This window comes from Solanum stenotomum, chromosome 7 (assembly GCF_019186545.1).
Source record: "Solanum stenotomum isolate F172 chromosome 7, ASM1918654v1, whole genome shotgun sequence".
Taxonomy (NCBI): Eukaryota; Viridiplantae; Streptophyta; class Magnoliopsida; order Solanales; family Solanaceae; genus Solanum; species Solanum stenotomum.
Window position 1 is genome coordinate 10,743,274 of NC_064288.1, and position 72,089 is coordinate 10,815,362.

A 72,089-nucleotide genomic window follows, 5' to 3' on the forward strand; every position below is an offset into this window, starting at 1 on the left:
TTATTCTTAATCTTATCTCTCCTAGTATGCTCACACATCCATCTCGACATTCTCATTTCCACTACTTTCACCTTCCGAATTTGCGAGTTTTGACTGGCCAACAATCCGCCCTTTATAACATAGTTTGTCTCATAAACACTTTATAAAACTTACCTTCTAAGTCTTGTTGGGACATTCTTATCACACAACACACGGATGTGAGCCTTCATTTCATCCACCCCGCTCTAATACGATGGCCAACATCATCATCAATCTCCACGTTTTCTTGGATTATTGACCCAAGGTACTTGAAACTTCCTCTACTTCCTCTACTGGGAATCACTTGTGTATTAATTCTCACTTTCACACTTGCCATGAGCAGTCTTTCGTATTAGAGTTCGAGTGCCAAATCAAAGTGACAAAAGGAAAAGAAAGAAAGAGCTTCTATGTGCAAGACATGAATTTAACTTGTGATTGATGTGCAATTAAAGAACAAAGGAGCAGCTTCTTGCCAGGGGCACCCATGAGTGCATTTTGAGGATGGACCTCCTTTTCCAGTATGACCTTTCTTATAGTTTCCTACCCACATTTCTGTTCTTGAGCCACTGATTATGGGTGAACGTGCACTCTGTAGTCATAATGTAGGTCTGCTGCTGTGTTGTGGTATTGCACATTTACTGACTTAAAACTTCTTGTTGATGTGGCATCAGTGACTGAAAACGTACTGACTGAAGATCTTGAATCCAGTCGCTTGCTTTTAGTATCCATGATGATAAGTTATGGTTTCTCCCTTTTGCAAATTGTCTAACTGGTCGGTTGGGGCCTTGAGTCGCAAGGAGTAAGATACCAGATATACTTGGTAGTCATATCTACTTCAAAGGAAACTTGTCTAAAACTAGAATTACTATTGATCCCGGAGAATTAAGGGGAAAAAAAATCTTCACATGTCCATATTGATTAGTTTTAACTTTATGATTCTTGCGAGATGATAGGTTCGACCTTCTGCTTTGAGCCCGACCTAGAGTGAGCTTCCCAATAGTGTCTTCCTTCCTAGAGATAGAACTCTAACTATTAAATGCGTCCCATCACCTTATTCAAGATGTCTGAGATATCTCCATAATTAATATTCCCTCCCCTGTGTTATATGTAGGTGTTTGACCGGATACTGAGTTTAATAAATTGAAGAAGATGTTTGACATGTAAGCCATATCCTAAGTACCCTAATTATCCTATTACATGAGTGCTCGGTGAGGATTTCACATGTCTTTCTTTTTCTCTCTCATTGTAAAAGAATGAACTTTATCAAGTGGGTCCACAAGTCGTGTCATTAAGTTTAAACTGGGAATGTTAATTTAAACAAATTCAAAAAAGAAAAAGATGTCATTCTTTTAGATAGATTAAACAGGAAAGGGTGTCACATAATATAAGTCAGAGGAGTAATTTATAATAGACAAATCCATTACACTTGTGTTTTGGACTTGCTTCTTGGTACAAAGGGAGGGGCAAAGAATTCTTGTTTCAGTTCTGTTTGTTTAAAAGCTGTATTGGCTAACTTGGATTGGTTTGCCATTTCTCCACTGCTATTTCATTTTAATTTTTTGTTATTCAGTAGGGAATATCACCCATTGCTCATATTTGTCTCTATTTGTTGTCCTTGGTACCATTATGGTATGGTGGTGTGCTGCTTGTATGCTAAAACATATTGTTTAGCAAAGGTGATATGAAGGAGGTACAGTATATCCTGCCTAGTCATACGGTATACTTAAGCTACGGATGTTGGATAATAGTCGATGCCTTTGGTTTGTGTTATTAAATATGCCTTACCTTGTGTTAAAGTAGTTCCAGTTTGGTAGTCATGTGATTGGCCAGAGTGATATGGATAATTAAAACTTAGAAGCTATGACTGTGACTCTACAGCTAGGAGATCTAATTGTGACCACACGAAATAACTAAGTACAACGAATCATCAAGATGCTCAACAGAAAAAGAGAAGCATCTTGAGGGCTGTGTCTTCCTTGATTTACAAGTTCTACATACTGATCAATTAGAATTAATAGAGTAGTTCTATCATTTTTGTGTCCAGAATGCAAACTTCTGCTGACTGCAAAGTCATCTTCTGCCTTGGGAGTTCTTGCCTATTGTACAGTCCTTCTGACTTGGGACGTCTCCCTTCATTTGGAATAAATTCTCTCTCTGCTCCATTTGAAGAGCCTGCAATTTTTTATGATTTGTAGTTGCGGTTCAAAGAGACTTGCTTTGTAACTTGAAACCGAGAATACACCTTCCATTAGTTCTTCCCATTTCTTTTTGGCTTCTCTAGACTTTCTTTTTCCTCTTGCTTTGGTTTGGTTGGGTGCACGGCGGGTGTCATCGAGTTTCCTTTATAATATGAGATTAGTCACTAATTTGTTGTTTCTTCAGTCTTGCTAGATTCCTGCATATCTTCCAATAACTAAAATCATCTCTCTTGCAGGTGAAAATGAGAGTAAGAATATCCTTGATGCGTTCTTTTTAGGTAAAGCTCTGGCGGAAGCAGTTACTGAGCGCATAGAGTCTACAGTAGGGGAGTTCCTAAGTACAGTTGGCAGATTGCAAGCAGAGCAACAAAAGCAAGTTCAGGACTTTCAGGTATTAAGTAGTTGAAGTTGCAAAACTAAATGCTATAAGTTACATTAATTAATATGAATGGTCTGAGCAATTTGTTTTATTTTCCTTTGGGAGGCCCTCATTCAATGATATTTAATAGTTTCGGATTGGCATTTACCAACAACTACAAGAAAACCTGTAAAATTAGAAAAAGCTAAAATTTTGCATAATGTTTCCTCTTGGTATACACACAATCAGCCTGTGTATCTTTACTATGTTATTCACAGGCTAAGCATCGTAACGATGAAATTCTTGTTTATGATTCCTGGATGTCCAGAGTTGTTTAAAATCCTTAGTAATAAAGATTATAGACTACTTCGCAAGAAATGTGTAACCTCAATGGTTTGTGCAAAAACAGGAGGAGGTTCTTGAAAGAGCCAAACAAGCCAAAGAGAAAGCAGCACGTGAAACAATGGAAACACAAGGACTTATTTCCAACTCGTTTGAAGCAGATACATCGACAGCAATTGCAGCCTCAGCTTCTGGGAACATATCTAGTCCACGAACAAACATAAATTCCCAGCCTGCCAAGGACTCTGAGTTAGGGATATCAAATGGAGACTGATACTGTAGTTGTATTACATTCATCCTTGTGATGAAATCTTGTTATACCTAGTTTAGATTTATTCAATGGAACAGTATGATACTTGTGGAAGAGGAACAGAACTTTCTCTGTGAATATCATTTCACCATAAATATTGTACCTTTTCACTTTACATACATAGTTGATACAACTTAATAAATTCTAGTACAATGTTGTAAGTCGTGTTGAAGGTGCAAAAAATTGTACATAGATGATAAAGCTATCACCACATCAAGAAATTCTCTAATCTACAGAACAGAGAGACTAAATTTGTGACTTACAAATTAGTCGTGCAAATAACATGTCTGTGGACTCGTTTTACATATTTCGTCTGTATTATGAGACAAACTAAACTGGGGAAAGAGACAAGATGCAATGGACAAAAATGTTTATCGTGATATATAATGGCCTCAATTTAGTACAACAGAAAAGATTTCTGGTAGCAAATATATTTTACAAGGCAAACAAAAATTCAGCAACCACAAAAACTAATTTCAAGCATAGTTCCTAGCTGGGAGTTTATCGTCATTCATAATCCAACTCAACCCCAGATGGCAGCTCAAATCTGTTGTTCTTACTTTCATCAGTTGCTACAACTTCATCGGCATCATCCATAGCAGAATCCTTCTTGATATAATCTACCTTAAAGTCATAATCGCCATCCATATCACTGTCAGTTGAGGTCTTGTCTTTCTTCCTCCTTTTCTTCTCAGCTTTCTTCTGTTTAGTGTTCAACATGCCTTCCTCACCGTATAACTTCTCATTCTGTCTACTACTAGCACTTTTGCCCCTCGTCTGGGATCCATCTCCTTCTCCGGAATCCATTGGCTCATCTCCATTCTCACTAACAAGGTTTTCTGTCGCATTATCATTTTCAGCCAATGGCTGCTGCAAATTGTCCTGAAATGTATATAGGAAACATAATTCAAGACTCTCTTTTGAAAAAGACTATAGTTGTGAGAATCATGCTCATAAATGGAGAACGCAAAAAAAATGGCCACATATGATAATTGGGTTCAAAGAGCATTCAAAGATGACTTAATAGCCAAAGCAGCCTTTATATACAAAACTAGATGCAATCATCTAAAACTGATAACATATGAAGTTCAGAAATGGTCAAAGGTACAGCAATTACAGAATACAACACTAATTAAATACAAGTAGTGTTCCTAGAAGTATAACAGGGAAATCACTTACCTCGAGCATGTTATCATCAAAGCTAACAGGCCGATTTGATGGAACTTCAACTGGGTTAAAATCGTTGACAGATTTCAGACTTCCAATTATAGAGGACTCACTTCCATAAACTTCATCGATATTGAATTCTTTCCCAAGTTCTGAAACTATCTTGACCTCTGAATGCTCCCCCTCGTTCCTGGTTGGGGGCAAGGTGTAGTATGGAATTTTCCCTGGAATGTGTCAATGGGACATCAGATTTTAATGATATGGTGACTTCAGCTATGAGCGTGAAACTCCCTCATATTTTTGAAGTTTAATTCTTTAGAAGGGAACTAAATGGTATTCACACATACCCTCATTCCAGTCGTGCAGAACGATCCTTGCAGCAGCATCAACATCAACAATTCCTCCCTTTTTGAGCTTACCCCTAACCATAGCAACTTTCTGAAGAAAGTCATCCACGGAATCAAAGGTAGGAACCTTGTATATGGTAACCAACATTCTTTCTGGACAAAGTTTGAGAATCTCCTTCACTGTAAACCCACAGAACTACCAATTAGATACATCAATACTATTGAAAGAGTAGAATCAGAAGCAAAAATGGGAAACAAAATCCAATTACCAGGACCAATTGGGTCGTCCAACTTCTCTATCCTCTTGCAATTTCGAAGAGCAATAGATGCATCATCTTCAGATGCAGACCTAAGCATAACAACCCCAGGGCAGTCCAGCAATTTAACATTCTTATCTAACTGGACTTCTTGCAGGGATCTCGTTAATCCTGGAGTAGCACCTACATTGACTACGTGAGATCTCTTCAAGCTATTAATCAGGCTACTTTTACCAACATTTGGTAGACCAATGACTCCTACAGTGATTGATTTCTTGATCTGCAAGAAATTATCATTAGTGGGTAACAAAGAATAACTCAAGCATACTGCAAAATGAAATAACATGATTGACTAAACTAGACAAAGAAAGGTCTATGAAGTACTTTAAATTTCTTCTTATTTTATTCCTCCAAAACCTTTCATCTTATGCATCTAAACGTACAAGAATTTTACCATAGAACGCACCCATGTCGATAGTGGTCAAGTATAATTGGGCATTTACATGTGACAAGATAGCCATTTCCAGGTGCACCCACCTAAATGCAGCTAAACAAGCTGCACATATGATGAGTTCAAGTTTTTTTTATCAAACGATAAGTTCAAGGTTTGAAAGAGCATGAAAAGTGCAAGTAACTTTGCCAGAGAAGCTCAAACAACTTCTCGATGTTGATGACGAAGTTTAATGTCTCCTAGTTCATCTTGATTCTTAGAAAGCAAAGTTCTCTTAATAACACATTCAGAGACACCCAACACACCCAACACACCCACAACTGACAAGAGATAAGAGACTTGAAATGTCCAAAGTGTAAGAGAGGATTTGAGAAATGGGGATTATAATGTCAAGCTACTGTAGATTTTAAATTCCACCTCGCTTTATCCATTAGAATTTTGATGTCCCAAAAGCATTCATTTGAAATTCAAATTATCTGAATGAGAAAGAAAACAATTAAACCCATTGGTTACTAGCACTTTGTGCAAAAAGTATACAAGTTGAAGTTCCAATGCATATTCCAAAACTCAACTGCAACACAATCTAGAGAGAGAACCCCATAAAGATGATCCTGGAAGTACCTCATGGCTTCGTGAGTAATTCTTCAGCAATTTTATCAGTGTCTCGGCTCCAAGGCAATCACTGGTCTGCAGAAGATTGCTAGTCTTACTCTTACCAGCCTTTGAGGAAGGCATCCAACCCAGGTTTGACTTCTGTTCTTGGGTGCTACACTTGAAAGCAACCGTTGGTAATTCCTCTCTTAGATACTTTAGCCACTTTTCTGCAGCTTCCCGAGGAATGAGATCTGGAGAAAATACTTGAGAAGTAAAAGATCTAATCCAAGTAACAATGAAAAAGTAACCCTTCAAAGTTTCTCTACAGAACATTGTATGAACCATCAACAATCTAGGAATCTGATGCAACATTTCCAGAACAAAAAAAAACAGACCAGAATATAGGTTAGTGACCTATATCAAAAGGCTGAAAAGCTGAGACACGTACACATACATATTATATTTAGATATGGAAATTATTTTACATATATATATATTTCACACATCATAACCAATATCCACCTCTTTGTGCTTCTATGATTAAACTCCAACCAACAGCCTTTTACTTTCTGAATGACATAGTATAAGACATGGGGTATATCACTGTAGCTATCTTCGATAAGTACTGTAAAAGAAAAGAAAACCCAAGCAGATGCAGGATAATGCTAACAATAATAGAACAAAAAAAATACCAATTTTATTGAGGAGTAACACAAGATGTTTCTCAGGTCCTGCTCTCATCACCATCTTTTCCATGTCAAGACAGCGGGTACCAAGAGGATCTCGAGCATCAAGCACTTCCAGAATTACATCCGAAGCATCAATTACTTTGACCAACTCCTTGTAGAAAGCCCTTTCAGAGTTATCTACATCATAAAATCAAGTATCAAGATAGAAAGAAAAAAGGAGTAAGCCCTCTAATTTCACTCCCACTTCCTTTGCCAACTACAAATAATGAACATAACAACAACAACAACAACATACCCAGTGAAATCCCACAAAGTGGGGTCTGGGGAGGGTAAAGTGTACGCAGACCTTACCACTACCTCGTGGAGGTAGAGAGGCTGTTTCCGGTGGACCCTCGGCTCAAGTACAACCAAACCAAGCAAGAGAGGAGGAAACAATATATATAACATAACATCCAATAAGAAAAAAGGCATAAACAACAACGGAGACAGTAACATCAAGAAAATACTATGAGAGGCGAAGCGCAGTAAACAACAAATGACTAAGGATCACAGACAAGAACTACAAGTGCCAGGCTAGGACTACTACAAACGCTACCAACCCACACCCTCACAAGGAAAGACAACCCGCTAACCTTCAAATAATGAACATAAAGAAAAAAAATTCCACTTACCTCGTTGTTTAACAAAAGAAGCTGAGCCATCATTTACCCTTCCTCCTCCAACTTTTTCTTTCGTTGAAGTCAGATCTTCCAGTTTGGACACATCATCATCCTCAAGTAGTCCAAGCTTTCTCTTCTTAGCCTGGAAAACAATATCAGTGGGAGGTAAATATGTGGACAGAAAATGTCACCAGGAGGAAACTTAGGAAACCAGAAACCCAATAGCAAGAAACCTATATCAAACACGAGTTTTTTCCACCATTGACATATGGTTGGTCTTCCAACTTCAAGGCTGAGATGGCCCAGGCTCAGTAGCCACCTATACCTTTGTAAAGGCCCTTAATAGAAATGCTTAAGTCATTGATTCCACTCGGTTAATGTTCTATTTTTATCTATATAACCCTCCCCGAGCACACAAAAAAGTAGTAAATCTTACCTGAAAATGAGTGAGACACATTCTTTTTTATTTCATAGACCCAGGAATTCAGATAATTCCCATCATTAAATGTTTATGATTTATCTCAAATTCATTGAAATTCCTAAACAAGTCCAAGTTCCTTTCTATTTCTTTGTATCAAGTAGAAAAATATAAAAACCAAGATATTTTCATATCAAAATCAACAGATGACAGTGAATATCAGCGACACAGAGAACCACAATATCATTTCCATAAACTCCATTGAAAATTCCAGCACAAGTAGACAGCAATCAAACATTGTAAGGTAGCAAAAGCGCACCTTTTATTCATAAAATCAAGCCGATACAGAGCCTTTAAATACCTCTAAATCTATATATTCATTAGAAGGAGAGGAAGAAGCACCGCATTAAACCAAGTGGCAGCGCAATTAATAAGCCACTTGAAAGTTTTAGGACAATGCTCCAAAATTTTTGGAATTTGATCAGCTTGATAATAAGCATGAATTCCATATCATAGGTCCATGAAGTTTTCAATTTTGCTATCACGTATATCTCTAGAAAAATGGATGCGAGTGAAAGAGACCTTTTGTAAAGGAAAAATTAAAAATAACCTTAATCAGCAGTTCTTGAATGGTTGTTTATGAATTTACTGTTTATTATATAATTCCCTCAGAAATCACATGGTAATACCCATTGACACTTTATCAAAAGATCTTTTAGAAGATGCAAGGAAGTTGTTTGAGGAAATGTCCCTAAAGAATCTTTAGATTGAATACTCACATATACATTTCATTCATTGATGGATGTAGCAACTTAGGTCAACTACATGAAGTATTGAAGCTTCACTATGATAACAAGCTAAAGGACTAACACCAGATGAATTCACTGTCGGTGGAGTACTTAACAGCTATTGTAAGAACAGAGACATAGGAAGGTGCTCTTGGGTTCTTTTCTGAGTTCAAAATGAAAGGTACGCAACCTGATTTTTTGGTTTTCATGTACTTGGTGAGAGGCTCATGTGATAAAGGAAGGATGGAAGAATCTCGATACATTTTGAGGGAGATGTTTCAATCAAAACCTGTCATCGATTTTCTTGGCAGAGTTGAAAACAAGATTGAAACAAAATCTATTATAAGTTCTCTTTCTTTATTGTGTAAGTGAGGAAGCATCCAAGAGGCAGTTAATATTCTCAATGAAGTGGTCCATGTTATTCCCTATCAGAAGAGGGTGTGTTGTTTGGACTTTATTAGAGCAGCCTTATGATAGGAGAGAGAGAGAAGAGCCGATTCTATATACTTATTCTGCAGATTAAAAACAGATATAGACTCCAAATTGTGCAAGAGTTGGACAACATAGAAGGCATCAAACTACCACAATAACCAACGACACTCAAATAACCCAACTGCTCGACTTTAGTTCTTATGATTCATGTATTGCTTTATTGTGTTCAGAAAGGGAGTACGATAAAGCTAATGAAGTGGGAAAAGTTATTATTGGTTCAACGTAGAGCGTATTGGATTTTAGAAAAGGAACTAGGCAAGATATTGTTAATGCTGCTCCAAATTCTTCCAATTTATGGGTCCATTGTGAAATCTAACAGCTAACGAGGAATATGAAATTGCAAAGAAATCAGTTAGGCACATATTAGGATGATTTAAGAAATTTTTCAGATAGAATTTTGACTGTCAGTGATTGAAGAATTGGAACCTCCGTAGATGGCATTGAGAAAATACAAATCCCCTATGATCTTCTCTTGGATTGGTTCTATGGTTCTATGGCATTATGGCTTCTCTAGGTTTATGACAAAAGAAAGCTAAGATCCTGTTTCTCGATCTCGATAATTCCAGCAAGACCAGATGACATTAACGTACCTTGTAGCAAGTAGATTCTATCAGAGCACAAGGATATCCCTATTAAGTATAATGAGTATGTTGGATATGATCCACCACAGGTACTTAATCTAACAATAGAATTGTCTTAATTGAATTCAAAGATATGGTATAACTGATCCTATGCATGATTCTTTTTTGCACAGTAAGCATAAGGTTCTTGGTGACTGTGAAATTAGAGGAACAGGACATAGAGTATGATACAGTAGATCACCAGATATGACGAAAAATAGTGAAGGACCAGAGGCTATACATGGATATTTTAACTATTCTCTTAGAAGACTTTTTACGGGATTTAATAGAATAGTGTACTTTTTGGGCCAAAGGATGGAAGTGGCTTTTCTAGGATTTTTCCAATCATTAGAGTGGTGTCATCCCCTTTCATTCGTGTCTGATGGATAAAATCCCTTGGGCCTTTGTTCATTTTGTTTAAGAAGGCAGCAACAGATACAGCATCTTTCCATAGATGGTTTGGCAAAAAAATTTGTTAACTTTGGGAGACATGAGTAATAAACCAATTAAAGATCATCTTTGGGACAACCAAGATTACTCTTAAATCTCTGCTACCAAGGTTTCCTTGGTTTGGCATAAGTTATTTCACAGTTAGCAGCTAAAATAAGTTCATACTCAATAACTGTTCAGAAGAAATTTAATAGCCTCTTTCCTCTTCTTTTTCAAGTGAACTTCTTTTTCTTCTAATAGAATACTGTTATAATTAATGTAATATCATTATACTTTGATATGTGTTTTGATGTTAGAATTCCCCTACTTCTCCTTTTGCGGCTTTGCGAAATACCATAGATTTGCTTCTTAATATCTAATTACACATGCACACCTACATCTCTTCAACTGTTAACGTTTCCAGATTATATTAATCAAGTGTTTCTAGCTTATCTATTAATTTGATGTAAACATCAGTGCGGATAAGTTATTACTATCTTTGATTTCATAATTTTACAGAAAGCAAAATTACATGTGCTCTTACTAGTAACAGTATAAAGTTCAAATAAATCTGGCAAAGCATAGATAGCATGGGAAGAAGAGATTACCCTCTCTTTACGGGCAGCTTTCTTCTGCTCCAACTCATCGAGAGCACGAGCACGACGAGCCTCAAGAGCCTTGAGTTCCTGCTCCTTAAAAGGCCAATCATTAGGAATTCCTGGATCTTTCTCTACCTTAGGTTTCTTATTAAGTCCAAGCTTTTTTGCCTCTTTGGCCTTCTTCTTATGGTGCTCCTTCACTTTCCTTATAATCTTATGTTTCTGCTTCAAAGACACCCTCTTACTCTTACTCTCTGCAAAACATCTGCATATTATTAACCAAAACTCAAAGGAAAACTGAATCAAAACTTCAATTCAGTTACTTACTTTTGCTTTTCTTCACCATTTTTGCTTTGCTGATTAGGCTGTCTCTCTCTGCTCTTTCAGAGATTTAATAACAGGGAAGGAAGGGTTTTAGGGTTTTGGAGGTGGCTGCGGAAATAATAATACTAACAAAAAAAGGATCCAGGTCAATTATTCGGGTCGGGTTTCCGGTTGGTGTGGTAAGCCCGACCCGGATGCACGTATCAAAAAAAGAGTTATGGGGTGAGAGAGGCTCGAACTCTCGACCTCAGGATTACTCGTTAAGCTATGAGACCTACGCGCTAGCCAACTGCGCCACCACCCCAATGTTGCTACTATTTGTCCCTTAATGTTATTCATAACTTGAAGTACTTTCAAATATTGTACTCGAACGTTAATTTTCACAATAGTGGAATCGTGGCATGTATACTTCAAAAAGGGATTGCGTTTGGCGATAGATTCTTAAATATTTTTGGACAATTAAATTTGGGTGAAATTTCAACATGTTTTTTGGTATCGACTAAATTTGAGTTCGCGTTGAAAAGTTCATATTAAAGGTAAAACACTTCATAAAAAAGTCGACTCCATACCCTAAGAGCACTTAAAATATGTTTGATCAAATACCATATTTATAGCCGACTATATATAAATATAGTAGTATAAGGTAATTAGACTCCAAATGTATTTTACCAAGTTCGTCCAGATCTGTCTTGACTTATCGAAAATAGGAATAGTTCATCGTTCTTGTTTCATCATTATTCTTGTTTCTTCAATACCATTGACGCGAATCACCGACATTCAAGGTCGAAGTAATTTAAAAGTTTCATCAACGAATTCATGAAAAAAATTTATTCATTATTTTTTTCTATTTCAGACTTTAAAAAGATGTGTAGAAGAAACATAATTCAACTTACAAAGACATAATTACGTTTATTATGTTTATTATACTTGATATACTCGAATATGAAAAATACTCGAACTTATTAGCAGTTTAAGATAAATTATTTTTAAAGAGTTTCCTCTTGATAACATATATTTTTTTTAAAACTACTGTTTAAATATATTCTTAATAAATTTATGTCACGTTCATAATCCAGTACTCATTAATTGATAAAGAAGAAACAAGCGACACTCATATCAAGAGATTAATAATTAGTGAAAGAGAAAGTAAAAGAACTTAAGAATCAATTATGGTGAATAGGATTCAATTTGAATTAATAAAGAATACTAGTAAATAAATAAAAATGAATGGAAGGTAAAATTAATAATAAAAAAACTTCACACATTAATAAAAATGACAAAAAAAAAAGCTTCCAAAAATTAATGTTGCAGACGAGGTTCGAACCTGCACTGCCCGTGGCAAATTGCCTGCTTTGCCAATTGGGATTGTTCACCATATTGTTCAGTGGGTGACAAAAAAAATATATATTAAATTTCTTTTATATATATATATAAAGTTTTTTCCGAGATCAGTGGGTGCCGTGGCAACCCCACAGGCACCCATATATAGATCCGCCCCTGGAAGACATGAGATCAATTCAAAGTATTTTTAAAAACCCTTTCCACGGTATTGTTGTTGTAATATCATATTAGAGGCATGAAAAGTAGTAAGTGTCTTTTCCAACATGTCCTCATCTTTTATAGTTTCCCCACATTATTTCAATTGGGAAGTGTTCTAAATACAACAGAGTTATACTCAATTACGATTTTATAATCTTGAAATTGTAAGTGCATCCACTCATAACGAGTCCTTGGCAATACCATTGCCTTGAGGTGGACATACCTCCCTTTCAAATCTATCTACAATTCAAGTGGATCTTTTACTGTCAAGTAAACGACCTTCAGGCTTTCATCAAGATGATGACGAAGGAAAAAGCATAGTCTTTGTTTTATCTTGAATTGATGTTTTATTTCCTTCGATTATACTATCACCATGACCCTTAGCGGTAAGGTAAATTTCAACATCAAGTACTCATGACAAATAGTTCTTTTCAGAAATGTCAAGTGCCACAAATTCAAGCTTTGACAATTTCGACATGATGAAAATTATCATAAAATAATTGAGTTAATATCATGATGTTTGTTCCTTTATAATAAATGGCAAATTAATATTTTAAATAATAAAACATCATATGAGTATAAAATATATTAAATGCATGAACATGGAATATACAAAAACATGTAAGCTCATGAAGTATTGAAACGACAAATTCAAGTCATATTTAAAATAATAATATTTATTATTAGTTTCAATAGATATTATCGCCAAAGTTTTGTAAAAATTTCAAGTCATATTTAATACAATACTATTCTTCTTTATGATACACAAATATTTATCATAAATTTATGACAAGAAAATTTTTACGAGCATTCTAACTAGCATGTTATCATATTGCCTAGTATTTAATTTAGAGTTATAAGTTAGTAGCATATAAACAACATAAAACATAAACCTGAAACGTATTGATTATTATGCCTAGTAAAATATCATAATAATGCCTAAAGTAAGTTATGTATGCAGTAATTAAATTGTAGATCAAAGATTTACGTAAGTCCTATTAGAGATGTTATAATCATATAAATGTATACCTGACTCGGAAAGAAAATTGATTATTAACTTTTAGGAAAAAAGATAATCTCAAATTAAGTAGATCTCAATTGGTTAGAGACTCATTTTAATAACGTGTTATAAAATGAGAGAAAAAAATACAATAATACTAAACAAGAAAGGAACACAAATGGCAATGGAAAGTATTAAGTAGAGAGTATTATTTGATCTCTTCAAGTGTGTATTTCAAAAGGGTGAAGACTACCCTTTTATAGGACACACAAACCATCCTTTTACAACTTTTGACAAATACGTTAGTAAAATTTTTAAGGCTTAAATCATCTGCTGCCTCTTAAAGTTGTTTGCATAATTCACTTAGACACCTTAACTAGGACTAGTACCTACTGAATACTTTTATCTATCTAAAACTTGTTCCTATTAGACCTTTTTTGATAATCAGTAAAAAAGGTAAAGTGTGTGTGATACACTTGCTATGACGTGACAAAAATGACTAATTAAAAGATGGCACGTGTCACTTGACCCCAACAACTATAGATTTTTTTTTATGTTAAAAAGAATGAAAATTATTTCAAATTAAAAATGATGAATATTATTATTAGATTTCTTTTAATTTGAAGGTTCTTTCGATCTTCACCAACGTTCTTGCTAAGTAGGATGACTAGATTGAAATTAAAATTTGTATTCTCTTTGTTATATATTTGCAACAACACATAAAGTTAATGGAATATGAATATATTAAGTTAACACTATTAGATAGTTTATACAAGCTCAAATTTTAGAGTGAAAAATCTCTTTTTTTCCTCAAAGTTTCAACGAATAAGGCCATTAATTCCTAAAAAGAAATAAAAATTAAATTGTATAGTTAGCTCTAATCTCATAATATCTAAAAGAAAATATTACTAACATGCATGTTTAATCAATTTGTTTATAAAAATTGAAAAAAGATAAATAACTCGATTGTAACCCAAAATTAAAGCAATCGATCCGCTTATCTTACTTGAACAATGCGACACCCAGGACCTCCAAATCCTAGATCCGCCTCTAATGTCTTTTGGTGGTTGAGCAACATAATGACTTTTTTAATGAGAAATCATGAAGTATGTTCCATTGGAACTGCTCCATTACCATAAGCAAATGGGGTAGAAGCACACGACCAGTCTGAAATAAGATAAAATAATTGGGATCATCATAATATGTGTGGACGTGAAAAAATTAAAAGACGATATAATAATAGTCGAGGTGGTGGTCATAACAAAAATGAGAACAATATGAGTTCTCAAAATAATCCTTCAAAAGGCAAGGGCGATCACTGTCATCTGTGTGGCCTTAAAGGTCACTGAAAAAATGAATGTCGGGCATCTGAGTATTTTTTCAGGCTATATAAAAAAAAAAATTAAAAAGGAAATAAAAGTGGTGCCTCCTCTTCTAATGCCCAGGTGAAGTCAAATTTGACTCTCAAAGATAATGTTTAGGTAGGGTCTTCTCATAAATATGATGAGAATGCTGAGGCAAATTTAACATTGAAAGATGATGCTTTTGATGGGCTCGATTATATTACTTGTCCAGAAGCTGAGGACTTCTTTGGAGATTGCAACGGAAGATTGATCATTGAACTGGAAAATAAATAATGTTGTTATGTGTTTTAAATGTCTTACTTAAAGTTGAAGTACTTAAATTTTCTTTTGTTAGTTTGTTTCGTACTTCTTATTATGTATTTTTATTTATAAAGAGTTGGATCCAAAATGAGTGATGGCGATATGTGCCTTCTGAACAGTACCACAACACATATAATACTAAGAGAAAAGAAATATTTCTCTCATTTGATTATGGAAAAGGCATATGTTAATACAATATCTGGTAATACAAAATTGATTGAGGGTTCTGAAAGAGCGGACTTATTACTACAAAATTGATAATTGAGAATGCATTGTATTGTAGTAAGTTTCAAAGAAACTTGTTAAGTTTCAAGATTATTCGTCAAAATAACTATCATGTTGAGACTGCGAATGATGAAAATGTTGAATACTTTTATATTACTACAATAAATGCGGAGAAGAAAATTGTGCTTTAAAAATTGTCTGCACTTTCTTCTGAATTGTACAATACAAATATTGATACGGTTAAATTACATGTCATAGTAAACAAAAGATTTACTGGTTCTAATGATTTTATCATTTGACATGATCGATTGGACCATTCCGATTATAATATGATGCGTAAAATAATTGAGAATTAACATGAGCATACTTTGAAGAACCAAAATGTTCTTCAGTCGAAGAAATTCTCTTGTGCTGCTTGTTCTCAAGGAAAGTTTGTTATCAAACCATCAGCAGCTAAGGTTGGGTGGAATCCCCTGCATTTTGGAACGAATATAGGGTGATATATGTGGATCTATTCACCCTTGGACCATTTAAATATTATATGGTCTTGATACAAGATAAGCATATGTGAGCTTATTATCAACTCGCAATATGACTTTTGCGAGGTTGTTGGCTCAAATAATAAGGTTAAAAACACAATTTACAGATTATGCAATAAAAATAATTTTTCTTGATAATGTTGGTGAGTTAACATCTCAGACATTTAATGGATTATTGTTTGTCAACTGTAATAACAGTTGAACATCATGTTGCACATGTTCATACACAAAATGATCTAGCAGAGTCATTGATTAAACATCTTCAATTGATAGCTAGATCATTGTTGATAAGGACAAAGTTTCTTGTTTCATTATAGGGGGGAATATTATTTTGCATGCAGCAATACTTGTGCGCATAAGGTCAATCAGTTATCATGACATCTCCCCATTGCAATTAGTTTTTGATGAGGAGCCAAACATTTCTTATCTTAGAATCTTGATTGTGCGGTTTATGTTCTAATTGCTCCACCACAATGCACAAAGATGGGTCCCCAAAGAAGGTTGAGGATATATATTGGGTATGAATCTTGTTCTATTATAAAATATTTGGAATCTATAACTGGAGATTTATTTACGATAAAATTTGATGATTGTCATTTTGATGAATCAGTATACCCAACATTAGGGAAAAGCAAAATCAGTTGGAAAATGAGATAGACCGGAATTCACTTTCACTGTCTCGTTTAGTTCCTCGAACAAATCAATGTGACCAAAAAGTTCGAAAGACGATTTATTTGCATTTACTAACCTTCCAAAGTTACTAAATCATATATCCCAGTTGTCATTGCTCAAGTTCGAGTTGATATCGCGATAACACAAAATATTAAGGCAAATGAGTTTGGACCACACTTAAAACGTGGTAGACCAATTGATTTCAAAGATAATAATCCTCAAAAAAAGAAATAAATAAATTATCAAGATGATCATAATATGGAGGAAATTACTCATGAAGAGCTCTGAAGCATAATAAATGATGACACCACTTAGGAGGTCCAGTACCAAAAAATAATGAGAACAAGGAAATCTCAATAAATTATGTCTCGATGAGAAAAATGTGAAATCGAAATAATATTGTGGTGGATAATATTTTTGCCTATAATGTTGTAGTTGAAATAATGCAACAAGATGAGGATTTGGAACCAAGATCTGTCTATGGATGTAGACATAGAAATGATTGGTCAAAATGAAAGGAAGCAATTCAAACAAAACTAGCTTCACTCGAAAAATGTGAAGTTTTCGGACCAATAGTCCGAATTGAAGGTGTCAAACCAATGGGGTACAAATGGATTTTTGTGCAAAAACGCAATGAAAATGGTAAAGTTGTAAGATATAAAGCATGACTTGTGACACAAAGATTTTCACAAAGACCTAACATTGATAATGAGGAGACATATTCTCTTGTGGTAGATGCAATTACCTTCAGGTATCTAATAAATATGACAGTTAATGAAAAGATTAAAATGCATCTAATGGACGTTGTCACAGTCTATTTATATGGCTCACTAGACAACAATATTTTTATGAAAATCCTTGAAGCACCAAGTGCTTGAAGCATATAAAAATTCAAAAGAAACTTGTTCAATAAATCTTCATTTTTTTTATATGGATTAAAACAATTAGGGCGAGTGTGGTATAATTGTCTTAACGAATATTTGCTAAAGGAAGGATATAAGAATGACCCTATTTGTTATTTTTATACGAATGTTAAAATCTGAATTTATAATAATATCTATTTATGTTGATGACTTAAACATCATTGAAACTCCTAAAGAACTTTCAAAAGTTGTTGAGTGTTTGAAGGAAATTTGAAATGAAAGATCTTGATAAGACAAAATTTTGTCTTGAACTTCACATTGGACATCTAGAAAATGAGATATTTATCTATCAATCAACATATACTAAAAAGGTTTTGAAATGATTTTACATGGATAAATCACACCCATTGAGTACCCCAATGGTTGTGAGATCCCTTGATATAATTAAAGATCCATTTCGACCTCAAGAAAATGATGAAGAACTTCTTGCTGATGAAACTCCATATCTCAGTGCTATTGGGGCACTAATGTACCTTGCCAATAATATCAGATAAGATATTTATTTCGCAGTAAGTTTATTGGCGAGATTCAGCTCATGTCCAACAAGAAGACATTGGAAAAATGTTAAGCATATATTCAGATGTCTTCAAGGAACAATTGATATGTGATTGTTGTATTCTAATTAATGCATCAAAGTCATAATTGATCGGTTACGCAGATGTAAAATATTTGTTTGACCCATATAAACCATGATCTCAGACAGACTATTTATTCACATATGGAGGTACATCTATGTAGCGATCCTTTCAAAACGATACCACTACTTAAACAAGAAATCTAATTAAATACTTGCGACATTTAAAACCAATTAATGAGGACATACTGATTTTAATCTAGTAGAGGGATTAGATTCATAACGAACTCCAAAAAAAAAATATAACATTTATGCAATTAACCGACTAGATCTTCATGCATATGCTAACCTCACACTCGAAGGTGGAATAACAAGAATATTACAAGCTTTCGAGTACCGAAATCAGTCGGTTCATGCTTCACACAACTTTCAATACATATAGCAAATTAGTAAATTACAAGACTTGGGTTTACACACCCCAAAAAGATAAAAACGTATAACCATACTTATATTACAACCCATGGTGACATGACCAAATCAGCCCTCAAAATCTCCTGTAAATATACAGCACAAAGATCATGTACAAGTCCCAATGTTATACAAAATATATATGCTTATATGCAAATGCGATCTTCCTTAAGGCTTTCAAAATCTCCATCATCAATGGCCAGCTTCAAGCATCGCGAAGAGCCCCTATGATAGAAACAACTATAGCTAAGCATATAGCTTAGTGGTGTACAAACTATAGGTTTGGAGCCCTTAAATTCACCAAGTTATCATTCTCAAGTCAAGGACAGCACAATCGCAACAAAATTAGTAAATCAAGTAAACAATAGACAAGGAGTATCAAGTTCAATATTTAAAGGTCCAAATGTCAAGAATGCTCATAGCACAACTTTTCAAGAGATTCAATAACAAGGCTCACCTAATATATACATCATGTCGTCACACCAAGCATGAGTAGGTATCAAGAAGGGTTAACACCCAATAATCAAGAGAACCAAGAACCATATTAAAAAATGGCTTCTTAGTTCGTACTTAAAATGGACAACTTTCATTCTTAAGACGAACTAAAATTCCAGAGTCAAGATGACAAATGATCCGAACCAAGAGGTATGCCAAGAGTGACAAAGTCACATCCACAAGAAGGACAAGGTCCCAACAAGAGTGCTAAGTGATCAAACAATCCGTACAAGTGGGCGAGTTACATAAGCGTCTTTAATGTATTAAAGAATATCAATACGACAATGCAAAGTGACAAGAGGTAACCAAGGTACCAATATAACTTTCAGATATACCAGCAGGTAAAAAGAGTACAAGTTTATACACAAACCTCAGTTCTTTAGCACAAAAACTGTCCAACAAAACTCCACGAGTCAAACCGTAGACCAACAACGTATCAAAGTCTTCAACTTGTACACAAGGATATACAACCTTAAAAAAATGAATTCAATAACTTATTTACTTTCTAGCAGCTCAATAATGATGACGTAAAATAGGATTATCATCACAAGCAAGCCTAGCCTGTACAAATACGACTATGCTCCCAAACAGTAAATTCTAGCCATCCTATGTCGCAACTAAGATTTGAAATGGCAAACAGAAAAACTGGACTGTATACTCTTCATGAAAGATGTAGGTACCTCTCTTAAGGTTGCAAACAACCAAGAATTACCGCAAAATGTATTTTGGATAGAAAGATATATTCAAAACACTAACAGTTATCCATACAAGATTTCAAACTTTAGAATCTGGACAAAACTTTTCCTATGATGCGTCCCATATTTCGAATCCATAACAACTAAACTAGAGTTTAACATAAACATAAGAGTTGTACATATACAAATTATCTTTCCAAATCATATTTATTCACAGTAAACAAAGTTCTATAGAACGAGATATGCTTAATCTACTAAACGCTACCCAGCTAAAAAACAGGTTTTACCACTTACCAAAGAGAAGAGTGTAACTCGATTTCCAGCCAAAAAGACCAAGATTTTCTCTTGTGATCTTGAAGAACAACAGGTTAGATAATGTTCTAAGGGACTTATACTTCATGTGAGACGAATTTCCTAAGAGGAGGTGTCAAAATATAGTAACACAAGAGGTGCTTATCATATACACAACTGTCCATAAAAGTTGGCTGCTCAAATACTTGTGTGCTACCCAAATACATACATATACACCTATATATATATCCTTCACCTCCTTTTAAAGTTATACATATTTCTAATTAAAACATTACGCAAATACCCCCATACAATACATTAAATTACGATGACAATTATTTTAAGCAAGGTTGCAAATATAACATTATTTCAAGTTCCCGAAATGAGAATTAAACATATTGTAATAATTAAGCAGTGGTTTATCAACATGCGACTCTTGTTAGCATTTTTGGGGTGTTACAATCTATATCATGGCGTTCGATGAAGCAAACAATTGTTGCTACTTCTTCAAATCATGCAGAGATAATAGTTGTTCATGAAGCCAGTCGAAAGTGTGTATGATTGAAATCAATGACTCAACACATTTTGCAATTATGTGGTCCTTCTGTGCAAACAAAAAATCCAACAATATTGTTTGAAGATAATGCTACTTGCACAACTCAATTAAAGGAAGGATATATCAAAAGAGACCAAACAAAACATATTTCACCTAAGTTATTTTTCATACATGATCTTCAACAAAATGGTGAGATAAATGTTCAATATTTGTTCAAGTGATAATCTTGCAGATTTATTCACTAAGACATTGCCAACGTCAACATTTGAGAAACCAAGATATAAGATTGAAATACGCCATCTCCAAGATATCATATAAATTTTTAATCAGGGGTAGTAAAATACGCGCTGTACTCTTTTTTCCTTAACCAAGGTTTTGTCCTATTGAATTTTCCTAGTAAGGTTTTTAATGAGACAACACTCAAGACATATTACAAAATATGTGTAATCTTTTTCCTTCACTAGGCCTTTTCCCATTGGATTTTTTCTAGTAAGGTTTTAACAAGACACATTATCTATAAACATCTAAGGGGAGTATTACAAATCCATTTGATTGTGGATATTTCTGTTAATCTATTTTTAACGTAATGTATCTATTTATTGTATTAATTAAATATTTTACTAAACGTATTTGTCAAAGGTTGTAAAAGCATTATTTGTATATCATATAAAAGGATAGTCTTCACCCTTGTGAAATACACACTTAAAAAGAGATTAAATAATACTCTCTACCTAATATTTTCCATTACTATTTGTTTTCCTTTTTTGTATAGTACCATTATTATATATTTTGTTCTCATTTTACCACATAAATATATATTTTCAATTGGATGGATCAAGAGAGCATAAAATAGAATCTCAGCAGCCGCTCCAACTAAAGCAAACCAAATAAATAAGCAGAAAAAAAAGGAAACACAAATAAAGGGAGTGTGCGGTATTTGACTTTTGGAATTCATGTGTATATCATTGTGGTGGTTATCCTCCTGTGCGGTATTTGGTCCATCCATCACTCCAGGTATTTCCAATCCAGTAAGCTTCGTTCCCACCACTGCTTTCTCAATCGCTTTCTCCGTTTTGCTCCTCTCCCTCTATGATATCTAGGGTTTTATTCTGCTCGCATGGATTGAGCTTTTAGACATTTAAGTAATGAGTTTTTAGGGTTCTAAGGATTCTGCATTCCGCTAGAAAATCACTGATATGTGTATCGCTGTTGCTGATGAGAGTATATGTTCTTCAATGCTCTGTCCGATTGTATAACTGCTGTGCATTTTGTTTGTTGAGGTGAATATGATACGTGAGGAGGTTTATTAATACGGTGAAGTAAATTTTTTGTTGGTATAGTAGATGCTATGGTGAAGTGTAATATACTTTGTGAACAGTACAACCCAAACATGCGGGGAACTAGAATGCTACTTCTTTTTATGCATACATTTGTATTGTATTTTGATATCCTATGATAGTTCATTTGTTTTAAATATGCAAGTGGTTGTTTAGCCTTTCTAAGCTTCATTTACAATTTGTACAGGTCATATTTAGGCCGGACAAATGTAATTTTATACAAGTTTCATTTGTCTAATGCTTTGGAATTGTACGGAAGTTTGATTAACTCTATTGTCACAGGAATTTCACGAAGAGGGTCCAAAAATTAAACAACGAAAGCTCTTTTTATAAAGGGAAAAATATTGTTGCAAGTGAGATTTGAACACGCAAGCACTAACTCATTAAAGATGTCTGAACACACATTCAAGACATCATAAACCACTAGGCTATAACAATCTATTATGCCAAGGATGTCCAAAATATGTTATTTAATCACTTCGTGTATCATTTTACTTGTATATGCGGTATTTTTTTCCGATGAAGGGTGTCCAATTGGACACCCTAGCATACAGTGGCGTATAAAAGAAGACAAAACTCATTGTTTTTTTCTTCTTGTTGGAATTCATATGTATGGTGAGGACATGCTTCATTCATACACTATGAAAGTTGCATAGTCATGTTTTTGCTTTCTGCAAATTAGGAGCAACAATGCGCTTACTCTCATATGTTAAGCTGCCTTGTAATTTAATCCAAATACAAAAGAAAAAAAGTGTCTTAGTGATGGGCAGATTAACGTGCCATATTCAAGGGGAGGTAACATGTTTTATGTTATTCACATATGGCATAGTATTGATTGACGTGACTCGTGATGGAGTTAGCAATAGGCTAGAAGTTTGGAAACAATCTCTAGAATCTAAAGGTTTCAAGTTAAGCAAGACTAAAATTGAGTATCTAAAGTGCAAGTTTCAAGGATGTAAACACATGAAGCGAAGGTGGAAGTGAAGATAGATACACAAGTCATACCCCAAGATAGGAAGTTTCAAGTATCTTGGGTCTATGATCCAATTAACAGGGAGATTGATAATGATGTCACATATCGTATTGGAGCGGAGTGGGTGAAATGTTCACATTTGGGTTATTTTGTGATAAGAATGTGTAACCAAGGTTAAAGGTAAGTTCTACAGTGTAGTGGTTAGACTTATATTATCATATTGGGGTAGAATGTTGGCTAGTCAAGAATGCATACGATCAGAAGATGAAGGTAGCAAAGATGAGGATGCTCAGATGGATGTGTGGGCATATTAGAGGAGATAAGATTATGATCCAGGTTATAAAAGATAAGGTGGGAGTGACCTTTGTGGTAGATAAGACGAGGGAAGTAGTGCTGAGATAGTTCGTGCATGTGAAGAGGAGGTGCACGGATGCACCAGTAAGGCGGTGTGAGAAGTTGACTATAATAGGTTTTAGGAAAGGTAGAGATAGGCAAGAAGAACTTGAGGGAGGTGATTAGATAGGACATGACACATTTTAAGTTATTGAGGATCATAGATAGAATGATATGGAGGTCGAGAATAGGGTAGAAGGGTGGTAGGTAGTAAGTGTTGTCGTACTTTATTTGGGAGAGGCAAGGTGTCAATCTCCTCTTCTCCTTATTTAGAGCCCGTTTGGCTTAACTTAAAAAAGTAGCTTTTTAAAAGTAGTTTTTAAAAGTCAAACTTTAGAATGATCTGGTAGACCTTTTTGCTAGACTACAACATTGTCACATTAATCTCCAGGCAGCTGATAAGCTCAAATGGGGACACCAGAAAGGAGTTTATACAGTTAAGGAAGGGTATCGACAGTTGTGCTCTAGAAACCTCGTGATAGCTAACTGGCCTTGGAAACTCATTTGGAGGACCAAGCTACCACCTAAGGTAGTTTTTTTTACCTGGATAGCTCTATATGAGGCATGTCTCACCCAAGACAACATAAAGAAAGAAAACTCCAATTCCCAAACAGATGCTATATGTGCAAAAAAGAGGCTGAAACCCCAAGACACCTTCTTCTTCATTGTGAGGTGGCCTCAGAATTATGGAGCATTTTTTTTGTCTCTCTGGCATCAATTGGACCACACCCCTCACTGTTAAGGATGCATATGAGAGTTGGAGTCTATGGAAAGTTGACAAAGCCATCAAGAAGATCTGGATTATGATACCTGCTTGTATTTTTTGGTGTATTTGGTTAGAGAGGAACAAGAGATGTTTTGATGGAGAGTCAACTGCTTTAGGCATTTTGAAGACTAGGTGCATTGAAAATTTGTTTAGTTGGACCAACTTGTATCCTGCTGTTAATGCAGAACAACTTCAGGATTTTACTAACTCATTAGCTCTGGCTTAGATAGTTTGTATAGTTAGCTAGAGATTTTTTTGTAAACTCAATTGCCATATCTTGTAAATTATGCATCTTCCTGATGCTGTTATTAATACCACTTATCTTATCAAAAAAAAAACTTTAGTAACTTTTACGTTAAAAAAATGAAAAGTAGGGGAGTATCTACTTTTAACTTTTAACTTTTTTAAAGTCATTTTAAACGTTGTCAAACACTCCTAAAAGCTAACAATGACTTAGAAGTAGGTTTGACCAACTTTTAGGCCAATCCAAACAGGCTCTTAGTAGTATTAGTTAGTATTCATGTAGTATCTTATTCTTCATTTTTCCTGTTGCGCCAAGGGTCTATCAGAAACAACCTCTCTACCCTACAAAGGTAGGGTAAAGTCTGGTACATCCTACCCTCCCCATACCTCACTTGTGGGATAACACTAGTGATGTCATTGTTGTACAAAAGAAAAAAGGTAAAACATGTAACATAGCACACCACATGGAAAAGGAATGAAAATATTAGGATACCTTTTTGTAGTGACTGGATGTTCATCGTTGTAATTGATTATCATTTATTGTTATGCAGTTGTTGCTTTGGAAGTCAAGGTCGTGTGAGCATCTTGCAGTATGTGAAAAATCAATTGAATCTTTTTACTAAGAAAACAAAATTACAGATGGCAGGACAGGTGGCTTTCACATCAAGTTTTAAGCTGCTGGACAGTGGACAGCTCTTGAAACAACAACTCTTCATGCCGAAAAGCCCACCTATGTTGATGAACAGGTCTTGTTTCCTGATCTGACCACTTAGATTTCTCTGGATATTTATTTTTTGAGATAAAGGTAACCAGATTTCTATGGATATAGTTGCAAAAGAAGATAAAATTATAAAACATAGCCCAAAGACCGTGTCACTCTAAAGCATCTTTTTCCCTTAGAGTTAGTTATGGAGTTTAAATTTCGGCTTCTATGTTTGAATAGACAGGCTTTCCTCTTATTTCCTGTTGCATAGCCATCAATATAATAAGGTCATTCCCATTTTTTTTAAAAAAGAAAGAAATTTTATTTCAGTAATCGGTAATGTCTGATACTCACAATCTATGGCTCAGGGGGTTTTTCTTTGGGAGTTGTAAAATATCTCGCTTTCCATCATCGAGCATTTGGAAGGTCATTAATCCGTACTTAATGAAGTTGGAGAGAAGATCAAAAATGCAAAGTTGCAAGAGTTGCTTTTGCCTCGCTTCTCTTGTTGATGCTGATGCTATAGTAACTTCTGAATGGGTTCCTACCATTGACCATATGCTTCTCATGACCAGCATAGTCCTTACATATATAGCTGGAGTAATACCTACTGAAAAAAATTCTCCTTTAGATACTGGAGGAAAGATCCAAAATGGAGATGTGGATCCTGACAGGATGTCCTCTTTGGGTAGGTAAGAATGGTTATTAGACCAGTGCATTTTTTAAGTGGTATTGTTAGTTAAGTGAAGGTGCTTTGCAGTCTTTCGACAATGTTTGATCCATGTAACATTTTAATTGTTAGATCTATGTATCACTTTTCATTGTTAATTCTTTTCCATGTTTAACTGCAGTGTGAGGAGAAACAATGATTGCATCAGCATAGAATTTGCATGGGATGTCGTAAAAGAAAAAATGATGAATTCTCTGTCTTCCATAAAACAAGTGGATCTTGGTGCTATTGAATTTGAACAGAACCGTGGAAAACAACCTTCAAATTTGTCCACCCTTGCTCAAGGTCCAAGGTTAAGGCTGTTGTGGGCGTCTTTTCAGTTGCTCAAGAAAGAGGCAGGCACTGTCTCTATCATTGCCTTATTAGATAAAATATCTTGGTGATACTTTAAACTAGACTCATTCACTCATGAAACAAGTGGAGCATAGTGAAACAATTTAGGTACATATGAATTTGTCTCGTGAAGAAAACAGCATACACTAGATCCTTCATAATCTTACTGAAAGTACACTCAGGATTCAACCATTCTTAAAAGTGGAGTGGTATACCGGTTTTACTATTCCTCGCAAGCTCCACGATGGACACTTGGAGTGCGGATAACATAACATGGGGGTTGAAAATAGGGTAATACAACATGAATGGGTTTGAGCATTTGGCTTTCATACCTTGTTAAAAAAACACACGTACAGTTGACTCATGAGTCCTACATTGGTTGGGGTATGAGCTAGTCTCTTTACTTTGTATTGGACAATTCTCATCCCAGAAGCTAGCTTTTTGGATTAAGGTCTAATGTTCATTTTTCTTAACATGGTAGCAAAGTCCTGTGCATCCCTGTTGTTGGGTTTCCATTGTTGTGCTCCCATGTAATATCATCCACTCTCCAGATGTGGTGTTACAATCTCACATTGATTGAGGATATGAGTTATAGCCCCATGAGCCATCTCTCAGGATTGAGTTAGGCCTAAGTCCATTTTTTTTTCTGGTTGTCAGGACTTAAGACCAAGGTTAATTTCTTAATATATGGTATTGATGTATAGTTTTGCACTCCGGATGAAGCTTTTTTCTTTTTTATCAATATTTTTGAGTCAGTATTTTGGTGTCCATGATAAGATTTGTGTGGTACTGGGACATTGGTATTTTAATGTTTCACATCAGCGTAAGAGAAGATGGAAGAGCAGAAGTGATGGCTTTATAGTTCACTTTTGTTTTTCCTTTCCTTTTCTGTCTTTAATAATGGTCTACACCTTAACAGGTAGATAATATTTCTGCGAATGCTGTTACCTTCGGCAATGATGACTCTCTGGGCATTTTTAATGATGTCATTCAGAAGTTGTGCCAGCCTTTATGTGTTACTTGGCTTGAAGAGGAACTCGCTCTGCAAAATGGCAAAACTAACACGGTATGACTTGAAATATGTATTTATATTTTGGGAAAGAACATAAGGCTGCAAGTCTGTATTATTTAGATCTTTCTTCTTTCTATTACATTGTCAGGAATGTCTTTCTTCAGCAGTTAATAACTTAAATGGATATGGAGTCCTGACGAACATCATAAAGTCAGGGAAGGAGCATCTATTTGCTGAATTTATTTGTGTTCTTAGCTTTGGTTCTCTCAGGTAAGAAAATCAGCCCTTGTTTCTCTTAGTCGTGAATGTACAATGAACAATGTAGTTCTTGTTCTTATTTTTTTTGTTTGTTTACCCTTTCTTTGGGCTAAGAGCTAGTCGTCACTAACCCTGCTGCCAACAATATTCCTGCTATATTCATGTATGTGTACTTTTAGCAGAATGAGTTGCCTGTATGATTCTTTCATTTCGAACTGTCTGTTGGAGCTTTTGATGTCTTGAAAAAGCTTATGAGGTGTTCCTAAATCTCTTTGAACAAATGGCTTGTTGAACTTTGCTTAAAAAAAAGAATTTCACTAGATTCAACAAAGCCATGAATGATTTTTCTGAATGCATAGAAGATATGGCATTACTGGATGTACAATTAGCAGGCGCCAGGCAGTAATTTCCCTTGGAGGAAAGGGGAAGGCCATGATATAGCTGCTAGACTTGATAGATTCTTGATATCTGAAGAGTGGGAAATCTCTTTTAGAAACATTAAACAATCAGTCCTGCACAAATTCACTTCTGATCACTGTCCTATAGTCCTTGAATGTGGCAACTGGGAGAGGACTAGTTCTTTTTTCAAATTTGAGAATTGGTGATGGTTACAGACCAAAAATTTCAACGAAAGAGTTAAAGCTTGGTGGGATCTTGTGCTTGTGTTGGTAAAACAGATACATCTTAGCTTTCAAAATAAAAGCTCTGAAAGTGAAACTTAAAGAATGTATGAGAACTATCCAGGGTAATTTGGGGTTACAAAAACAAAATATCCTTAGTCAACTGACTGAGTTAGAGGAAATTCAAGATCAAAGGCTATTAACTGGTGATGAGGCATAGCCTTTCTTCTGAGAGAGTATTTAGGCAAGTGGATCCTTTGTCCCCTTTCCCTTTTGTTTTGGCAATGGAGGGTCTTAATGGCAAGTTAAGGACGACCCAAACAAACATGTGGATAAGGGGTTTTCATGCTAAGAGCCGAAGATTGGTGATAGTCAAGGTTTGGCCATCCCATTTTCGATATGCTGATGACACTCTATTTCCAATTCTCAGTACTTCACATCAACTGGGGTAAAAGCTTTTATCCAGTAAAAGTAAATGAGATACCTGATATCATCAGTTTAGCCAATATTTTGGGGGGTAACGTAGGAGAGCTACCAACTGTATATCTTGTCATGCCTTTGGGATCTAAGAGTAAATCAAAAGGTAGCTGTGTTTTTTAGGATCTTCAAACAGTTTAAAAAAAGAGAGTAGATCAAAGGGAACACTGTTTTGGAGAAATGTGAGAAGAAGCTTGTCAACTGGAAGAGCCAATACCTGTCCCTAGGAGGTAGAGTGACACATGTCAACAATGTTTTAGATGCTTTACTTACTTACATGATGTCCCTGTTCTCCATGCCAGTCAATGATAATGAACAAAGAATTTTCTCTGGCAAGGTGATACAATATTGAATGTGGAAGAAACCCAAAATTTAGAACAATAAAATAAAAGATAGATAGAATGACACAAGAAAGAAAATTTATTGACAACAATAGCTATAGAAACTAAATGATACTGTCTCTATAATTGATGTTTTAGACTCAATTTAGCCATAGAGCAGTAAGAATTTAGGGCTTTTGTATATAAGGTTTCAGTACAACCCATGTACTGTTTTGTGATATAATACAACCTTACCAAGTTCAAAAAAAAAAATAGCTATAGAAACTAAAACCGTCAATTATGAATCCAAAACAAACACCAATTCTCTTAGACACCCTTAAGAGGAAAAATTCCTCAAACAAGTAATCTTCCTCTAAGATGACCCTCAAGAGGAATGATTCCCAAGAAAGCAATCCCATCAGTATTGTTTAGCAACAAAGGACATAGCCTCAACTCTCACAAGAGTCTCACACAGTTCATCAATCAACACAATCTACCTAATAAAATGACATTGTGTAGTATTTATTAGACTAGACTAGGACTAAAGAGTAAAGACTAATAATGGTTATTACAAAAATACCTTTAATGAAATAAGGGCCTTAGTTTTCTTAGTCACGAGGGCATGTGTTATAAGAATAACCTCTTTGTATACATAGCCCCTTTCTCCCTTCTCCCTTGCACTTCCACTTTAGCATGTTATTAAGCTTCATGCCTTCATTCCAAGCACCCTCTAAGCCTCTAAAGTAGCAACTCGATGAAAAGCCTACGAACTCCTTAGCTCGACTTTGATGAAGCTTGCTTGCATCATTCTCCCTTTTTGAAAAAGATTCATCCTCGAATCCAAACCTTGCAAAACCATAGAAAAGATAAACAACAACTAGGATCTCATAGCATGAGGGTTAGCATAAGATACCACAAACCTACCAACATGCCAAGGATGTGATATAACCAAGTATCAACTATTCTAAAAAAAAAGGCCTCACATAAAGCGCACACACAGAACTTGGCTATCCCTAAGATCATGAAATAAGATCATAAAAGCACCAATGGTACAACCTCATCAGTTCTAGTAGACATGAAGCACATACGATCCTCAATTTCAAGACAATACCATTTCCAAGGTGGTACGGTACTAACTCACACACTTTAAAATTGTCACCGGGGGTAAAAGAAAAGCATAGCCTCACATCTTGGTCCAAAATACCCAATCACCCCATTTAATTCCCTCACATAAGATATACCCTCAAACAAGTACGAACATAATCATATGCAAATAGATAATAAAGAAAGGTGTCACACAAAATAACTTCATTCTGAGTGTCCTCATTTGTAATATCACTATTAGATTCAAGAACATCATCAATCACATTATAAGAATTGGAACACTCAAAGAAGTAACCATTTGAAAACAAGCATCATCTTCTTTCTCAACATATCATAGTGGGTTATCATACGAGTTATAGCCCTCAAGACGAGCTACATTACCATCACATATCACACCATTAGAATGATCTCATCATCTTCAAATAAGATATTGTATTTCAAGAGAGAATGATCAATCAATGATGAAGAATTAAAACATGTAATCCCATTCTCAAAAAGACAAATGTCATCTTCCAAGGCAGTTTCAATCATATGACCTCTTTGAGAAGAACGAGTAATAGGATCTTTCTCAAGAGTAGGCTCAAAGAGTCCCTCCTTTTCAAATGATCAACTTTATGATATCATCACAAATTTGAGGCTCATTAATCACATGACTAAATTCCTCAATTAGTGGACTAGAATCACAAACAAGTTGATCAAACAAGTTTTACATTACAATGCAATATCATCCACAACACAAGTATCAACACTAGGTGGACACAAATCGATCTTGCAAGAAGAATCAATTCGGTCATGATAAGATCAACTAGTGTATGAACACTCTCAACAAGGACATTATCAACACGTGGAAAAGAATCATTAAGCTCGCATAAAAACAAGCTACCGCTCACACTTTGTTCATTCAATATGTGTAAGTGTTAAGTTAAACTATTGTACCTTGAAGTTTCAGAAGAAGCATTTTCTTTACCTTGGGGTGAAATTCCCCTCAATATGTTGGAAAACACTTCAAGCTGGCTGCTCAATGAGACTATCATAATCTTCTCATTATTAAGAGTAGGCTCCTTGATTAATGCTTGCGTTCCTCCATCCGAGGGTCTTGTACCTACACAAGAATCCATACTATGAGAAGGATAAACAAGAAGGTTGGATTGGTTCTGTGGCAACTCGCTCACTGAAGTAGGTGAACGAGAAATTTCCCCGTTTGTCGACGACATACTTGTACCATTCTCGCTCCTTCAGAACCCAATGCTCGCCAAACCAATTAGCTCCCAGACATAATTGACTTATCTTTACGTAGACGGGGAGGTACACCCAAAAGTTCATCGGGTGTGGTCTCTAAAATAGTGTGAATAACTTGTCAAGAAGAAAAAAAGTATAGTAGAATGAATAACTTTTACTTTGGCAGACATTATTGCAGTGGATTTCAAGCAAGACAGTAGGATCTATGCAGAATTGCATTCCAGTTGCCAAGTGGTTGACTAAAAATATGTTGTCTTTATTGACTGATGAGACACTTAACAGATTTGAATATTCATGATCATAATTGAAGTATGTGCAGACTTTATTAGTCCTTCCAACTTGTCACCTTAGCAGCCGTAAAGTGTAGCTAAATCTGAAACAGAACCAAAGTTGTGGCCTATTACTGCTTCGTATGTTCTCCTTGCAGTTGGTATTGTTTGATGTCCCTGTGGAGTTTGGATTCCCAACCAAAAAAAAAATTATCCCAAAAATGTCTTAATGTTCTCTATTGTCTATCATGGCAGGAAACCTGGCTTTTATAATGATAGCTTGTTTATGGAGCACGGAGTTTCTGTACTGGAGGATTTGGTTATAATGTTGGCAGATGGGATTGCAAGTATGTATTTGGAGCTTATATCTGTTGATAGTAGTATGTCAAATGAAATGAACAACCTTGGGTTGAGTTTATGTACATTGTCAACCCGAGCACTTCAGAAATTACGCAATGAGGTATTAAACTTCTCCCTGGCTACAAACACATTCTTTTATTTGTTAATCGTTGACCCTCTTTGTATATATACACAATTTATCTTCACTTGGAATTGTATTTTCTCTTTCTTATATATTCTTCTCCATCTGCACCTAAAGGGTGTGCTTAGTGGTCAAGGAAGTGAGTTGTAAATCTATGATATCAGGGCTTAAATTCCAGCAGATACAAAAAACTAGATGATTTCTCCTATTTGCCTAAGCCTTGGTAGGTAGAATTACGTGGTACCTATGTTCGTGGGAGGTAGCAGGAGTTCGGTGGATGAAAATAAGGATTAATTAAAGTTTCACATGTCACCTCCAATTCTTCTTCTTCTTCTTCTTAAAAAGAACATATCAACTCCAGTTACTTTCACTGCTTGAATTTCTGGGATTTTCGACGGAGGAAGTGGTAGAAAAGCCTTCGGAAATAAGATTTTTTTGACAGCTTTGGAAAGGTTGGAAATCAACTCGCCTGAATGAATTTTCAGTGGAAATAAGATGCCGTTGGTACTTCCCTAAGGCCTTCCATCGGTAAATATTCCCGACGAATTTTGATGCCCTGCTCATCAGTCTATTAAAATATTATTTTCCATTCGATAGCAAGTGGTCCAAAAAAACAAAAAATAATACTTCCTTTGTTTCAATTTGTTTGTTTGGTTTTGACTTGACATTGAGTTAAAATAAAGTAGGCTTTTGAATCTTGTGGTCTTAAACTAAAGATATATGGAATGTAGCAAAGTTTCCTTTAATCTCGTGGTCGTAAACATGTCATGTGGAAAGTTGAAATTAAAGAGTAGCAAAAAAGGAAAAAGACATTCTTTTTGAAATGGACTAAAAAGAAAAGTAAAACAAATTGAACCTGAGGAAGTAATATTGTTCTACCTTTTCGATTGACAGGCTATCTCAAAGTTAATTGAACAATGTTAGACGTGCTTTGGGTGTGTTTTATGTCATGCTTGTTTGTTGAAATTTACAGGTTGTATGGTAGCCTTCAAAATAATAATTGTGTACTACAATGCAATTTCTGGATTTTCCAGTTAAAGCCGTTGAAAAAGGTAAAATAAACTTCCAAAATTGATTCTTTTTTACGGTGTAGCCATCAGAAGTGCATAACTTTTTTCCGGAATGCAACACTTCCAGCGCCCCTGTCGTCAGACAAGCAAAATATTACTCCCTCCATTTAGCTTACATGTTTTGTTATTTGGGTTTGTGTGATGTTTTGATTCTATTTTCTATATCAAATGATACTCTTGTAAAATCACAATTGTTTTGAAGTCTAAAGCTACAAGCCAGCGGCTGTATCAGAGGACATGCATTTTTCAATTGATAACATATTGATCTAGTGATGAATAATTGCATTTTGAAATGTTTTAACAGGCTGCTATGAACCAATGGTTGCATCAGAACATGGAAGCAGTTGTCTCCATGTATGAAGATCGGTTTGACTTGTACACATTTCAACACCAGCTTATCGAGGAATCTAGCAAGAGCAAAGTTCAAAATGATAATTGGTGGAAGAAGCTTAGAGTGATGAGTACTCAGCCTGTTTTATCTCAATTAAGTACTATTTTGATCAACCAAATCTCCATACCTGTTAAACGCACCAAGGAACTTAGGGCCTTGACTGGATGGTAAGTAGAAGCCTTCATTCTCATGCTTTTTTTTTAATTATGTATTTCAATTTTGGTTTTCTTCTTGTTGATGCCCTGGGACTTAGGATCTTCTTGGGTGATTGTCAAGGTTCGTAGTTGTGGGTGATTTAGGTAATTTTTGGACTTTAGTCCATTAATTGTGATACTTGAGTCACGATGTTAGAACTCTAATTCTACAACTAACCTTTAAAGTTTTTGATTAAGTAGAATATTAACTTAATTCCCAATGTTGGAACTGCTATACAACAACAACATACCCTGTGGGGTCTGGGGAAGGATAGAGTGTACGCTGACCTTACCCCTTCATGGATGATGGAACTGAGATGTCTTTAATAAATACAAATCTATAAGATAATGTAGTGACAGTATATAGGGGAAATGCATGATTGTGTACCTAGAGAGTTACATTGATAATTGGGGACACTAAGTGGACAGAATTGCAATGATAATCTAAGGACATGACATGATAGTAAGGTTCAGGACACTTGCTCTACTGCTGACCAGTTAGGGAATTGTTGGTAAAAATAATGGCTGTTGTTTGTTTTTATTTTCTTAAGAGATGTTGATAAGAATCAACTTACTTTAAAAAAGAAGGAAATAATGCGAAAACAAAAATATGAAGATCAAAGATGAGCAAAATTCGAGAAATAAATTCCCACATCTCGAAAGTAATTACTAAGAACCCTATTGTTTGTGGTAGACCTAATTAGTGGATCAGGGCAAATCATGTTTACTAGTAGCTTCAATTCAAGAACTTAGATGAAAGTGATCTAGACCCTTAATTGAGACAATAGTTAGTATAGGACAATTACTTTCTTCAATTAATTGCGTAAGAACCATAGATATCATGCTCAAATTAATCTTACCTCTCAAAATAAATACTCCTTCCGTGCACTTTTAATTGTCATGGTTTCCTTTTTTAAAGTCAAACAATAAGAACTTTGACTAATATTTTATGATGTATTTTTTCATCATATTGATATGCAAAAAATTGCAATTTATAGTACTTTTCATATAGTTTTTGAATATCTAAATTTTTTGTTTAAAATATCGAATTAATGTAATCTAATTTAACTTTGAAAATTAGTCAAATAACAAGTGGACGGAGGGAGTAGTTCTTATAAGGTTGGATGATAAACTCTAAGTTGCCAATATACAAACATGTAAAGAAAATAACTCTCAATAATATTAATAAGGGAAAAAGGACAAATATACCCCTGAACTATCGTAAATGGTGTGCAGATACCCTCCGTCATATTTTTGAGACATTGGTGCCCCTGTCATCCAAAAACTAGAGTATATATGCCCTTCATCTAACGGAAACGGAAGACTAAATAGGGACACATGGCGCAATCTTATCCGTCGATAAATGTCAGATCGGTGGATAAGATTTTGACACGTGTATGTCCGTTAGTATAAATGGTATATATGCTCTAGTTTTTGACGGAGGGTATTTGCATACCATTTACGATAGTTCGGGGGTATATTTGTCCTTTTTCCCTATTAATAATAATGTTGTGCTTAAAAAACAAAGGTAATGCCCCTATATATAGGGCCCAATGTGTACCTCTCCCAGACACCATGAAATTCAAATTCTACTTTTACGGAAATAAGTAGTAAAATCTAACTAGGAAACTTTAAACTAAGAAACATAAAACTAGGAAAACAAGTAGAAACTAATGTCACACTTCTTCCTAAAACTACCTAACAAAATAAGGGAAGTGTCAATTTTAGAACCCAAAAACCACACTCCTAAGCAGCCCCTTTTGGGCGTGATTCTCAGCCCATTTTTCGGAAGAATTTTCAGCTCTTTTGGAGCTCCATGTGGGCCCCAATCTTCCTCCTCTTGGACTTGGGCTTGGATCATAAAATATGTAAAGCACTTAAGAGGCTTGGATCATAAAATATGTAAAACACTTGGCCCACTCTTCGCCATAATTCTTGGGCTCTTCTTCCACGATAAGTATCTTAAATCATTGAAGGCCAGCAACCTTGTCTTGCATTTTATTAGCTTGAGACCTTGATGACGATCTTCTTGGGGCTTCTATAGCTTCACCCTTTTCCGTGGAGCTATCAGATGTGGTGTCCAGATTTATATTGTTGAGCCCCATGAAATAATGAGAATCTTTGTTATTAGACAAATATATGTTTGTTTATGCTTTTATGTTTTAAATATCATATGCAGTTCGAATTGCCTGAAAGATTGGAAGTTCTAATGCTGTTTATTGAGATTTGGTCTTGTATTGCGAGAAGTTGTCTCACATATTCTGGTTTTTGGATGGGTATAGTTAGTTGGTTTTATTACACGACTGATTATATTGGCACCTCAAGCCTCTGAAGCCTTAACAGTTAACGGACTTTTAAGTCTTATAACTTGTACAAAAATACGCCGTATAACCATTATCATTAGATTCTCTTGTTACTGATGACCACATCATACATTCATACACCAAAACATGTTTGAATGATCTTGTCAGTGCACTTTGTCTTTGTATGTGTTGGCATTCGCAAGCCCTGAATATAATTTACTTACTGTCGTTGTCTTGCTTTACCCTTTCAGGAGATATTACTACAGTCTTCTCCTTGAATTGGCTGATATTGCAATGCCGTTGGTAAGAACTGTCATTTCTAGGCTGAGCGATGCTATCTCATTTTTTCTGGTTAGCTTGATAGGGCGGTCTTTGGGACTTATCTATACTGGGATAAGGCAATCCCTGCGATGGAAGTAAGAACTAGTAGTAGTCAGTTCCTTTTTCCATTCACTACAAAATTTTCTTCATTGTTTATAGATGCATGAGAGAATGCTTCAATTCTTTTTAGGTGCCCATTTAAACATTCCCTTGTTAATTTCTTACTTTTTGTTTCCCAGTACTAGTTACTGTTGAAGGAACGTCCTAAAAGTTACTCTTCTTTTTGAAGTTTATTTTGTGATTGTTATCTTGTAGTACATTATTGTATGAACCCAAAGTATTCAAAGCGAATTCCTGTAAAACTACTATTAGTAATAATTACGGAAAGTAGAGTCAAGTGATAGACCAGACGCCCATATTTTTTCTATTATATAGAAGAGTCATGAAAGGACGATCATGGCTATGAAGAGTTGTACAATGTGCAATATAAATTATAGAATTGTACTATGTACTTAGCCTTATCTTATCCCCTCACCAATAGCCTCTAAACATGTGTAACAATGTGGACTCATTCTCTTTATATCATTACAATTTTACTTTATATAATAAATTTTAAATGCTTAAACATTATCAACTTCATTCATATTTTGTGCACCCATTTATTATTCAATCTTCACTATGTTTTTTACATGCCCTATATTCAATCCTCACAATTTAAAATCAAGTCAGCTTTTTCAATAGTACAATTTTAAAAATGTTTTTAACTATAGAAATCATTTTTTTAGTAATATTAGAACTCAAGTTTTCATTTTTTTAAAAATAATAAAATGCGATTTTTATTACTCTCATCATTCTTAAATACTTGTCATAATTTTCTTTTTGAAAGTCAAACTATGCAAATTTTGATAAATTTACCAATTAATTCTCAATACTACTATCCTCTTGTCTCAATTAAGAAGGGAAAATTAACTTCTTTTTAAGCAAATTATCTTTTTTTTTTGAAATATTAATAAATTTCACGAACAATTATATTGAAAAATTTAAATTTCAAAATTATTTTATATGTAGCTGTAATTCATAAAAAGAAAAAGATTATTAAAATACTTATCAATTGAATCAAGATAGAAAACTTACAAACATAACTTATGCTTTAAAACTATACATAATATCTTTTACTAGAGACATAAATGACACAAATACTCAAATTTCTATCATACTAAAAAAGTAAAAATATTGTTAAAAAAAATATTATTTTCTTCTTTAAGATGGACAAAATAAATGTAAATTTACCCGAATTTTTGTTATTTTGTTATATATAAAAAAACCTGAATGGAACTATGGTTGTGCGAGTTAGATATAATATTTTAATATTATTTAATAAAATAAATTTATGACCTGACTTTATATATTAATAGCCCATTAAACTTGTCACTATCAAACTACGGCTTGTTCCGATGGAGCATCTAAACACATGGTATTCATTTCACACATTTTTTGTTCAAATTTTGAAAAAAAAAAAACTGTGTGTGTGGTTACAAACGCTTATTAGATAGTTATGTTAACCACATAAAACATGTCATCTCATTTAATTATCTACATCCATCTAATAAGAACATGCTTGAGATTTACCCTTTTTGATATGAGTCGAATACATAAAATTAAAGGAGATGACATATTTTATATCCAACATATGTTTGTTATTTAATTTAATGGATATTTCTAACATAATGTTGAAATGAATATTAGATTACGTATTCTTTTAATATTAGTCGTGATAACTTATATAAGTTATAAGTTATTTTTTAATTTTATAAAATAAAGTACTTTCAAAGTGTAATGCCCATTATTACTCTTTAATTGATTTACATGAAAATACCAAAAAATAATTTATTGTTTAAACATATGATTGATTACGTATAAATACAACTTAAAACCGTAATGTTGGACCCGTTAACGGGCCTTTTCATATCTAGTATATATATATATATATATATATATATATATATTACTAAGAATGGCCATGCACCACCATCATAGAACCATCATAGAATCAAGAAAGAGTTCTCAATCTGTCAATTCTTACTATGTTTGGATCTGATAAGTTTATCCGTGATCGTATTGAGTCAAATTAAGCCACTCCTAGATGAAAAGAAAAAAATCCAAAAGATGTAAAAGCAAAAGTTGTGAAAGATAGTCTTTGTGCTTTGTCCCTACCATGTTTTACTCTTGCAATTTCGTTTCCTAAGAATCTTCTTATACCTTAATTAATTCACACAATAGTTCATAGTGTTTTTACTTTGCATAAAGTAACCTTTCCCACTTTCCCTTCCCGGGTGAGGGTGGGGGTGAGGGGGTTAGTTGTAAGAGGAAAGTGGAAATATTGGATGGGGAAGTTGGGTGGTCAAATAATTACTTTTAAACATTCTTATTTAGAGGGAGAGGAACTCCACAAATGTTTTAATTAAGTGTTTGGTAGGGATTTTTTTACTTTTCTATGTTTGGTTAGGGAAAAAAGTTCTTTAAAAATGAGGAAAATGATTTCTCTAATGGAAGTATATGAAAAATAAGTTGCATAAGTGACATTCAAAGTTTATTGTCTCCATCCAATCTCTCCATCCTCGATCCTAACCTGCTAACCCCTTGACCATCCCACCCCTTGCCAGCCAAGAATCCCCATTTTCCATCCCATTGCGCCTTCATAGTGTTTTACTAGATAACATAAAAATGTTCTTCGAATAATATTTACTGCTTACTTATCAAACACTAGAAAATAAGTAAGAATTCACTTATTTTTCAAGATAATATTTTCTAGGAAATTATTTTCTAAGATTCATGCACTTAAAATCACAGATATATTTTTACCCGTTACTATGGGTTTATAATCTATCGCGGTCTCTTTTGGTGTGGATAAGTTAATGTGATTTTCTTGATTCATGGTGGTCAAACACATTTAAAATGGTTAAAAAACTTAAACTAGGATATATTTTACCCTTCTTTCTCAGAGCTTGTGAAATGATTGAAAGACTTTTATATGTTATTTCACCTTTTTATACAAATAAAAAATGTGTGGTGGTTAAGTTGTGGCTATCAATCAACTTCAATTGATTGTTATTACTTTTACAAATCCTTCTGATCGCATTATGTGTTGTGACATAAGATTTGTGAATAATATGAGAATACTTGCAAGAAAACTCATTTCCCTACTCCTCTGAATTTGCTTAATATGTGTCAGTATCACATTAGGGAGGGAGAAGTCGACAAAATTAAAAGTAGGATCCTAATTTGAGATACAAAAACAGAAAATTAGGCATGCTTTGGGGAAGTTGATGAGGCATCATTATCCAAGAAATAGATATGCAATATGTTTGAAAACACTCCTAAACTTGACGTGAATTATTAGTTTTATCTCCGAGTTATTGACATACTTGACTAACTAAACTTAAATATACCCCGATCTTGCAACATGAGTGAAATACACCCCTAAATTCTCGTCAAGTTTAGTGGTGTTTTCAACACTTCACTTAGCTTTTTATTAAGAGTCAATATGCTGCTGCTACTACAAGAATTTGAGACTACCTGCTATGTTATCTAAGTTTAATTGGTCAAGTAAAATGACATTTTTAAGATTGTCAATAATTTAAGGACAAAACTAATAATTCACGCCAAGTTCAGAGGTGTTTTCAATACTTTTCTCTTTTTTCTTTCTAAATTGGGATATTTATGAAGGACTAATTATTAAGCAATTAGGATGTGATGATATAAGAATTCAATTATATGTTGGTGAAGTATGGACCACGATATGAGTAATAATTAGTGTTGTGGTGCATGCAGCTTTGACAAGGATAGATTTGAGGCCGCGTGCTGGATTGCTCAGCCTCATATCCCTACACATAAAGGCCTCTATCTATGATCATCAACCTCATAAGCATGCATGCAAGATTTGAAAGAATAGGCAGGGAGATCTTCTTTTTATGGATTCTTAATATTGTAAGTGTAGGATCCATCGACATAACTAAAGTTTAAGATATTAGAGAAAATACGTTTCCAATCACTTTATTACTCAATCTTTTGATTCCTTTTTTAAGAGCTAATCACGTGAAGATTATTTTTGATGCAATGGATGGTGGAAAGCCTTGAAATCAGAACTTCTAGTTGCTATAATACCATATAGAATTTTGAGATCACTTATTTAAAAGCTTAAGCTATAAGAGATAGCTCACTTTTATTCGATTATTTATATCTCCAATATTTATTCGTGAGATATGTTTATGACTTTATGTTATACTTAAAATAAAAAGGGAAAAAATCCCAAACTTTTCCAAGCGGATGACCTAATAAAACATTTTACGAACCTCCTTTGGCAACATGTTGGAAGCTTTCCTTGTGTTAATCAATTAGTAGACTAATTAATAGGATTCAACTATACATGCATATTTCACATATGCATAACTTTTATAGATATGATTGATCAACCCTTGGTCCAACTAAAGAAGAAAGAAACTCAAGATGAGCTCCTTTAAGTGTGACTAATATTGCATATGTGTGGCCTATTGCTATGGATATGTAGCCCTCCAACAACACACACATGCACTAAAACAACAAACAAAAGAGAAAAAGAAAAAGGAAAAGAAAAAGATAAGTGATGAAGCTTTAGATCATGAAGTGCCATTATCATCTTTATGGGGGCAGACAAAATGGTTCCCCTCTACACCCCCACGAACTCCCCCAGTTTTGAGTCGACACAAATCTAGGATTTCTAGAATACTGAACTCTAATATGTTAGGTAAATAATTCAAATATTCAATCAAGTATATTATTTAACTTACTTGTAGCATGAGTGTCAACAAATAATATTATGTCAACTTTTAAAATATATATACATAAAATATCTAGTTTTACATAGCAGATTCACATCTCTATATTTTAGCCTATAAATTCGCCCCTAAATTCTTAGGACTTATACCTTTACGTAGTGTAAGTATTTTAGTACCATCAAGTCATTTTTATATGTTGTAATTAGGTAACTTGTCTTAATTTTACAAATTCCACATTATTTTTTTTGTTGTTGTTGATATTCTTCAAATGATATGATAGTGTATTTTTCTTAAAATATATTTTGTAGAACTGAAATTCTTAGTAAAAAATAATGAACTATTGCATATTATCTTACTTATAAGGAAGTCAAGTGAGAGATGTTACTTAAAATATCAATACTAACAAAAAAATTAAAATTAGCTATAAACTTTATCGCTAGTTCGTTGATGTTTCGCTCGTAGCTAAAGTCATCTAATCTAACACCATTGAAACATTATGAGAATAAAAAAATAACTCAGGTTTGACTAATCATAATACAATTGTCTTTAACCCCAATTTTATAAATTTAATTGTTGTTGCATTGTATCAATCTTTTCGGTAAACAGTGCAATTCATTAGGTGTGAATGATATTTTTCTTATCAATACTATAGAAATCTAACACTTAAAAATATTCTTATGCTTTATTCTTTCGAAGGTAAGAAAAAAGATAAAACTTAATAAGCGGATTATTCATTTAGATTTTTCAGGTAGACACGTAAAAAATGTTGAAGAAGAGATATGAAGAAAATCTTGTTGGGAGCGCTACTTCCAAATAAGTCCTCCAGTGTGCGATCTGAATTTAGTTGAAGCTCCAATATAATGTGGGCATCAAACACCGCGTGGAAAACCAATATTTATACATGTACCATGTTTATATATATTCACTCTCCAAGATAGTTGTATCAGCATAACGAAAATCAAGTGTGTAACCATAGGAATAAATATTGATTTTTTGAAAAGGATGGCCCAAGGTACGTAGCAACCTAAATATAAATATGTTAAGCTTTTTCCTGTCTTTAGGAAAGATAACTAAATTTCTAATTGGAATGAAAGTTAGGAAGATAAAAGTGGTATCATGCATTAAGGAAAGTATTGTTTGACCATGTTTATATGTGTGGATATTAGAAAATCACGATTGTCTAATTATTTGTCATATGATCCTACTTACCGCCCAATTAAGTTAGCGTTTGGCCTTAAGTTTCCAAATATTCTTGACAAATAATATTTTAGGTGAAGTATCACCATGTGTTTGGCCCTAAATTTTCCCAAAAATATTTGGCTATTTTAAAAAATATGATTTATACCCACAAGTTCTAAAAACTATTAAAAATACCTATAAGTTTGTATTATCATAATTTATAATGAATATGTTCCGTTAAAAAATAACCTTATAACATAATTGATAACAATTAACAACAACAAATAACAATATGGGCAAGAGCAATACACTAATCGCATATTCAAACTCGTCATTAATCAGCTATGATTATAACCCATTAAAAACACAAGTTATATGGCCAAACACCACTTCCTAATGTTTTTTCCAAATTTTCCCAATTTTTTTTGGGCCAAACGGGTCCTAAGTCTTTAATCTTTTAGTTTTTTTTTTTTTTTAAATATGAGTGCTAATTATATTTCAAATATTTATCCTTTTATTTAAGTTTAATTTGTAATAACAATAACAATAATCGGTATGCTTCATTAATTGGAAAAAAAGAAAAAGTAGCAAAGACCCGTCAAAGTAATTAGTAAGCATTGTGATTTGAAAAACACCTCAATACGACTTGGTTTTACACCACTCTTCTTTGCCGTTTGTATAGCAAGAGATTGTTAGATCGGGTCGCCTTGACGATGTTGAACTTATAGTAGTCTTCGAATAAAAAATGTTGGCAACTTTCTACCTCCTCCTAAATTGTCTGTCGTATCTAAATTATCTTCGAAAATTCATCTTGACCACTTATTTTCTCTTTTTTCAAGTGTTATGTTTTAAATTAATAAATAAACTCAAAGAAAGGAAGATATTTTTTTGGCTCAACATATAAATCACACTATACTCTATTTCAATAAATGAGAGTTTTCAGTAAAACTCGTGAACCACACGAGCTAGTTAGATACTAGACAAATACTAATTAACAGTACCTGTTAGTGTGACTACACAAGAAAAAGGAAGGAGCCTAAATCATCCGCAAAACATAATTCATTTTTAGATTAAATACTTATAAAGCACCTTTTTTCATACTTTTCACATTCAATTCTAGCTATTTCTATTTTACTCGTTCGATATTTTTAATATTTCTATTCGTGGTTTGACATCACACGTCAAAAATATCTCCATTCACCATGACCTGTGAGCGCTTCCCATCCCATTATTTTTTGTCTCCATGATCACCCCTCCCCTCCAAAAAACAAAAAAAGAGGGAAGAAATTAAAAAAAGAATGTCGAGGTATACAAAATACAAAATATAATTATTTTTTGTCAAGTAGCTTAGACACTGCCATTAAAATTTTTATTGAAGTCAAAAACAAATTAAACCAACTATTCATATAGTATATGAATATCACAATAAACTAAATAAAAAGTAAGGGGATAAAATTCCAGCTTGATTAAATTGACTTTGGAAAATCATGTAACACAACTCCACGATCACGAACCATCACTATTAAAACCAAACATATCTAGCTAGCTCATCTTGCATGCGCACTTAGAGTAAGACGAAATGATTGAGATTTCGTCATCTTTAATTAAAAGTTTAAGATTTCAATCTTGAGTATACGAGAGACACGACTCTTAGAGTACTATACCCTCTCATCTCACAAATCAAATATTATGAGTTTAGATTGTGATAAAGGAAGTTGCTCCGATATATCATAACAATTATCATCGATCAGTACTATAAATCACAATTCCTCCAATTTTCCATACACGAAAAACACATAAGTTTTTGTTTTACGATAATGGTTTATCTAATTAATTGAGATTAATGTGTTATGCGTGTCAATTGGGTGTATAACAGATGGTTAAAAAGAAACTCTTGGACTTGGCTATGAGGTATCTAGGTAGTACTCCCTCTACCTACTCCCTCTGTCCAGCAATACTTGTTACTTGTTCACTATTGACTTTGCACACTTCTTAAGAAACTATAAATAGAAGGGTAATTTTATTATATCATCCTTTGAATATGATACTCCATCTGTTCAACAATAGTTGTCCACAATTGACTTGGCATACCCCTTAAGAAACTATATATAGAAGGGTGATTTTACTATATCATTCTTTGAATATAATAAATACAATGTCTTGAAAAATGTAATAGGGAAATGATTATAATTAGTAATAAGGTAATTAGGAATTAAGTGTAAAATTATCCATGGATTTAATAAAGTGAACAAGTATTGTTGGACATCTATTTTTAGTATAGTGGACAAGTATTGTTGGACGGAGGGAGTAGGTACAATGTCTTGAAAATGTAATAGAGAAATGCTGTAATTAATGATAGAGGTAAATTAAGAATTAAGTATAAAATTATCCATTAATTTTATAAAGTGAATAAGTATTGTTGGACATCCTAACTATTGCTGAACGAAGGAAGTATATAATTAATCAAATGAAAGAGATTGGTGGGGGGTATGGGTTGGAGAACATGATATTCAAATAATTAATGTAGTAAGATATGGATGGTGTCACTTGCTTATCTAAGGTTGTTGACATTTTAGGACACAAATAGTAGTAATTGAGAGGGGCACAGATACGGTTGTGTTTTCTTGGAAAAAGTTGGAAATGATTTCTGACTTTTTTGGTACTAATTAATTTACAAATCATATACTAGTAATAATCTTGTCAATGCTTCATTCTTATTGACTTTACTATGCTAATTAGGCAAACCGTCACATGTGATGGCTTTCTCTATTGTACCCTATTTTTGGTACTCATCATTTTTGAATTATTCATGTGTTTTTCATTTGGTTTTTGGTATTCATATTAGAGTTTGATTAAATTTGGATTTGTGTCAGAAAGTTTTATATTGGAATAAAACATTCTCTAACAAAGGTGATTCTATACTCAGATGGACTCAAATTCGAAATTCTGATTAAGAATAAAAGAGTGCTTACTAAACCACCACAATCCTCATTTGTGGCTTTATTAGCTTTAATTTGCTCCTTCTCCTTTCTTTTGTTTACCATATCCACTTTATTATATTATTTCTTCAAGTTTGTAATTATTGGTGTGTCATGCTTACGACATTCATTTTCCATCCAAAATAATGGATTACTCTCTATGACCCGATCATGAAAAATGAATAAGTCGAAACTTGCTATCATATAATTCTTTAAGCTATTTATTATTTGAAGAGAATGTAAAATTGCATCTAAGAATGTATGTTCGATCATTAATTCAGAATTTAAACTTTGATGAGTTCGACTAGTAACAAAGTTAAAAATTTGAATAGAGATTTAAAAAAAGCAAGAGTATCTGAACCTATGTTAAGGAGTATCAACAATTACTATATATTGTTCTACTTATACAATGTAATTTCTCAACAAAAAGTATTATTATACCCCAACTTTTAGCAAAAGGTGGCTACGCCCTTAGATTTGACCTTCATAATACTTTAGAAGTATGGAATTAGACCTATTATGTATTCAAATTTTAAATAGGATTTAGCATATATATTTATTTTTGCATTAAAAAAATACTGAATTTAAATGTACCGATGAATAAAGAGCTAATGATCAGTAGCTGAATTTAACGTTGCATCTAAATGATGCAATATAGAAAGGTTTCTTTTTTTGAAAAAAAGTAGAACCAAATTATTGGGGAGAAAAAAATGAAAATGATTATGTTGATGACAAAACTATCCTTTAACGTAGTAGTAATTAAAGATCTTGTAGTTTAGTACTCCTTATATCTTAATTAATGTGACACTTTTCGTTTTTCGAGAGTCAAACTGTTTAAGTTTGACAGAAAATTTGCACATGGAATCTTCAATTTTTTTACAATGAAATTTATATATTAGTAAACTATGTAAAAAGTACTATAAGTCGCAATAATTGATAATCCAAGATGTTTAAAAGATCTATGAAAGACTTACGTTCAAAGATAGACTTATTTGAATCTCAAAATCCGAAAAATGCCACATAAAATGAAACGAATGGAGTAGTAATAAGAAATTTTTTTCAGAATAAATAAAATAAAAATAGAGGGGGTTGGGACCCAGCCATGCATGGGAACATTATGGAGACAAGACGAAAGCCTATATATTCAATCGTTTTTGGTGCCGGTGGTGGTGTGCGATCAATCGAATACGATACTTTTCTTTGTCTCCTTTTTAATCTTTATACAATTCACACCCACAATTTTAGTTTTATACATCATTACCATATAATCTTCAGGTCAAGCCAAATTTATCCTACCAGTTAGTTTGTCTTGACACGAAATCTAAAAAAGAAAGAAAGACTTTTGAAACTTATGGTCTGAAATAAGATAAATATTTTTGTGGCTATAAATCATTTTATTTAGGGTAAAATGGGCATTGTAAGTTAAATTATTACGTAATACTTAATAATCATATACCAAAAAGGAAAATAAGTCATATAAATTGAGACAAAGAGACTAATATTTGTATCAAAATTGATATGTTAAGTTGAAAATAAGTCATGTGCAACATTTCGCTTACGAGGTTTGGGTGAATCTAAGACATATCTTATATTCGTGTTAGGAAATCTACTTACTATGATAAATAATTTATAAAAGAATACTATAATTTTTTTAAAGAATTTAAAATTTATGAATTTAAAATTCTAATTTCGCCTCTGATTATCTCTTATCATAACCAGTAAAGTTAGGTCGATATATAGTCTAAAAATTCTTACAACATTTAGTGTTGTAACTTGAGATCCTTTTTCTTTTCAGTAACATGAAAGAAATAATAATTAACAATTAGTAGAGAGGCCACTACGTACCTTTTCATTAACATGAAAGAAAGAAATATAAAGTTGAACATGATAAAGAAATGCTAACAAATAGAGATAAATTAATTAATAATTACTCCAAAGGGTCACCAAGTCTTTTGAACATTCCACTAATTAAATGATATATGTAAACTAGTACTAACATTTTTCAGAGCTATATTTCGAGTTAATTACGACATATATAGGCGTATAACTAATTTAATTTGTACTTAAAAACGCATTATGATTTGATATTTTCAACATATATAAAACATAATTATGAACCGTGTAAATCTTAATAGCTTGATCTTGTGTTATAAAGTTTATCATTAGAATATTAGTCATAACTAACAACATGAACATTACTTAAATCAAATATTAAGCTCTAATAGAATAATTCAAAACCAATTAGTGATAAAATTATTTGTGATTATGGCTGCCCATTTTGTGTTTTAAAATTAACTATGAAAAACGTCGAATGTTAACAGGTTAAAATGTGCCGCTTTTTAACAAATATCTATTTTCAAAAAAAATATATAAATTGTGAAGTTTTTATAGTTTTTTTTTTAAGTTTAGACAAAAATAGTTGGACTTTAATTTTGTCTGAACTTTACTGTCTTAACGTAAGACAAACGCGATTGAATTTCAACCACATATATGCTTAAAGTTCAGACAAAAATTATTGAACTTTAGTCATATGCGTCTAAATTTCAATGATATAAAATGTGAAAGTGCTCCCCTTTGTTTGGAATAGTAATGAGAACGGCATATATATTTGAAAGAAAAGAGAAGTGTAAATATTCCGAATAAGCGTTTCTTATTATGCTAACGAAAAGTAATTAAGATATCGTTCTACTTTAATAAAGAGGTGTACGTACATTATAATTTTTTTTATTTAAAATAAGATCCCCCACCATTGTGATATTAGTTAAGTAGCACCTTTTTACCTGAATTATTGCTCTATTGACCACGTTATATAGCCTATAATTTTGCCATTTTGGTCAATGGGTGGCGGAACTTTATCTTTAACCTGGAGTTTTAAAATTAAAAAGATTTTGTAAATTGAGTTTAACTTCTTTTTTTATAAAGAGGGAACAAAAGAATTCACACCATAGAAATAAAAATAAATTAAAAATTTATTCCTAAAATATAATTATTCCTAGAAGGTGAGACTTATAATATAATCTTCAAAAATAAGCAAGTTATTACTTATAACGTATTAAATTATATTATAGTTTTTTTTAACAATATCAGGGTGTATATATATATATATATATGTGACCCTATATTCTTTTTATTATATGTCGATTTTTAACTACACAAATATAATATTATGGCTACAAAATAAAACCAAGAGTGTATGCAGGTTTTTTGTCTTTTCAGGGGAAAGGAAAATGAAAAGGAGATTATAATGTAAAAAATTGAACCCTTATCAATAAGGTGGAAATTCAGGTTATTAACTAATTAGCTACTAAGATTCCTCACCGTACTTAGGTTAAATTAAAATTGAGTATACTTTTGAATTCCCAAGATTGATGCAAGGAGAGTCAAAAGGGAACATTATATTATAAAAATTGATAAAGGGAAGTAAAGGAAAACATAAGAAAGAAACATTAGTTTTTCAAACTTGAGGCAATATATTGGAGTCCGGAGTTAAAAGGGCAAAAAAAAATTATCAAAAATTTTAAAAGGACATATCAAATTTTTTTAAAATCAAAAGGGCAAAATCGCTCTTGACGAAGCGATTTCCCTCTAGCAGCGATTTTGTCCAAAAACTTTTTTTCTTTTTTTTTTAATTAAAATTTGTCCAAAAACTTTTTTTCTTTTTTTTTATTAAAATCACAGCAGCGATTTTAAGTCAATTTTTTTTTCCTTACACATCGCTGCAGGGGCAGCGTTTTTCATGCCTAGTGCTATTATTTTCATGCCTATTGTTAATTATTAATAATATAAAAATGCCTATTCATGCCTATTGTTAATTATTAATAATATAAAAATGTCTATTCATGCCTATTGTTAATTATTAATAATATAAAAATGCCTATTCATGCCTATTGTTAACCAAAATCGCAGCGATTTTGAAGAAGAAAAGATTTTTTTTTTTAATGGACGACGTCAACTTTTGTTAGAAGAAAATCACTCCTAACGGAGCGATTTTGCCCTTTTGATTTTTTTTTTTGATGTGCCGTTTTAGTTTTTTGAAAGAAAAAAATTGCCCTTTTGACTCCGGACTCCAATATATTGCCTAAGTCAAACAAATATTTCATTTAGTATTATTTTTCTTTTACTTTTGCTAGTGTAAATTGTCTTCTCTTTCTTTCTAAGATTCTTTCTTGGCCCGACAAGTTAACCAAATCAATCAACTACCTTATATTGGGTTTGGAAAATTTACCATAATGTCATCTCCAACTATATACTTTATTTTTTGCTTTAAATATAGTTGCGCTTTTTATGGGTCAGATCTAGGTATGACTAAAGAATTTCATCGCAATGTTTTTTGACGGAAAATTTCACTTTTATACCTGACTAAAACTATATATTTTCATATTTTGAATCTCCTTAATGAAAATTTCTACATCATGTTTTGAGATTAATTTTTGTGTTATATATATAGTGCATGAACTTATAACACTCTGGAAATATTAATTAAAGCACTAAACAAATTGAACATCAAGAAAAATGAAATTATGTTATGCGCGTTGGTGAAAGAGGGTTTATTTTTATTAAGACACGACATTTTTGTCCATTTGAGTCTTGTCAAAATCTTTTTTCTATATAGCCAACTCATAATGTTGAATATGAATTATTGATTACACTGCACCTATAATATAAGATCACTATATATTATACAAATTATTGTTTTTTTGTATAATTTGGTCACATAGATAAAGTCACTATTGATAGAAAGATATACTGTTATTAACTAGTACTCCCTTAGTCTCACATGTGGTTCTTAATAATTTTGATGGGCACAAAGTTCAGAAAAAAATTGAATATTGTGATCTTAATTTAATTTAAATTTTTTCATATTCAAATAATTTTTTTTGATATTCAAATTGAATTAATTTTGATCAACATTTTAAGATATATTTTTTTCATCAATTAATATGAGAATAATTGTAACTTTACGTACTTTTCGTATAATTTTGAATATCAAAATTATAATGTTGAAATATCATATTAACTAGTTAATTCAATTTAGCTCCAAAGATTAATCAAATTGGCACTTGAGAAGCGAAACATGATAACTAACATGAGACAAAGGGAATATAATATACCAAAATGTCATTTGAATCTTGTTATTTTAAAAACGCCACATAAAAATATGTTTGAATTAAAGAGTTACTCAATATAGGCAATAAAATTCTTTTAAAAGTAGATTAAAAAGAAATAAGACACAAATTGAATTGAAATGAATGGAGCACTAATACTACGTTTAAATATCTACCACGCACAAAAAAAATCAAGATACTTCCCTAGCGTATAAGGACTAAAGGTTGTAAAGTGTGTAATGTAGAAAAACTTGTTAGAGTCCTCGTTAAAACAGAGGAAGGGACTGAATGAGAAAGATCCAAAGAGCATTCAATCCCTAATTGTCACTCTTGTCGTCTCATTTTATATGAGTTAATTTGACTTGACAAGAAGTTCAAGAAAGAAAATTTTTTAAAACTTATGGCCTAAAATAAGTGATAGATGTTTGTGTGACTATATATAAAATATAAATCATTTCATTAAGGGTAAAATGAGTAGTTTAAAGTTAAATTGTTACTTAATATAAAAATGTGTTATTCTTTTTGTGCAACGACCTGACACAGCCATTATGAGCAAGTCCACAGGGAAGGAATTCGGGTCAGAAAACTTTTTGAGTAGTAACTTTAAAATTCTTGGCTAGGCCAGCCTCAGATGGGATCTGGGCTAGTGAGTTTAGGGCCATCCGGAAAAATGAGGGGTCTTTTGTTGAGATTTGACTGATGTATACTTGTAGCCAAAACATTAAGGAATCCATAAGGCCTTTTAGAATTGAATTCAGGTAAGTAGAACTCCCAAATTGAACTTGGCAGGAAAGATATGTGTCAGAACGTCAAGAAAAGGTGTTACGTTGTAAAAAAGACATATTTTCGGATGTTGAGCCATTGAACTTTCGACTATCTCGCTATAGCGGACAGCCTCCCGCTATAGCGACGACGCTCAGACCACTATAGCGAGGTAAGTTGTCACTATAGCGAAGGAAACAAGATTTTATGCAGAAAACTGCACAAAATCCCTACAATCTGTAATTGTGTTCTTGAAAATATAGAGAGACAATTTTGGGCAACATGCATCAGTTTTCTCACGAAATTTATCAAGTAAAGGTAAGAATTAGACTCTCCAATTTGGTAAATTATTTCTTAAGCCTTAGAAACTAGGTGGTTAACATTAAGAAAAGGTTTTGAGCATGTTCTCATGTTGGAAAGATGATCACATTTTGGCCGAGGTTGGGATTTCATGATAACAATCTGGATAAATTAATAGGTCATTTGTGATTGATTGTTGTTTGTAATGTTTATTATAGACCAAGAACAAGCCAAGGCACTTTGCAAGGAAAAACTCAGATTATTTAGAGTTTTCAAGGGGCTTGATTTGAGGAAGGTGATGGTTGTATGCTTCCGGATTATGTATATATGCATGTTTATTGCTTGTAGTGTCATATTGTGCAACATATGATAGGAAACATATGAAATGAACTTGTGATTATAACTTGTGGGTTCAAGTGGTCTTGTTCATTGTGATGTACTGTGTGATTATGCATGCATGTTGTGTTATGTGATTAAGCATGCTTGATGTGCTTGTTGAATGGCTTGAGTATCACGTCGGTAGAGGATATTGTTGGTTGGATCAGGTACCACACCTGGTATGATTATATATGATTGGCTCGGATACCACATATGATATGATACTACATTTTAGTTTGAGGTTCCATAAGAGGATTGATATTTGCATTATGATCATGTGGGACATGTTGTGCATTAGTTAGTTATTGCTTTGTAGTTTCATGTCAAGTGACTGATAGTCTATGTTTGGTTGGTAATTGTTGCTATATTGTGCATTGCTTGTGATTACTATATGGTAGTGAACTGCTTATATGCGTATGCTGGATTGACCGCGTGATCCTATCAGCACACATTGGTTTTTATACGAATACTCCACTTATTTCTTTTCTTGTTGAGTGCAACGAATCTTTTCGAGACTTCAGTTGAGAGACATCTGATTTCGAGTTCAAGGATGAACATTGTCTTTTAGCTTCCATGGATTTATTTACATTTTCTTGTCCATTTGATCGGACATGGACTATTGACTTTAGTTATGTTCAGCTTTAGGGATTGCATCTCCAGTTGGATTGTTCTAGAGTTTTGGTATGGTGACTTACTTCCAATTCTTAGGGATATTATCACATTGGTTGTTTCTAGACGGTTGAGTTGAGTTTATGGGGACTCAATTCTTTTATGTCTAATTAATTGTTCCATTATTTTATATAATAATAGACTTGGATTTGTTTAAATGGTGTTGGCTTGGTTTCAGGTTAGTTCGTTCTCTCATCGGTTAGTTTAGTGTGGGTGTCATTCATGGCGGTCTGGATCATGACATTTTGGGATGGATTAAAAAGAAAAGTAAGTCATATAAACAGAGATAGAGGAAGTATGTAAATATTTCGTGGGGAAAATGAAAAGAATACATGCAATATAAATGGGAAAAATTGCTTAATTAAGCAAACATGTATATATATAACTTAGTGATATTTTAATTTTTTTATCTAACATAGCTATACTTGGAGTATTATAGCAACTCTCTTATTTCTCACTCGCAACTCTCCTTTTTCTCTCTCAAAAAATTATCTAACATAGCTATACTTAGAGTTTCCCACATGATTCTACCTTGTAGTATATTCTATCTATCTTTAGTTTAAGACCGCAAGATTAATAATTTTTTCTTTATCTTCTTTAAATTTTGTTTAAATCAAAATCAGACAAACAAATTGAGGGGGAGAAGTAATTTGTTTGGTTAAAAAAGGTATAAATGGGAGGGGCAAGAAAGTCAATATATTGGGCCAACCGGCCAAGCAAACACCTTTCATATATACTTGCAAGATAAGTAGGTTCTTTTGTTCTCTCTGAATAAATGTATGTAACAAATTCCAATAAATAAACTTCTCTACTAAGCTTTTTCCCCTCTAACCTCAAACTTCTCTCTCTCTCTCTCTCTGGCCTGTTTTTTCTTAAGGCATTACTATTTTGGTGGGTGTTTAAGTAGTTGATGGATATTGATCTCTTGTGGACTCTTGGGGGGGTGTTATTATTTTTTCAATCAAATTATTATTGCATGGCAACATTTAAGTCACAATCTTTTCTTTACTTCATTACCCTTTTCTTGATTTTGTTCATACTTGTCCATTCAAATAATCATCATGATCAAAATTCAGATCCTAACTATTCATCATCATCATCATCATCGTCATCGTCTACTTCCAGTACAACTAGAGCTACAATGAAGTTGCACCCACGAAAAATCCCAAAAAATCAAGCAGAATATGGTGGTGCTGCTCATGAAGTTCCTAGTGGTCCAAATCCTATATCAAACCGGTAGTTTTTCAAGACAAGTTTGGACGAATATTATCAATCTCTTTAGAGTTTGTAACGGATGAATGAAGATTACTTGTTTTTTATGTCTGAGCACAAAACGGGTATTTGTCATTAATATTACTTGTCTTCTTCTTTGAGAAGTTTGTTACTGTTAGCTTTGTTGTTATCGTCACCATTTTATATATGTTAGCTAGCTAGCCTTATAATTAATTTTCCCTTTTTTTTTCTCTTCTGTTTTGGACTTGTATATATAGCAAGACACAATTTTACTACTATAAATATATAAAACTATATATATTTGTAGGTACCAAATCTTTTATTGTGTTCTTCAAACATAGATCGATTGTTGTTATTTTATGAATCCATTAGTGAATTGCCCTTTTTTTTGTTTATTATTATACAAAATATATGACGTTTGCCTTTTTTTTTTTTTTTGGTTAAAAAGCGGTGTACTTCTATATGTGATGAAGGGTTCAATTTTAATTTTCTCCATCTCTATAAATCATCCTCAAAAATCAAGATCATTAATTGTTGTCATATGAAGTTTTTAGATTATCTCTTAGTAATTTTTTTTTTATCTTTTCTATGAATAAATTGTTTTTATATGAAGCTTTTAAATCTTTGTGAGTGATCTGGAGTAAAAATAATTTTTTATTGAAATTTTCGAAAAAAATCAGGAATTCAACTTCGACTTCAAGTTAAATTTATAACAATTTCATGTCCAAATAATGAAAAATAATATTTGGGGAAAAAAGTGAAGGAAAACTAAATGAAAATAGTTGTTGACTGGATCTAGTTTATGGTGTTTGATGACTAGGGTTTTTTAAGTTTAGAGGAAGGAAAGAGGGCAAATCTTCATTGGAGTGGGGAGGGGGGGGAGAGGGGGGAGTGTGAATAGGAGAAGAGGTACCTTAGCCTTTTTTGTTTTGTTTTAATTTGAATGACTACTACTTTGGACAAATTACTTTTTGTCTTCTCAGTGCACAAACTTCAAGAAAGTTAATGCCTAATCAGCATATTATGAGGCCATGATTTGATAATCATCATATTTCATTAATTATTTTGCATTTTCCATCCTCATGTATTGTACATCAAATCTAAATGATATTTAGTTATATATGGACCAATATAGGTTGTGGTTTAGTGGTGAGATTGTTTCATTCTTAATTAGTTTGATCATGAGTTTGAATTTTAAGTGTGGAGAAAATTTTATCAGGAGCGTGGGACTCCAATACGGGGCTCCAAACACCCGTGAAAAACAAAAGTTATACATTGGATTGACTTTTTAAAATTATTTTAAAAGAAAAGCTTTTTTGGAATCAATTTTCAAGGGAATTTTTTTCAAGGAAATCAGTCAAAGAATCTGATTCTTTATAACACGCAAATATGCATTTCCTTTTCAATAGTTGGTATCCTCGTATAGTGTACATCAATGAGTTTTTTAAATTTTTTTCTAACTTATATGCATATCTAAAATACAACTTTATTTTTAAATAATTATTTTTAAAATTAACTTCAAATAATATCGTTTTTATTTCCAAAAACCTATTAAGTGTTAATTAAAAGGAAAAAAATAATTAAGGAATATGTTCTTTTTCTTTTCTTACAAATAAATAAAGTTACATCTCAGCTTTTCCTCGAGAAAATCTAATGCTACTGTGTAATTCTCTTTATTCTTTTGTCGTCCTTTATTTATATAATAAAAAATATATTATATGCTTTTGCCAGCTGATGATAAAAAGCACTCACAATAGAGAATCCAACGTAAATTGCTGCATTCATTTTGGGGAGTACTGTGTAAAAATTTCTTCGGTACACGTTCATAGTATTATTCATTTTAAGTGTTTTTAAGTTAAAATAATTTTAAAGTATTTTTACAGCAATTGGATAAGCAAAAAAAAAATATTTTTAAGCACTAATTTTTAAGTTAAAATAATAAAAATAAGTTAAAAGCTATAAATTAGGATTCATAACTTATGACTTATGCTTATATGCCATAAGCTATAAATCCATCCAAATAGATCCAAAACGCCAAGGAGTGAAGAGTGATGGGATGTAAGACTGTTAAATGGGCCAGGCCGGGCTCCTAAACGCTAAGAAGTGAAGAGTGATGTGATGTAATGTAAGCATGTTCACTGGGCCGGTCCGGGCCAGCTCGGCCCATTACAAATACACCTTTCCAGATCAGGCTGGACTGGGTTCCACGCTAATGGACCGCGCCGATACGGTCTCAACAGTAATTCCAAAAGAGATCTCTTTCTAATATGAACTTCTTTTATTTTTAAGTTATTGAGCTTTGTGAATGAAAAATCTTTAGATGGAAAGTGATTTTCCTCCTTAGTAGACTAACTTTGCTCAAATCTAAATTAACTAGAGTTGGTAAATATTGGATATCAAATTTTTAAACAAGAAAAGTTCTAGTACTGAATGCATTTTGTATGATCTCAATCAGAGCCGGACTAACAAGGTGGGGATGCACGTGCACTCGACAACTTTTAATCATTTTTTCTTTTGTATATATATATGTATAGATAATCTATAAAACGATAGTATATTTAATGGTGCACCCTTATTAACAAAAGCCGTCTAGGTGTACTGGTCGAAGTCTCTGCTTTCAACCGCAACAATGTGGGTTTGAATCCCACGGTAGGTACTTTTTTGGCCTTTAAAATCAGATTTTTCTTAACAATTAACCTTTTTAAAAACTGTCTTTATTAACCACTCGTTTCTGCCACCTCATCTGGTCCATCCCTAAGCTTAAGTGGTGCCCCCCATATCTTTAAATTCTGAATTCGTCTCTGATTTCAAAGAGTTTTTATTTGTGTTGAACTTGTTTTGAGCAAGCAAACATACACGTTTTTTAATTGTAATTTGACAATTATAATTTCGCTTCACAATGTACAAAAATAACTCGATAATTAAACTCTCACCTATCTTATTGTACCTGAAGGAAAAAAAGCAAAGGTTGAAGTACTTGTTATAACAACAATATGATCAACTCCTCCTTTCTTCTTCACAAATAGTGTGGAGAAGAGTACCTCGTTTGGTCAAGCAGCTAAAATAGCTAACATTATTTGGAAAAGTTACTTTTTTGGATTTATGCTTTTTTAAAAATAACTTATGCTATACTACTTGGTGCTTATTTTTTTCACCAAAAGCTAAACACTTTTATTTTTTAAAATAAGTATCCTTTATGTTTCAATTTATTTCTTTTTTTTTAATCCATTTTAAAAAGAATGTCTTTAAATTTTTTGATAAGTTTTTAATTTCAACTTTTCACTAGCTGTGTTAAGGTCAAAAAATCGACATATCTTTAATTTAAGAACACAAGATTCAAGATTTTTCTTACTTTCTTAAACTATATGCCAAATTAAAACAGGACAAACGAATTGAAACAGAGAACATATTTTTTTTTTAAAAAAACGAAGACATAAAGCATTTCAAAAGCTTGGCTAAACATGCTAGTGGTCCGTGATATCTTCGTCCCCATTTGCATAGCTGACAAAATGATTGAAGTTATATATACATATAACACAAACATTTTTACGTTAGTAGTACAATTTAGTCACTAAAAAAAAATTACTTATATTATTTTTCAAGTCATCAATTCCAATACTCATCAAACAAATTTATCCATATTTGTTATGAAACTATAAAACAATCAGAAGAAGAATATAGTAGGGAGAATAGAGAAGAATTCTTATTTCTCTTGAGGTATTTATTTCAATGAAGAAAACCCCTTCATTTATAGAAAAACATTAACTTGGTCCTGAAGTCAAAGTTCCTAATTACTTTTCTCCAAAGAAACATACAAAATAGACATCCATTATATTACAATATATAACACTCCCCCTTAGATGTTTATTTGATAGATAATGTGACTTGTTAAAACCTTACTAGAAAAAAACTACTGAAAAAAATTCTAGTGAAGACAAAAAAGTGGACATATTGAATAATACGGATTTTGGCTGTTTCATTAAAAATTTGTCACGACTCAAAGTACACCGTAGACGTGACATGTCGTATAAGACCTCAAGAGACCCTACACAAGCCACTTGGCATGCATACAAGACAAGATAAATATATAAAAGTAGAAAATTTCATATGAATATAAAAATTTGACATAAAAGCGGAAATCTAACATAGTCTTAATAAGTCATTCTAATACATCAAAAGAATTGGTTGAGACGTAACCCGTACACCACGTACAACATCCAAAAATCAGAGACATAAGAAAATATAATGAAGATGACATCGTCCTCAAAACATGAGGTCTCACCACGTCTTCAACCTCGAACGATCAACTAGCCATGAGCGAAAGGAGAAGAAGTGTCACACCCTACATTAGTAGACAATGTAGGTACAAATATGCATTAGTAAATGAAATGTACTAAGTATGAGGGGTATGCATAAAAACATGAAACATGATCATAAGAGGATGTAAATGAAAACATGATATGCATGACCAAGCTAAAACATAGGGAAAGTCGTTAAAGAATAATCATAAATCATGAACATGGTCAAATCATCTTAAATCATATTGAAAGATTCATAAAACCTTCAAGTACAACTTAGTTTTGGGTTCAGAAGTGATTAGAGCGTCATGCGAAAGCTTATAATTGCATATCAAGACGGTGATAAATCAGATGACAAAAACATAATATCATTATATGAAAACTAATATAAAAGAAAAATATTAAAACTGTTGAGAGAATAAATCTCTCCATAAACTAAATTTTTAAATGTCTGCATTATGGATGTTATTGTCTTCTTGATATTAGAAGTGGGGCCTTCAATTTATAGAGTTCCCAACTTTTCCTCTAATGAAAGAATAAACTACATATGTAAGAGAATCATATTTTCCTTTCATGAAAAGTTCAAACATTTATGGTAATACTTTGATTTTCCCTTAAGAAAAAATAAAACTTAAAATATAGTAAGAAAATCAGGGCAAAACCCTAACACTTAGTTCGTTTTATGGGATATTTACCGTTAGCTGACATAGACCACGTAAGCTATAATGTGGAATCCGATGTCTTGTTTCCACACCAAAAAGAGATGTCTTTGCTTGCCAAGTCAAAGACCTTAAACTTCTAACTTAGGTGGATCCACTAGCTATGTCTTTCTAAGACAATCCTACGGGGGCACATAGTTAGGGACAAGGAGATTACTACTAGAGACTCAACCTCTACTAATGGGAGAGAGCTAGCCTCCATCTCAATATCCCCTCGGTGCTAAGTAAACATCTCAATGAAAAGAGTCATTTTCATAACATCATCATACATGGAAAAACACTATTAAGTTACTAATCCAAACTTAAAACATCATAGAGTATCTCCTTAATGTGTGAGAAAACCTTTTACCAATCATAATTTTTAATGTGAAAAAACCTTTCACTATTTCATTAATGTTTATATTAAAGTAACCTAGATCATAAAACATTCCTTTTCATAAATCATGCATAACTTTCATGAAAAACATCATTCATAGATTCATGACTTCTTCATAAATTCGTGTCTTTAAGAGTTCATAGTTAAAATTATGAATAATGCATGAGTTCATGTAAAATCAATTGTAAAGCATGTAATTGAGTCAAAACATTCATAATAAGATCAAAATCAAACAATTGAATCAACACAATTAGAACCCATGAAGAATTGAATGAAAACTTAATCAATTTGATGAAATTGAACTTGAAGAATTGGGAAATATTTAGGGCTTAGTGGGTGAATGAAACTCATTGATGAAACCCTACATAACTTGCGGATCAAAGCCCAAAAACAATGGAGGAATAAGAGACTTGAAGCTTCAAACCCTAGCCTTCTTCTTGAAGAAGATGAATGTGGATGAGATTTGTGGATTTGAGTAACTGAGAGAGTTGGGTAATGTTATGAGTAGAAGGGTAGTTATAGGACTTAGAATTAGGGTCAAAACGATATAGTATAGGTGTTAAATTCATAGGAAAAGACCCAATACCCTTAAGAAATAATTGTCAGACAGTCCTACGGTTGGGACGTATGGTCCGTAGAACTTTCTACGGTCCGTACTGGTCAACCGTAGAACTAGCTTCAGAAATTCAAAAATTTCATTATTTTCTGTAAGACCTTTCTACGGTCTGTCATTCCTTCTCCGGTCCATAGACCTCTTTCGGAGAACCCAAATTCAATCAAGCCTAAAATTCCACCAAGTCTGGATTACTTCTACGAGTGCTTCCTACTACTTGTAGAACACACTACAATCCATCAAACCCTTCTCGTAGACTGAGATCTCAAATCATTCCTCTGAATCATTCCTACGAATGTTATCCACGACTTGTCTAATTTCCTACGGTTCTTCCTGTCAAGTCATAGGCAAACTTCAGAAACTTGAACTTCTAAAAACGTATATCCAAGTCTACGACTCTCTTCCTACGGCTCGTAGGTCTTTCTATAGTGCGTAGAAAGGACTTGTAGAACCTGCTAAAGTGCCAAAAATTAGAATTTCCCCTTTTATTTTGACTTTTCAATTGGTATTACTAAATCATATAAGAATAATTTAGTGGGATAAAAACTTGTAAGGAAAAAAGAGTACAACGTGTTGAAAATATCAATCTAAAAACTTGAATCTTGACATCTCAATATTGTGCACCATCTTTTCGAAAATTGCAGTTGGTAGATACTTGATGAATAAATCAATCATACTATCATTCGAGCGAATCTCTTACACTTCGATATCATCATTCTTTTTTAGCTTGTGTACAAAAGCTCTAGTTAAATTTAATTCTTTCTATCTCCTTTGATAAATCCTCCATTCAATTGTGATGTGCATGAGCATTATCTTTCATGTAAGATCATAGACATTTGTCACATTTCAAATCATATTTTTCTCAAATGAGATATATCATCAACCTCAGTCACATACATTCTCGACTTTCTCAAGAATAACTATTATCTGAGCATGATTTGTTGAAGTAGCCATAATAGACTACTTGTAGAATGCTAAAATATAATAGTACCCCGATATATAAACACATAGCATGTTTAAGATCGAGTCTTTTGTTGATCAGATGATGTATATATATTCACAAACTTGATAATATTTTTTTAGGATAAAAACATTCGTATCAAGACTTGCAATTGATTAGATATCAATCTCTCCATGTAAAAGTAAAATTAAATTAGACTCATAGATATAACAAGATATATAAATGCATAAATTAAACAAGGATATGGTACTTTCATACCAAAGAATTCAACAAATTCCTTATTCCAACTTCTTTAAGTAGATAATCTATTGCTTTAATGAAATTCTTGTAGGGAACTCTTCAAAAGTGCTAATAATATTTAAGGCATCAAATTTTATAACAATACAAAAGATTCTTCATTCATTTAATAGATATGAGGGTTGTAAATAAGTTTTTCAAGAATTTGTATATGCTTTAGGCATTTTGAATCCTTCAAGAATTTTTATATTAATTTTGTCAAGCAAGAACATTCATTAGTATTTAAATGTATGACATCTTCTGATTTTTAGACTACGGTCCAATAAGCTCTACACTAATTAAAATGTCTCTACTGAAACCACCCAAACAAACCCTAGTTTGATTCCAAATGCCACCGTTGTATTTCACTATGAATTCCTTTTGTTTCTCCTTAATTATGTAGAAGCTAGTGGAATGACTTCTCAATGGTAATATCCACTCATATTCCCATTTTATTTTTTCAAAATTTATATAGATAGTATGATCTCCATCTAACCAACCTTATCCTCTTTAAAAATATCAAATTTTACTCAAATTTCACGTCATTTTGGGACTGATTTATATAGTACCCTCTTCATTCATTGATTTGGGGTATGGATTGAACAATGATTTTAGGTTGAGAATAATATTCTTAGAAAAGAATTTTCACGAAAAAAATCCATTCCTCAAATCTAACTTGTTCTTTTTAGAGTTTATCTTCATAATGAGTATTCATTGTCTCCAATTTCTCATAAAGAGACAATTCTCTCTCCCCTCTTAGTATATCATTGTTCATAAGTTTGTGTTTAGTTGGTCTCAATTTTATTTGAGTTAGACGTCTTATGATTTTTTTTATATTTTTGAGGCAAGTCATTTTTGTAAGATCATTTATAGTTTATTTGTGTTACGATCCAACACACTGAATCGTGTGATAACGCTCAAATTACTTGTAAAATAATTAAACAAGTAAGCGATCGTTAGCAATCTAATTACCCAACATATGAGGTTGGGATCGAATCCCACATGGAGAGGTATGTGAAAGAATTCAATTACAGAGTCAAATTGTGTCTCAATTCATTGCTAGTAGATGATAACAAGGATGGAAATAATTCCAATTATCAAATTAAGATTGTTAGGTAACCAATTTCGATAAATTAAACTCAAACAAGTGATTAACAAGAAAGCGTACTGGAAATCTAGGAGTGTATGAAAGTGGGTATCGATTTCAAAAGGTGGGTCAATGTGATTGTTCAATACCCTTAATTACTCATGGATAGGTTGGGTCGATCTCAAACACATATTATGTTTCTCAATCATAATATGCTTATCACAAGAATTCCTCTCATACACTCTCATGTGTAATCAACTAATCAATTAAACAACCCAATACCTTGACATAAATCTTCTCTGTCGAGCAAAATTAGCAATAAGAGATGAAAACTCAAATTCCTTTCTCAAGCAAATATAGAATTTCAAACTAATATATTTGCATCAATTCAATTACCCACTTCATATATTCTCTCTCAAGCAATATCCAAGATATAAAGCTATTTAAGTTTTCAACCTCAATTAATAAATCAAACACATGATAATCAAATTGAATCCATGGAAATCAAAGTAAAAAAGAGCAATTCACATTATCTCACAAATTTAATCAAAACTCAACTCCATATGTACACCTCTAGAATAGAGGTTTTTGCCAATCATATTAAAAGTAAATGAACATATACCAAAAACATTCTCGGCCATCAATTGATAATTAGAAACTTCAATTTCAAAGACCCACTATTGAATTTCCAAAAATAGGTGTTACAAGCTTGTTTCTCACACAGTAAAATAGAAGTTTCTATTGTACTCTCCTCAGAAAAGTTTCAGATTCAATTGTATGAGCAAAAAGATATATTTTCTCTCTCCTTTAAGCTATTTATAGTTTCACAAAAATTAGTCAAAACTTCATCAGATTTCTCAGTCAATATATTAGTCGTGCTCGTCGACTCGTTTGGCGAGTCATCGATTCGTTCGGCGAATCACCAACTCGTTCGGCGAGTCATCGACTTGTTCTTCTTCTCGCTTTTCTTAACTTCAGGATTCAGGTGTTTGAACCAGTTGAAAAGCTCGATGAGTTCGCCGTTCACATTCACGGAGTCACTGATCATCACCCAATCTCACCTTTTTGGCCTTTATCTTGGCTTAAATGTACTATCACTTTTGGCAATCACTTGTTAGTACGTCAATTGGATTCGTTGAGTCGCCATTTAGTTCTTCTTTTGCCGACCTGTCCTGAGCATTTGAGTCAAGGACTCTAGTCATTTTTGTCAAGGTCTTGCACTTTTTGCGAGTCACCGAGTGCCTTTTGGATTGCATCAATGTCACAATTTTTCTCTTTTTCATATTTTTAGCCTCTTTTTGTGTGATTTCATCCTTGCCTTGTCTTTGAGCCTTCATAGCTAAAAAATACAATAAATCATTAGATATGGACATAAAAAGGAATTGAGGACACTAATTGTTGAACTAAACATGTCCCAAATGAGTCAAAATCTCATACTCATCATCACTCGAGAACCTACTCTAACACCTATATAGGTGAACCCTTATCACTTAATTATAAATTGGAAATGCAAAAATTAATAAAATATATGAAATCTCTTTAATAATTTGAAATCATCATAAAAATCACCTTATTTACAGTTAACCAAAAACCTTTCCGAAATTAATCTAAACTGGTACAAGAACTGCTAAGAGAGCATAATATACAAAAATAAGACACAACTGAATAAACCAATAGAAGCTACTGGAGATCATCATTATCTTCACTTAAAAAATACCACTGATCTTGCAACTAGACTATGCCAAGTGGCATAATAAGAGTAATGTCAGTACAAACAACATATACTGGTAGGTATCATCTCAACCCGAATCTACCACCTAATATAAGGTAGACATTCATAAGAAAACATGTAATATAAAAGTTACAACACCCCAAATTTTAATTTACATACGCTTACCATCCACAATATAATACCCTTAAACTTGTACACTTTGATCCCAACTTCTTATCTAATTCGACTGCAAACTCTACCACTTAACATTCAATCCTCTTGCCTTCTAAGGTTTTCCAAATCTACCTTGATCATATAAATCTAAGACTACTTTAACAAACACACACAATACATGTAAATCAATTGAGAATAAGTCTCTCGATCATCAACTCGATCTAACCAAGCATATCAAGCATGTCCCACATGATCACACACCAATCCATACCTGAATCCAACTCACCTTTCAAGTAGCTCAAACCATTCAAAGTCTCTCTAAGACATAGTCCATGGTGTTTAAGAACCATCCCAGCATTTAAAATACACCAATAATCTGGCCACTTAGGGACCAATATGTGATAAATATAACATTAATAAGAAATTTGGTCCACTCACAAAACTAACATGTAAATTCGGTTCTCTTATGAAACTACAAACAAATTGTTAGTGCACTGGTCTGGTACATGAGTCAACCATTATTAGTGTTTCATACTAGATGTGGTATTCGAGCCAACTGTTAGTAACTTGCACCAGTGTGGTACCGAGGCAAATCTTAAATCACAAATAGCATGCACAATCATAATCACAATGAACAACCATACTTGATACCACAAGTAATTAAACATGTTCATTATATGAGATTATAAACATGATATCATTTTACATTAGCCCCTTTTAAATTTTTCCCCACATGCGTTGCACCAATAATATTACATGAGGTTTATATGCATATATTGCTTAACTTGGACAACAAAACAACAATCATGTCACGACCCGATTCTACACCCTAGACGTGGCCGGCATTCGAGAACCATTGCTGGTTCCTAGGCGAACCCTCACCCTGGCTGACTACAAGCGGAAGACTAACTCAAGCATACAATAGCTTAAAACTGAATTAAATTTCATTGAACTCAAATACTCAACCTTTCAAAAAGTATGTACAATACTCAAAAGAAAGTACATACAGAAAACTCCTCAACTCTGTCTATCTATGAAGCCTCTACTATTACAAAAGGATATTGGGACAAGACCCACGACATCTCAAAACTACCAACTGAGGAGATAAAGGTGAAGTCCTCTGGAATATTAGAAGCCTCACGAAAAACTGACTATAAGGTCAAATGATCTCAACAAAATGCCTATTGATGATCCTGAGTACTTGTATTTGCATCATGAAACGATGAAGGCCAAATGATGTCAGTACATGAAATATACAAACATGTAAGGGGAACTCTGCAACATAAGTATAAGCTCGAACTGATAATAAGGAAGACAAACTCACCTTGTCTCAACTCAACATGACTTAAGTATACTCAACTTGACTCAGGTATACTTAACTCAACTCAAGGATACTCACCTCAACTCAACTCAGAATACTCAACTCAACTCAGGATACTCAACTCATAATGAAAGCAACAATAAAAGATGTTATATACATGAAAATTTTAAAATAGTAGATAATAACTCAAATGTATATGAAAATACAATAATAAACTCTTTATTCTTATTTGGGAGATTCTCTAACCGACAAGCATCACTATGAGCTACATGATAATACAACGTCTCGCCTACGCTACCAGAACTGTCATATACCTTGCCGGAGTATAGGACATCCTTAACTAAGTGGATTCACTAAGATATGCTTAAAAAGCAAGAAGAAATCATCTAAAAAGTATGACCCTTTACCCATGTTAGCATACATGGTTTATGAGGACTTTGAGTTTTCTGAACTCGTCCCCATATCGTTGCTCAATACTACTCCGAATAATATAACTCATGCTCATATGTTTAAAAACATTTTCTCATCCTCAAACTTTGAGATTATTACTCAAAAGGTTCTATTAAATGAGATAGTGCTCAAAACTCCTCATGAACTCATTTTGAAATCGAAGTTTCCTCTCATTTTAAATGTAAAAATATTTACTCTTGGGAATACGTGGTCCCATTAGATTCATTTTTTTAAAAAAAAATGAAACTCGACTCTCCTCATCCTCATACTCTTTTACTCAAGTCTTTAAATAGATTATAATAGGCAGAATGGTCTGGTGGACCCTTGTACTTGTATCTGTTTGTATTGTGAACTCTTCTACTTACCCTTTTGTCATCTGGACCCCTGAACCCATCCAAACCCAACATTTTAAACACTTTTTTGATGTGGTATGGAGCGTGTTGCACAAACACGTACACATTGGCCAAAAAAAAAATTAATCCACGTATTATATTATATTCCACGTGGCAAATGACTCACCTTAAACTAAGAATAGTCCTAACTCCGGTGAAATTTTTCAAACCTTCGCGACTTTAACACTTCTCCTCTTCTCCTCTTCTCTTCTCCTCTCCGCGACGTTCGTCTGTGATTTTCCAAACCTTCGCTCAGTTGAAGCTCAGTTCCACTCCAATTTTCGTTGTAAGTTCTTACCTTTTGCGTTAGTTCTGATCTTTTTCATTTTCTCACGCGTATCTGTTTGATTTTAGGGTCGATTGTCATTCGATTTTCTGAAATTTTTTAGGGATTTTACTTTGGTTTGGATGTAATATTAGTGTAATATGCTTTCTTAGTTGATGTATGACTTTGAGTGACTTCAATGGCATATTTCGTGAATTCGAGTAGATTCTAGGGTTTATTCGTAAAATCCCAATTTTGACTAAAATTAATATTTTATTTCTGGTCAATTGTCTTGTGCATTGATAGTATTAGTGGAGCATTATTACAGCAATTACAGTCATGGTAAGTTAATGGCTTTAACTGTTACAATAATTCATTATTTCCTTAAAAAAATTAGGGATTTTTGTGTTACAGTCATGGTAAGTTTATGGTTTAACTGTAGTTATTTCTTTTTTACTTTACAGGCATCGTAAGGTAATGGCTTTAACTATAGTGACACTTCAATTTCACTATGAGGGCTGTTTTGTATCTAATCCTACTTTAAGGTATGTCAATGGAATCAGTTGTGTTGAAAAAATTAATATAGATGTAGATGAGTTGCATATTATGTTGTTTCATAAAATAGCAATGGAATTGGGTGTTGAAAATGTTGAGACATTTTGATGTAGAGTCAACAAGAAGGGTACTTTTTACATGTCAAATACTGATTCTGATGTTTTAAACTTTCTGAATGGTTTGAAGGGTGCTAATTTTGTTGATGTATATGTTGTATATCCCATTAGTATACCTTTAGTTGTAGAGGAGATACGCGTATTGCCTAGCACTAATGCTGATGTGTCTTCATCTCCACAACAAGATAATGTTGATGTGTCCTCCTCCCCACACAAAAATAGGGCTGATCTGTCATCCTCCCCACAAATAGATAGGGATGATGTGTCTTCATCTCAACCATTTGATGAAAATGAAAATAGAGATTTAAACCAAAATCAGCCCCCTTTAGTTGAAAAGCAGTCCCCTTTAGTTGAAGAACAAGCCCCTGCCCCTAGAGTTGAAGAACATTCTGATTCTGATTCACTCTATGATATTGATGAAAATATTGATGATTTGAGTGATTTGGATGAGGAGTTGCTTCAAGCTAGACAGTCTAATATTCAAGAACAAGTTAAAGAAAAGACTGCTAGAGTAAATCTAAATGAGATACCATCTGGTCATGTAGGTATAGATACTGGTTTTGAAGACATTTATAAGGAGAAGAGAGGGATATTTGAAGGCAATTTGGGTGGTGATGACCCTTTTTTTGATAGCTCAGATCCTGGTAGTGACATCAGTGAAGATGAATGAGATCCTGTTGAGAATGATGAAGTGGTAGATTCAGCACCTAGGAAGGAAACTACAAAGATCTACTTTGATCCAACTGCTAAAAAGGTTTTATTTCAACTGTATATGGTATTTTTGAATCACATTGAGTTTAGGGAGGCACTGCAAATTTACTCTATTTAGAAGGGTGTTAATATTAGGTTGAAACCTAATGAGAAGGAAAGGATAAGGGCAAAGTGTAATAAAAAAGGTTGTCCTTGGCATATTCTTGGAAGTATTGATGGTAACACTGGAAATTTCAGTGTTAAAACATATCTTCCTGTCCATAAATGTTTTAAAAGAACAAGAAACAAATTTTGTACCCCATTTGGATTAGTAAACATTACAAGAAGAGGATTATGAGTGAGTCTACCATCAAACTACATTAGATTTAGTCTTTGATACAAAAGCAATATGGTTTGTATGTTAGTAAGACAAGTTGTAGAAAGGCAAAACTGAGAGTTATGAATGAACATATGAGAGATTTCAAAGAGGAGTTTGCTAGGTTGTATGATTATGCTGAGCAATTAAAGACCACAAATCCTTGAACTACTGTATCTATTAGGACATCCAAGAACACAATTCCAGGAAAAGAGGTGTTATGAGCATCTATATTTGTCTTGGTTCCTTAAAAATTGGATGGAAAGAAGGGTGTAGAAGGATTATTGGTTTAGATGGTACATTTCTTAAAAGTGTATGTAAAGGTGAATTGTTATCTTGCATTTCCAAAGATGGAAATAATTAGATGTACCCTATAGCATGGGCAGTAGTTGATAAAGAAACCAAGGACACATAGTCTTGGTTTCTCAAGTGCATCAAACATGATTTGGAGCTTACAGAAGGTGAAGGACTAACAGTGATTTCTGATATGCAAAAGGTATTACTATATTATTTGTTAAATTTATTTCTTCATTTTTGGAGTAATTAATATTTAACATTGTTGTATGTCAAATGTTCTTTGTTTGACAGGGTCTTCATCTTGCACTTATTGATGCATTGCCAAATGCTGAAATTAGATGGTGTGCTAGGCATATATGGGCAAACTGGAAGAAAGACTGGAGGGGTGAAGAAAGGAGAAGAAAATTCTAGCAGGTTGCCAGGGCATCATTTGAGGTACTTTTACGGTCCAAACTTGATGACTTGAGTGAGTTAGGAGTAGGCATTGTAGAAGCTTTGTTAAAGTATAACAAAGAAAAATGGTGTAGGGCATATTTTAAAGAACATAGCAAATGTGATGTGGTTGAGAACAACATGTGTGAGACTTTCAACAGTTGGATTTTAGGTCCTAGGTTCAAATCAATAATCACTATGCTAGAGGAAATAAGAGTCAAAGTTATGGAATGAATGAATCACATGAGAGAATTTTCAGAAAAATGGATTACTGATGTAGCACTAATGGCTATGGATATTCTTAGAAAAATGCTGAAATTGTAGATAATTGTGAGGTAAAGTTTAATGGTGATCTTGGCTTTGAGATTCATGATCCACTATATAAACATGTTGTTGACCTAAAAAAGAAGGTGTGTAGTTATAGGTCCTGGCAATTAAAGGGAATTCCTTGTGGCCATGCACTTACAACAATTAATTATAAGGATTGGGTTGTTGATACATTTGTTGATCACTGTATAAGAAGGAAACATATCTGAAAGCATATAATAGGTTTATTCAACCTATGACAAACATGAAGATGTGGCCAAAAAGTGATAGACCAGCCATTGAATCACCTGACAGCTATGCCAGGAAGACCAGGAAAAAATAGGAGAAAAGATAGTGATGAGCGAGTTAAGAAGAAGTTTGGAAAGGCTACAAGGAAGGGAAGAAAAATGAAATGTTCTGTGTGTAAGACTTTTGGACATAACAAGAAAGGATGTCCAACTCTGGTAAGTTGTGCTTTAATGTCTCTTTGTTACTGAATTTTACTCTTGTTATACTTTTGACTTTAAAATATGTTTGTAGAAAAATATTGCTGCTGGAACAAGTGTTGTAAGTGCTGCAACTACTGGAAGCCAGTCAAGTGTAAATACAGGTCCAAGTGCAGGTTGCACTCCAAGTGTAGGTCCAAGTGCAGGTCTAATTAGTGCTACAAGGCCTACAAATGCTTCATCAAGTGGTGTGAGGCCTGCAACTGCCTTGGCATCTGGTGGAAGGCCTACCAGTGCTACATCAAGTGATGTGAGACAATTAAGTACTCAACAATCAACTTCTAGTGCAGGTGGCCAAAAAAGAAAGACTAGCACAGCTTTGAGAGGTGGTGCAACTCTTGCATATAAGAAACCAAGACCAAAAAAAGCAAAGACAACTGGTTATGGTCTCTTATTTGGATTAGGTGGCAGTGTAACTGCGAGGGTATGTATTTTATCATTTAAACACATTAAATTGCTTTAATTGATATTAGTTCATCTTTAAGTTAAGATTTTTGTTGTTCTCTCTGTCTGAAAATACTGATAGAGTATTACATAGTGCTACATTATCAAGTTCAACTCCTACCAATATTGATTTTGGTTACAAACCCAATGGACTAAGGTAGAAGGGAAAAGCTGCAATTACTCAAAGGCAGCTACGGGAGGAGAGTTACAGAAGCACTCAAGGCACACATTAGATTTCACTTGGTTTAGCTTAATGACTTGATCCCAACTAACTTTATTTTGATTAATGACTTGATCCTAATTGTTTTGGTTATGCTATTAGGAAGACTTTGTTTTTGTATATGAATGGCGCCTACATGAATTTGTGTTATGTTGCTATTAGGAAGACTTTGTTTTTCTGTATGAATTTGTGTTTGAATGAAGTTGCTATTGAGATTTCTGAAGCAAATGCAGTCCATTTCATTATCAAATAACACCTAGTACAAATTAATATATCTTAAAAATAACGGCTACAAACCAAATAACAACAATCACAATAACAGTGATATCAATACTAGTGTTTGATTCTTGTCTTCCTTGCCTTCCTTGCCTTCCTTGTCTTCCTTGCCCTGAACTCGATGATGGATTCTTAATGTTGTATTGTTCTTGGCATGTTGAATCATTTGCATCAGCCCATCGGAAGAATCCACACCCATTACCGAATAAATATTTTTGGCAACCCCAAAACATTCTTTCAGGATTAGTTGGTGTTCTTGATGTCTTTAGTTCAACATATATTCCACAGTAGCAACATCGACCCGTCATTGTGAAGACCAACAAAATCAAACCAACAAAAATACAATAGAACCACACAAAAAAAAAAAGATGAAACAAAAATACAATAGAATCACACACAAAAATTGAAGGAAAAAATAAAGGCACCAAAAATAAAAGAGAAAAAAAATTGAAGAGACAAAATTAAGAAAACGATGAGAAAAAAACTCAAATTTGTCCAACAATGGTGTTTGAGTGAAAATAAAGAAGGAGAGATGGCCTTTAAAGGTCAAAATCTGACCGTTAGTTTATTTTTAAGGCGTCTCACGCTCTTACCTTGTGTGTATCACACGCTCCATGTGGAGTCTTTCCACATAGGATGCCCACATCAAAAAAAGTGTTTAAAATGTTGGGTTTGGATGGTTTCAGGGGTCCAGATGACAAAAAGGTATGTAGAAAGGTTCACAATACAAACAGATACAAGTATAAGGGTCCACCAGACCATTCTACCATTATAATAATTGTAAAAGACTTCTTAAAATAGAGTCCATGCCGAATTATTGACGTGAACGACTCAATTCAAGGGTTTCAATAACCATATATAGAACTCAATACTCGTAACTCAAGGACTCAATGATACTACATATCTCAAGAATGCTCAACTTATAAGGTTCAAGCGGAATTATGGGCATGAACGACTCAACTCAAGAACCTTCATGTATAACATATGATAGTCCCATAATTAGGAATATAATCTCAAAAGGGTTAGGAACTCAATACTCAAGAACTTAGAACTCGAAGATTCTACTCCTCTCAAAGATACTCAGTTTATGGAGTTCATGCGAAATTATGGCCATGAAAAACTCGATTCAAGGATCTCAATAATAATGTAGACTCATGGATACACTCTTCTCATTCTCATACTCACTTACTCGAGTCTTGAAACAAATTATAAGTAGTTGTAGAAGACTCCTCGAAAAGACTCAAAGGGACTTTCTCAAACGTTACTCTTAACTCTAACTCAAATTTGAAGTATGATTTCAAGGATATGATTAAGATATAGGATCTCTCAATGATTAAATGAAATTTAGATAGTTGATAAGAAAAAACGAGCGAAGACACAAATTGGACGTCAGTGGCGTGACGCGGATGATGAATTAAATTTGTGGTCGCGAAATAATGCGGAGAGGGGGTGACTATCTGAAGACTGAAAAGCTTAAGCATCTCCGCGACGGAGACCTGGGCGTAATTATTTGCCCGATCTTTTCTTCCTCTCCCAACTCGATTCAATTCATACCCTATGCAATTCTATAGT

The 72,089-nt window shown here is 33.3% G+C and overlaps 3 protein-coding genes, 1 non-coding gene and 1 pseudogene across 8 annotated transcripts in view; 3 read left to right on the forward strand and 2 right to left on the reverse strand.

Annotated features, from left to right (window-relative positions):
- Positions 1-3,341, forward strand: part of LOC125870757 (uncharacterized protein At4g13200, chloroplastic) — a 4,422-nt gene extending 1,081 nt beyond the window's left edge. Inside the window, exons 2-3 of one of the 2 annotated variants that reach the window (XM_049551262.1) lie at positions 2,453-2,607; positions 2,984-3,341. In XM_049551262.1, coding sequence (XP_049407219.1) covers positions 2,453-2,607; positions 2,984-3,190 — 362 coding nt within the window. In that variant the 3' untranslated portion in view covers positions 3,191-3,341. Of the gene's footprint in view, positions 1-2,451; positions 2,608-2,983 lie in introns of both variants that reach the window. The other variant, XM_049551263.1, reaches the window with a different exon arrangement.
- Positions 3,342-3,468: 127 nt separating this feature from the next.
- On the reverse strand, positions 3,469-11,162 carry LOC125870756 (guanine nucleotide-binding protein-like NSN1). The gene is made up of 9 exons (XM_049551261.1): positions 11,064-11,162; positions 10,746-10,990; positions 7,403-7,532; positions 6,735-6,908; positions 6,070-6,293; positions 5,010-5,277; positions 4,741-4,920; positions 4,406-4,617; positions 3,469-4,108 (listed from the first exon to the last, which is right to left on the reverse strand). The coding sequence occupies exons 1-9, from the start codon at positions 11,080-11,082 to the stop codon at positions 3,734-3,736; spliced, it is 1,827 nt and encodes a 608-aa protein (XP_049407218.1). The 5' UTR covers positions 11,083-11,162; the 3' UTR covers positions 3,469-3,733.
- A 116-nt stretch (positions 11,163-11,278) lies between these two features.
- Positions 11,279-11,364, reverse strand: TRNAM-CAU (transfer RNA methionine (anticodon CAU)). The gene is given in 2 exon segments: positions 11,279-11,314; positions 11,327-11,364. It is a non-coding gene; the product is annotated as a tRNA-Met (tRNA).
- A 10,216-nt stretch (positions 11,365-21,580) lies between these two features.
- Positions 21,581-36,486, forward strand: LOC125870834 (uncharacterized). Of its 4 annotated transcripts, none has more exons than XM_049551374.1 (9): positions 21,581-21,715; positions 24,965-25,159; positions 25,485-25,808; positions 25,968-26,181; positions 27,099-27,245; positions 27,340-27,461; positions 31,734-31,938; positions 33,334-33,587; positions 36,169-36,486. In XM_049551374.1, exons 2-9 carry the CDS (start codon positions 25,053-25,055, stop codon positions 36,335-36,337), a joined length of 1,542 nt encoding a protein of 513 aa, XP_049407331.1. In that variant the 5' UTR covers positions 21,581-21,715; positions 24,965-25,052; the 3' UTR covers positions 36,338-36,486. The 4 variants fall into 4 exon arrangements, with proteins under 4 accessions (XP_049407331.1, XP_049407330.1, XP_049407329.1 ...); XM_049551373.1 differs by having other exon boundaries at positions 21,617-21,729; XM_049551372.1 differs by lacking the exon at positions 21,581-21,715 and adding an exon at positions 21,902-21,981.
- Positions 36,487-69,478: 32,992 nt separating this feature from the next.
- Positions 69,479-69,993, forward strand: LOC125869629 (uncharacterized; annotated as a pseudogene).
- The last annotated feature ends 2,096 nt before the right edge of the window (positions 69,994-72,089 follow it).

Excerpts from the sequence above, each read along its gene's own strand:
- LOC125870756 (XM_049551261.1), bottom strand. Across the intron at positions 6,294-6,734 it reads GTTACTCCTCAATAAAATTG|ATCTCATTCCTCGGGAAGCT; the intron begins GTATTTTTTTTG and ends TATTTTCTCCAG. Across the intron at positions 4,921-5,009 it reads GGACGACCCAATTGGTCCTG|TGAAGGAGATTCTCAAACTT; the intron begins GTAATTGGATTT and ends GTGGGTTTACAG.
- LOC125870834 (XM_049551372.1), top strand. The coding sequence starts at position 21,917 with ATGAGAGTATATGTTCTTCAATGCTCTGTCCGATTGTATAACTGCTGT. Across the intron at positions 25,160-25,484 it reads CCACCTATGTTGATGAACAG|GGGGTTTTTCTTTGGGAGTT; the intron begins GTCTTGTTTCCT and ends TCTATGGCTCAG. Across the intron at positions 33,588-36,168 it reads CTTAGGGCCTTGACTGGATG|GAGATATTACTACAGTCTTC; the intron begins GTAAGTAGAAGC and ends TTACCCTTTCAG.